General features: G+C 38.8%; 2 protein-coding genes across 3 annotated transcripts; one reads left to right on the top strand and one right to left on the bottom strand.

Annotated features, from left to right (window-relative positions):
• Positions 1–47,548: 47,548 nt before the first annotated feature.
• On the top strand, positions 47,549–50,454 carry LOC132144769 (protachykinin). The gene is made up of 5 exons (XM_059555340.1): positions 47,549–48,078; positions 49,190–49,292; positions 49,423–49,446; positions 49,773–49,829; positions 49,955–50,454. The coding sequence occupies exons 1-5, from the start codon at positions 47,965–47,967 to the stop codon at positions 49,999–50,001; spliced, it is 345 nt and encodes a 114-aa protein (XP_059411323.1). The 5' UTR covers positions 47,549–47,964; the 3' UTR covers positions 50,002–50,454.
• Positions 50,455–52,444: 1,990 nt separating this feature from the next.
• On the bottom strand, positions 52,445–63,649 carry LOC132144768 (asparagine synthetase [glutamine-hydrolyzing]-like). Of its 2 annotated transcripts, XM_059555338.1 has the most exons (12): positions 63,596–63,649; positions 60,308–60,563; positions 58,754–58,991; positions 58,460–58,645; positions 57,749–57,850; positions 57,517–57,644; positions 55,198–55,324; positions 54,846–54,952; positions 54,012–54,112; positions 53,809–53,890; positions 52,852–53,007; positions 52,446–52,780 (listed from the first exon to the last, which is right to left on the bottom strand). In XM_059555338.1, the coding sequence occupies exons 2-12, from the start codon at positions 60,554–60,556 to the stop codon at positions 52,529–52,531; spliced, it is 1,728 nt and encodes a 575-aa protein (XP_059411321.1). In that variant the 5' UTR covers positions 60,557–60,563; positions 63,596–63,649; the 3' UTR covers positions 52,446–52,528. The 2 variants fall into 2 exon arrangements, with proteins under 2 accessions (XP_059411322.1, XP_059411321.1); XM_059555339.1 differs by lacking the exon at positions 63,596–63,649 and having other exon boundaries at positions 52,445–52,780; positions 60,308–60,561.
• Between the last annotated feature and the right edge of the window lie 8,440 nt (positions 63,650–72,089).

Genomic DNA, 72,089 nt, shown 5'->3' with positions numbered 1-72,089 from the left:
TTAAGTTAAATATCAGGAATTGATTACCCAAAAGTCTTTGTTGGATCTTTGAAGACGAGGGTAGTAATTACTTCTGGTGTAACATATCATCATTGGTTTTAGTGACAAGTGGCCTATTGTATGCTGAACTATAACGTTTATAAAGTGTGTAATTAGCATAAAAGCTTGATTGAGGCCAAACCTTATAGGGAGGACTTGTAAATGTTATACATACATGACTTTTGGTCTGGAATACTGTGCGAGTCAACAAGCTATAAAACGAAGTGGTCGAAAGGATATACGCAAAGCCAATGGAAAGTTTCCAGGTTATAATCAGGCCACAGAAATGGAGACATCAGGCTGTGTGCCTCGTACAAATCAATTTTCATGTTGACACATTTGCATTATTCATAAAATAAACCCAGCCCATCGCAAACAATTTGGCACAACAGATGCAGATGATACGGTTAATATAGATTTACACAGATATAATGGAAGTTACATTTCTTAAATAAAAAGTCAACAAAAACTAAAAAATCTTTTTAAAGTCCCAGATATCCAAATATACAGTAACTTCACTACGAAATTTGACAAAAACATGTCTATTTTACATTTAACCACCGAATTAATAATAATAATAATAGTCATTTGCCTATTTTAAGACATTTCTCCCAATGTGACATTTGAATGACATGTAAACACATTTTCTTCCTCAAATTATTGTCACTTTAATGATATGAACATTTTGCTTCTGAGGCTTTTTTACTCTCATTAGTTCCTCTTTTCTGAAAAACAGTATTTTCTCCCTGTTCCCTGTAGTTTTCCTGTATTTTGTATTTTAAAAGTTTTTTTTTGATCACAAATAATAATAAAAAAATATGTATAAAACATAACAATTTAAATAATATATCACTGTTTTTAAATAAAATTCCTGTTCCACTTATGATTGTTTTACACTTTATTTTAAGGTTTCATTTTTACAGTGTAATTACAGTATACATTTAAGTACTGAGTAATTATAATTAACTACATGTACTTACTATAACAGCGTTATCAGGGTTAGGCTTATGGTTGCTTGGAAGTAATTATGCATAAATTAATGTTTCTATAAGAGTTAATACATGTAACGTGTAACAAGGACACCTTAAAGTTTTACTGTCTTATTTACTATTGGTACTATTGTATTGATAATGACAAGTAATAATTGTCCTAGAATGGCTTAAATTGCTAAATATAGCTTCTTTTTAGTTAGACATCTGGACTTGTTTCTGGGCAGGTTTCATTAGATTCTCCTATTCATTTCATGCTTAATAAATTTACCTCACGACTTACGACACTTATAATTGCTTTATTTTTTTCAGCCAAAAGTTGCCATGAACTCTTCAAAGTCAGCAATTTATTGACTCATTTAAGTGCTTTTGGGACGTATAGTAGTTGAATTGAGAAGCTGTGTTTGGCTTGAATCCTCTTATACATCTCCAGTGAACAGGGAGAGCTGAGATCCGTGACTTTGAAGAGTACATTCAGGAGGTGACTCACCGCCTCATTCAGAGATGCCTCTTTAAATCTCAAGAGCTTTTCTACACTCTCTGTTTATGTTTCAGATATCTTCTGCAAACCACCGCCATTTCAGAGATGTTTATGCAGGGCTGCACATTGTTTACTGAACTAAACCAGACTGAACATTCTTTTTTTTTTCCTTCTGAAGTATATTTCAAACACAATATAAATGAATTGCATTAAAACATACTGTGTGGTGAGAAAAGCACTTGTGACAACAGTTTTAATTATGGCTTGTTGGAGCACTCTGCTGTTTTCAAGTGTATGATGTTAAAGGAATAGTTCGCACAAACATGAAATTTGTCATCGTTTAGTCACCCTCATGTCTTTCATTTTACTTTCTTTCAACAGCACAACACAGTTTGTAAAATCCCCAACAGTGAAAATAAATTGGTGTATTGTTTACTTTGAAAAAGTAAGTAAATTGTACAAATAATTACGAAGAAATGGCAAGTAACACTGAATTAAACAAAATTTTGAATTAGAATTAGTTTGTTTCTTTATCAGAACAGATTTCACTCTGTTCTGATAAAGAACAAATCCTCTGCAGTGAATGGGTGCCGTCCAAACAGCTGATAAAATGTCAGCAATTTTGTTGCTTCTGGTCAAAATACCAATCCTAACCAACATTTTTGTTTAAAACTGGACTGTTCTTTCTTTTAAAGATTACTTGATCTGTGCACATTTCTCTCCTGATTCAGGAGAAGTTACTTTTGTAAAAAGCAATATTATGGAGCAAGGACTCATATTTTAGCTGAAATCAATGGTTTAAAGTTATAAATGAATTGATTCTTACAAACACACAGCTTTATGCTATTACTTAATGGACTTCATTCTTGTGGATTATTGTGATGTTTTTATGAGCTGTTTGGGCTTTCATTCTGACGGCACCCATTCACTGCAGAGGATCCATTGGTGAGCAAGTGATGGAATGCTACATTTCTCCAGATCTGTTCTGGTGAAGAAACATACTCATCTACATCTTGGATGGCCTGAGGGTGAGTACATTTTCAGGTCCTTTTCATTTATGAGTGAGCTATTTAATAATGCCTGGTCACCATCCACTTTCATGGTATGGAAAGGCCAGCTCAACTAAATGTATTCTTTTGTTTTTCCCATCATACAGGAAGCCATACAAGTTTGGAACAACGTGAGTCTGAAAATGGGTCATTTTTGAGTGAACTATCATTGTAGGTCTTATATTTCCACAATCTCATGTACAGTTGTAATTCAATGCTCTTAATTTGTACTAATTGTATGTGTGAACACGATGCATTGAAATGTGAAAAGTATCTGAGATTGCTTGTTGTGCTGGCATAGCTCATGAGACATGACAACAATAAAATGTTTAAGTTTTTTGCCCTGCTAAAGGTCACCCTGATGAAATTCATTCACTGTCTATTTTTCCATTATGATTCATCTCTCTGCACTGATTACAGCTTTTACATTTTTGATGCGGCAAACCTTCACAGCTATTTCTATCCTTTCTTTTTATTCTACTCCTAAATCTGCAACATCAGTTCCAAACGGCTGAGCAATGATCATTCATTTCCCTCTTCAGCTTTGCTCTGCTTAGTGAAGAGAGTTAATATAGTAGGTGGGCAAAACATGAATTATTAAAAGTCAATTATTTAAGAGAGTTTCTGGATGGAGCTGCAGCTCAAATGTGACCTCCACTCACAGCACTTCATCTATTATATACAGAATCTTATACTTTATAATGCTTTCTCAGGGTTGTAAACCCTATAGGTATATATTACTATCTACTTAGCTTTTTCCTCAACAATATAGGCATTTTAAATAATAAATGTGCTTTCCTTGGTTAACATCTGAGCTGAGAATAAAGAAGGATTTTTTTTTAAAAAGCCAATAGCCTTGGAACATGAGTTGCTACTGCTGATGGCAGGTTGCATTTGACTGAATAGTAATTTTAGACATGAGTATATTATAAAACATCAATAAGAGAAATGCTGTACATAAATTCTAAGTTGACTTTGACACAGTTTACAAGTGCACTCACATATATGATCTCCAAGTGAAAAGACATGACTAAAAGCCACAAAACTGTAACTGAGGAATTCATTATATACACTGAGATTTATTGTAATATTTCCCTTGTTAAAGGTGTGCACTTGATTGTATTGAATTGAATGTGCATTTCTAGTGTACTTCAAATCTTATATATTTAAGATTATATAAGTATATATTTTTTAAATTATGAAATAAAAGGACACTTATGTGACTTTAAGACTGCAAGTTGATAATCATGAATGCAAATGGAGAAAAACGAACTTGTAAGCTTTTAGAATTGCATGGAAAAACATTATGTACAGCTAAAGACAGGTTTTAAAATCTGTCAGGGCCGAGCATATCCACAGTCTCATAGAAAATATCCAAAACAATCCAAGGTTTTTATTTAGCACATTGGCTAGATTAAAAATAACCCAAACTAAATATATCCTTACAGTTTAGTAGTGTTGATTTGAATTTCTTCACTGATAAAATAGATAGCATCTGAAATACAATAACAAATGTAGATTCTACAGCGTCTAACACTTCAGTTTCATCGCACCCAAAGATAAACTGCAGTGCTTTACAACTATAGGACAGGAAGATCTAAATAAACGTAATACTATATAATCTAAAGTTACAAAGACTAAAGTCTCAAATCCCTCCACACCCTGTGCCTGATAAGCCAGGGTTATGGCATCCACAATCCAGTGGGCCATCCTCTGCTTAGAGACGGCACTACCCTTCTGCCGGCCTCCTGGTCTACGTAGCATCTCAGTGGATGGGACAGAGCAAAGCCAGGGCTGGGTCTGCCTCCTCCAGGGGCAGAACTTGTAGGTTCACCACTTGGTCTTTGAAAGGTGTAGTGGGAACTCTCTCGTCGAGATTTCCAAATTCCCCACCTGGCCCTCCTCCTGCTGCCTTCTTATACTCACGCTGTTTTCAGCGGCAGCTGGATACAATAATTGCATGCCAATGTGCATTGGCTCATTTACACTCGAAGTAGATTGGTCTATCAGAGCGATATCCCATTTTGCGTCGGTCACCGACATGGCATAGAGAGTGACCGACTGAAAGGGAACTACTTTGATTGGCCTTCCAAAAGAGCACACAACTAGAAATCAGTGGTTAAGTTGTATTAACAACACTGTTCCAGAACAGTTTAATCCAAATATTCAGATGTGTACAGCGCATTTTATGAAGGACGAGGACTGTTTCCTGAGAGAGTAAAAAGACAGTATAAGTCATTATAATCAGTAATCATGTCCCCACTGAATGCAGCAAATACCTCATTTTTTTTACCTCGGTTTTGTCTCGTCGCGTGGGGAACAAAGTATCACATTATGGTAAGTGGAGTAACATTTCTGTTACAGAATTTTATTTTTTTTGGTGAATTATCCCTTTAAGGTACAGTATGTTATTTTAATGTATATTATTTGCATAATACGTACTCTTTTTAATACTTTTTTTTTTTTTTTACAATAATCACATAGTTGTGAAAAATACTCACTGAGTTGTGGAAAGTGGAGCCATACCGGATCCAGTTCTTTATCAAATCAGTCTACGATGTCCTTCCCAGTCCAATCAACCTCTTCTCATGGGGCCTGAAAGACATCCCTGCATTACTCCTGTGCCAAAAAAAGATGATCCCTGCAGCACATAGCTGCTGCCCTAAGGCACTGGGAGAGGGATGTTATTGGTTGCGCCATGACCAGGTGCTAATTATAATTGCAGAAGCCATCAGGAACATCATGGATGACTCGGAGAAAGCATCAAGATGGCTGTGGATCAAAAGGGGCGATCCATGGACTGCACAAGCTACCTAGACAAGGCAAGTCGGGGACTCATCACCCCTGGCTGGGTCACCTGGGTGAGGGTGTATAATGTTGAAAGACCCGAAACACCTGATGACCCCAGGTGTCACTGATGATGTGTGTGTCAAATTACATATGTGATCACATACATGATCTTTTTATAGGTATAATGCGTTTTATATAGTATATACTGTATATAGAAAAATTTATATTATGTAATGTTACACAACAGTAATAATGAATCATGTCATCCTACACTAATCTGTCCTCCTGAGAATGCAAACCATCCAGTTGTTTGCTTTCACGGAGGGCTGTGAGTCTAATCACAGCTGTTTGACAGACAGGGGCCATGTGCGTCTCTCTGGAGCTGCATTCCTCACAGGTCACTGAGGAGGCTGATCACACCGACACACTCAGGATCAATCACAGCCCTGCTAATAAGGAGTTTAATGCAAGCAGGCAGTGTGAAGAATAGAGTCACCTACTGGATTGACACTCCGATGAGCGACCGTGACATCCCATCTGCCACACCACACTGACAGATCAATATATTCCTCATCGCTGCCCTGCAGAGAACGCAAATCCACACAGAGTCTACTGTAAACCTTGACCCCTGTTTTGTCTTTTTGGAATATTTATCCTTTAAAAAATGTATTTGTCTCACCGCAGGAGTGTCTGAATGAACTGGTGAAGGGTAAAGGTGATTAAACATGAGGAGAAATCAAACTGGAAATCATTTGACTACCTAAAAATGCTTCTGAATCTAGTGCAAAAAATTATCAAATACACTAGCAGCAGCATCAAAATTGGACTTGCAAAGCCGTTTATTTTTAATTAAATTAAATTATGACTAAATTGTCTGTAAGAGAAAATTATTTGCAGCCGTAGCTTCCGCACAGATGTGGGACTAAAACCCACCTGATCCTCTTCTAACTCCATTTTAGGACCGTTTTGGGACTAAAGCAATCCTTGAATAATACTGTATCTCTGCATTTTAAATGAAATTTTGATCGGTCTGTAATGAGAGGCTATTTTCAAGTATGAAAACAATGCATTAATGTATGAGCATGCACAAGATTGATGAATATTCATTTGCATATTCTAATCAATTTGTTATAGACTATGTAAAATATGCCGATAGCAGCTGTCATCTACACCTGCCTATGTGCCTCCCATAATGCAATGCGACTGATTTACGAAGATCCCAAACACACCCTGCTCATTTGCATGTGCAAGATAACAAATTTGTGCAAAGATAACAAAGTGCACTTCAAATGCGTATTGCAAGAAATTTTCTTAAAAAAACAAAAACAAAAAAAAAAACAAATAGCACATAATCACACTTGCCAGTATATCAATTGTAATGTGACTTTTGTTAGCTATGCTCCTCGCTTTAATTTGCATTCAAACTGGCCTGTATTTTGTGTGTTTATAGAGGCATGTCCAAAAAACAAAAACCTTTAATAAAGTTTAAATCTAGGGATTTCTAAACACTTTTAGGCACACACCCACAGTTTCCACTGCTTTTGTAGGATTCATGTGTTATTGCACACCTGTGAATGGAAATGTGTATAAATGCGTGTCATGGGCTGCTCTGGCATTTGCATTATTCAATAGCATGGTACATTGGATTTCTTTCGTGGCCCAGTAACCATGATTTAATCTACAACAACTGTGCTGGCAGAGCTCAAATAAAGTGTTATTGTTACACACCGCTGCAGCAAATGCAACGTTATTAATCAAGACTTCACATTAAAAACCCCAGAAGAGTCCCGTCCTCTGAGCCTCATAAAGACATTCGCAAACCCACGATGGCACTGCATCAAGGACACAAAAGGAGACGGAAAACAATTAAATAAGAGTGGAAAACGAATATGGCAGAGCAAAACATCAACCCCATAGAAAGTAGATTGAGAAGGGGAATGAAGGAGAAGAAAAACATAGCACACTGTAATGGTTAGGTGAAGACTCTCTTAGTGACAGGAACAATCATAAACAAGTTGCCAGTTTTTTAGCTCCCAGCCTGTTATTGACACATTAGTGAACCGTAACCCCGCTCCATGGGAGGTAACATTTACAAGTCATCAGAATATTGATCTACTTGTTTGAGATGTTATCCCAAAAGAAATCATAAAGCAAACACAATCCTGATCCAAGGCAAATAGCACCGACCCTTCACTTCTCAATTCAAAAACCATAAAAGCACCTCTGTGAATCTGATAGATTTTTGCAAAGGTCATAGCATTAGAAAATCCCTTTTCCTGTCTACCAAATGACACAATACTTGACAATGGAAGAGGCCGAGTGAGCTTGGGACAGACAAAGCATGGCTCCTGGTTAATGTGCTGGCATGCACAATATGATTAAAGATTTGCTGCTAACATTAAGGTTGTGGGTTCAGTCCTTGCAAAGGTTGAGTCGGGCAGTGATGGTTCACTGGATCAATATTGTTTGAGAGAGACACCCCAGGTTGTCCTATGCTGACTAAATCTTCAATTAGTGTACTACAAATTGTTTTGAATACAAAGTGCCAGCTAAACATCTAGCAGCACCACTCCTCTTCTGTAAGCATTCATTACTTTACTTAACAATCAATTAGGCTCTGCTGTTACTTTACACTATATATCCAGGGAGATCTATAACCTCCCCGGGCACCTAGCAAAAGTTCACAAATTCAGATTAGAGTGGGCCGAGAGCTTTATAGCTGTAACACCTCCCATTCCTATTGATTTTTCCTGCTCTAACAGGTGATAAAAGACCACTGGGCCGATTTCCCAATGTGTTGGTATTTTTATATCCAAGAAAACAGACATTTTGGGATAATTTGTACATAAACATATATTTCAAATATAGGAAAAATATACGAAAAATATACGAAAAATGCACTTTCATGACCAGCGCAGATGTGATTTGATTGGATAGCCTTCTCCTGTATGGTTCAGAATTTCAGGTGACAATGAACAAAATAAAATAAATACAAACAAACAAATAAAAATTACACGTTAAAAGTGAAACGTGATAAAGTCAGAATTGGCATAAGCCAACAATGGAATGAAACCAAATACATTTTAGACAATGATTTCAAAAGTTAGTAGCATTTTCTCAAAAAGCTTATATCTTTGAAATACTAGGTGGCACTGTTTTTAAACTTCTCATGTACCTTTGGGACATGCTGTCGATGATCCCTACCAAATTCTGTGCCGATATGTCAAATCGTTTAACCCTCAAGCATCCTACATATAGCAGACCTTGATTTGTCCTTTGTGGACAAATTTGGGCACAAAGGTCTCAGGTTTGATCCCATAAAAAAAAAAAGTCATGTCACTATCCTTGATAAAATGTATCAATTTATGCAATTTTTGTGATATTTGAATTGACTTAGCTTTAAAGTACCATATTTTTAATGTAAAATATGGATTTGGTATAAAAATATCAATAGCCACTATATGACTGTAGTACTGTACTGTAGTGGCTGCATATACGCTGAAATTTATAAACCAGTGATGTAATGAACTTAACTTATTTGTGCAGCAGCAGTACGTCTTCAATACTCACAGCACTGTATCTCCATATGCATTTACAGTAGCAGGTCCCTGTACTTGCTTGCAACAGCAGCATTAATATTGTCATATCCATCACCATGCTAAAATCTTCATAGAGTTGTCATGATAGAAATTTCATTTTTACCAAGTCAAAGGGTTCAAAAGTTATAATCATTCAATAAAAAATTTTTTTTACTAGTAATAAATTTACCAAAATGGGTCTTGGCCCCTAAAAACATACTTCAGCATACTTGTAAAGAGTACTTATTATGGAAAAACATACTTTAAAAGAATATACTTAAGTGTGAACTGAATGTAATGTTTTCAACACTCAATTGCACCTGAGGTGCAACTGAATAAAAATGTATTGTGGTTTACATTTATAATAAATGTAATTATTTCAACTTAGTGCTTTTTGATCCACTTAATTAGGACTTAAGTACATCTTTATTTGTAAGTTCATAAATACTTCTATTGTCTTTTAAATGGTTAAAGTGTACTGATGAATGTACTGACAAGCATTCATTTATATAAACTAAAATAGAATTTCATTTCATTTCAATTGAAACTTGTATGTCACATACTTAAATATATACATTTGTAATGATGCATTTGCAGTGTAATTTATTTCAAATGTATTTACTTCCAATGTCAAGATCAAATAACACACTAGTTAAAATTATAATCAAGTACTTCACATGTGTTTTAGCTTGTCCGTTAAACATCAAAATAAGTTTACTTCTTTAAAACAGATTAATAAAACAATTTTAAACTGTATACTTTACAGTAAAATTAACATTTTGATTTTATTACAGAATGCACTTCTTAAAAAAAGTGTACTAAAGTGTACCAAAAATGTTTACAAAAATAAAGTCTTTAAGTACACGTAAATGCCCCTTTGTTGAATTAATATTATATTATCTGCAAGTAGTTCCTTAATAGTATAATATAAATGTTAAATACACTTAGAAATTGGCATTTTAAAAGCAACAACTGTATTCATACATTACAGTACAGACCAAAAGTTTGGAAACATTACTATTTTTAATGTTTTTGAAAGAAGTTTCTTCTGCTCATCAAGCCTGCATTTATTTGATCAAAAATACAGAAAAAACAGTAATATTGTGAAATATTAGTACAACTTAAAATAATAGTTCCTTTTCAGGAACTCGAGCTGCGTCTAGCGCTTTGGGGAACGTCCCTGACGAGACTGACTCTGAATATCGTGTGCAATCCGTCCATCGGAAGGCGTGACGTCACGGGCGGGGTGACGTAGCGACCAGGAAGCTATAAAAGCACGTGCCGTGCAGCTGGCTTCAGCTTCGCCTTTGTCAGCAAGCGCTCTGTGTGTGCATGTCAAAAGTCTGTCCCGTTGGTCCTATTTATTGTTGTCTGTCCCTTAGCCATTAAAAAGATCGCTAAAACAGCTCAATATGCCTAAAGTTAAGCAAAAGACCAAACATATAAAGGGCGATTCCAAGCCACGTTATAGATTGTGTGTTCCTCCCTGCCCTCGCTACATTACGAGCGGGGATACACACAGTCTATGCGTGGCTTGCCTGGGATCTGTCCGCATTGTGAGCGATTGCCAATGCTGACGCTTCGATCCCGGAGGGCTCTCTTCGAGGAGGGAGCCTTCACCAGCGTTCCTCGCGGTGCTGGCCCCGCTTCTGCCGAGGCAGAGCGGCTGCTGCACTCGTGGGGTTCGCAGGTGGATCTGTCAGAGTGAAATGGAGATGGGCCAGTCCTTATCTCCTTCCTCATCTGCCAGATCCGGCGCCCAAACCCTGGGTTCGGAAGCACGCTCGTCGGTTTCTTCCCCACAGGGTGAGGGATCAGCTCTTCACCTCTCTTCCTCCGAGGAGGTCGATGTGGAGACTGTTGCTGGGGATTCGCCACCCCTGCCGCCCCAGTATGAGGAGCTTTTGGAGGTGGTTACACGAGCTGTAGATAAATTAAAAATCGAATGGCCTGCTGAAAAACAAATTGAGCCGCAGAGAAGCAAACTAGATGAACACTTTTTTTCAACCACCTCCACGTCGGAGCCTTCCATATTTTCCCGATCTCCACGATGAGATTTCAAGATCGTGGAACCATCCATATTCTACCCGCCTCTTCGGCCCCGATTCACTTTATTATGGCAACGTTATGGGGCTGGGAGAGCGGGGTTATAGAGCGATGCCACGGGTCGAACAGACGCTCGCGAGCTATCTGTCGCCCGGTTCGGCATCGTCTCTAAAGGCTCCGACATTGCCCACTAAGCCTCTTCGAGTTACATCATCGCTAGTGGGCAAAGGTTATGTGGCAGCAGGTCAGGCTGGGGCTTGCCTTCATACTATGGCAGTCCTTTAAGCTTATCAAGCTGACCTGCTGAGAGATTTCAATGAAGGAGAGGGGATTAAGTACGAAGATGTAGAAGAACTTAGGAAGACCGCTGATCTCTCCCTCCGCGCCACTAAAGAGGCCGCTCGCGCGATTGGGCGGTCTATGGCAGCTTTAGTGGCCGCGGAGAGGCATTTGTGGCTGACCCTGTCAGAGATAAAAGAAAGAGACAGGGTCTGCCTCCTGGACGCCCCGCTTCAAGCCTCGGGCCTGTTTGGCGACACAGTCAACACTGTCGTCGACAGGTTCCAGGAGGCACGCAAACAGGCAGCGGCGTTCCAGAGTTTCCTCCCGAAGCGACGAAGCGGTCCTGACGCCAGAGGCGCAGTGACCCTGAGGGTAGCCCTTACTGGGGTGCCCGCCTCACCTCAGTGCCCTCAGGGGGTCGGTCTGCCAACCCTGCCAGAGTTTCAGGGGGCAGCGGCCTCCAACGAGCGCTATTCCCAGTTATTTCCGCCCGTGAGCGCAGTGGAGCTGGGATGCTCGCCGCCTCTTTGGGGTCCTCTTACACCAGAGGTCAGTCTTGAGAGACTGATTCCCTTAGTAGATTATTTAGCAGCGTGGAAGCTACTGCCAAATGTATCTCAGTGGGTCCTGCGTACAATAGAAAGAGGCTATTGCATTCAGTTCGGTCATCCACCACCGAAGTTCAACAGGGTTACACCGACTGTGGTTGGCCCCCAGCAGGCTCTGGTTATGGAACAAGAAGTAAATACCCTATTAAGGAAGGAGGCCATCGAGGTGGTCCCTCCTCTAGACAGGGAGTCTGGGTTTTACAGCCGGTATTTCATAGTTCCAAAAAAGGATGGGGGGTTGCGTCCGATCTTAGACTTACGTCACCTGAACCGCTCAGTCATGCCACTGAAGTTCAAAATGCTCACTGTCAACCAGGTTGTAGCTCAAATCAGATCCGAGGACTGGTTTGTCACAATAGATCTCAAAGACGCATACTTCCACATATCCATCCTTCCACAACACAATAGGTTTCTGAGATTCGCTTTCGGGGGTAAAGCTTATCAATATCGAGTACTTCCCTTTGGCCTCGCACTCTCACCCCGCACGTTCACGAAATGTGTAGATGCGGCTCCGGTATCCCTCCGTATGCAGGGCATCCGCATTCTAAATTATATCGACGATTGGTTGATCCTAGCTCAATCAGAGCAGATGGCGGTTCGACATCGAGATGTCGTTCTCGCACACATGGGGGAGCTGGGTTTGAGACTAAACGCCAAGAAGAGTGTACTTTCTCCAGTTCAGAGAACCACCTATCTAGGCGTAGTGTGGAATTCGACCACGATGCAGGCACGTTTGTCTCCTGCTCGGATCGAGTCGATCCTCACATCAGTCGAGAGAGTCAAAGAAGGCCAGTTACTCACTGTCAAACAGTTCTAGAGATTGTTAGGGCTCATGGCAGCTGCGTCCAACGTGATACCTTTTGGCCTGCTGCACATGAGACCCCTACAGTGGTGGCTCAAGTCCAAGGACTTTTCCCCGAGGGGAAATCCACTTAGAGTTATCAAGGTCATGCGGCGATGCCTTCGTGCCTTATGCATATGAAAGAAACCTTGGTTCTTGAATCAGGGCACGGTGCTGGGAGCTCCTTGTCGCCGCGTAACGCTAGCGACAGACGCATCCCTCACCGGTTGGGGTGTGGTCGTGAGTGGCCACCCTGCCCGCGGTCTGTGGAGTGGTCGCCATCTGACATGGCACATCAATTGCCTAGAGATGCTAGCAGTCTATCGAGCATTGAAATATTTCCTCCCAGACCTGAGAGGTCACCATGTGTTAGTGCGCACCGACAACACATCAGTGGTCTCATATATCAATCACCAGGGGGCTCTGCGTTCACGCCCCTTGTACAAGCTGGCACACCAGATCCTTCTGTGGTCCCAGGGCAAACTCCTCTCGATCAGAGCAGTGTATATTCCTGTGAGATTGAATGTGGGAGCAGACATACTGTCGAGGCAGGGGCCGAGGCCCGGGGAATGGATGCTTCACCCCGAGGTGGTGAAGCAGATATGGAGAGTATTTGGCACAGCCCAGGTGGACCTCTTTGCGACTCAGGAGACATCACAATGTCCCCTCTGGTTCTCTCTAGTTCATCCAGCTCCTCTGGGACTGGACGCTATGGTACAGACCTGGCCGAGGCTTCGTCTGTACGCATTTCCCCCTATCGCTCTGCTCCCGAGAGTTCTGAAGAGAGTACGCCGGGACGGGGTCCGTCTGTTATTAGTAGCCCCGTTCTGGCCGGGCCGAATATGGTTTTAAGATCTAGTCTCACTCCTCGACGGCTCTCCGTGGGAGATACCGATCAGGACAGACTTACTCTCACAGGCGCAGGGCACGATAATTCACCCTCGCCCGGAGTTGTGGAAGCTGTGGGTGTGGCCCCTGAGGGGGCACAACTGTTAGCAGCGGGTCTCTCAACCGAGGTTGTTGAGACCCTACTCCAATCCAGAGCTCCCTCTACGAGAAAACTGTACGCCCTGAAGTGGAAACTCTTCACTTCATGGTGCAGAGACCGCCAGCTTGACCCAGTAAACTGCCCAGTTGGTACAGTCCTGGAGTTTTTACAAGCCAGGCTCTCTGCGGGGTTATCCCACTCCACCTTAAAGGTGTACGTGGCGGCCATAGCTGCTTTACATGTCCCTTTCAATGATCAGTCAGTGGGTAGACACCCCCTAGTTACACATTTCCTCCGCGGTGCGCTGAGGCTGAGACCTCCAGTACGGTCCCGTGTTCCCCCCTGGGATTTGGTTGTGGTTCTAGAGGCTCTTTGCAAAGCTCCATTCGAGCCAATTCAAGACATCTTAGACAGACATCTGACGATTAAAACTGCCCTGTTACTGGCAATCACCTCTCTAAAGAGAGTTGGAGATCTCCAGGCCCTTTCGGTGGCCCCTACCTACCTAGACTTTGCCCCTGGTATGGCCAAAGCATTCTTATACCCTCGAGCGGGTTATGTTCCCAAAGTTCCCTCTGTTACACCACAACCTATCGTACTGCAGGCCTTCTGTCCTCCTCCCTTTCGGGAGCCAGACCAAGAGAAGCTAAACTGTATGTGTCCAGTGCGAGCTGCCCTGTGGAGAAAATCCGACCAATTGCTTGTTTGCTACGGTCCTTCTAACAAAGGTTCTCCTGCCACCAAGCAGACCCTTAGTCGTTGGATAGTCGAGGCTATCAACGTCTCCTATGAGTCCTCTGGTCTTCCCCCTCCTTTGGGAGCCAAGGCTCACTCTACTCAGGGTATGGAAGCAGGTGTGTCCCGCTTGGACATCTGCAACGCTGCGGGGTGGTCCACGCCCTCTACATTTCTCAGATTCTACGATCTTGATATGCGAGCCACTCCGGGCTCTTCTGTTCTCTCGCCTCAGCCGTGCTCTTCGTATACACACTAGGCAGGGATTTGGAAGTCTGGCAGCGTGGGCACATTGTTCCCCAAAGGGCTAGACGCAGCTCGAGTTCCTGAAAAGGAACGCCTCAAGGTTACGTATGTAACCCTGGTTCCTTGAAGGAACGAGACGCTGCGTCGCAAAGCCATACCCCCGGCACCCCTGCCGGCGCTTGCTTCCCTACGCGAAGCTGAAGCCAGTTGCACGGCACGTGCTTTTATAGCTTCCTGGTCGCTACGTCACCCCGCCCGTGACGTCACGCCTTCCGATGGATGGATTGCACACGATATTCAGAGTCGGTCTCGTCAGGGACGTTCCCCAAAGCGCTAGACGCAGCGTCTTGTTCCTTCAAGGAACCAGGGTTACATACGTAACCTTGAGGCGTTATCTATTTGAATATACTTAAAAAATATAATTTATTCCTGTGATGCAAAGCTGAATTTTCAGCATCATTACTCCAGCCTTCAGTGTCACATGGAACATCCAGTCTATCACATGATCCTTTAGAAATCATTCTAATATTCTGATTTATTATGAGTGTTGGAAACAGTTCTGCTGTCTAATATATTTGATGAATAAAAGGTTAAAAAGAACTGCATTTATAAAAAAAAAAATATTTATATTTTTTTATATATTTTTTGTACTTTTTATTCATCAGAGTATCCTAAAAAAGTATCACATGTTCTGAAAAAATATTAAGCAGCAGAACTGTTTCCAACTTTGATAATGAATCATCATATTAGAATGATTTCTAAAGGATCATGTGATAATGATCCTAAAAATTATTTGATCCTAAAAAATGTAATGCAAAGCTCATTACAGAAATAAATGATAATTTAAAGTATAATAAATCTAAAAACAAATTTATTATTATTCTTTCAAAAACATTAAAAATAGTAATGTTTCCAAACTTTTGGTCTGTACTGTACATCGAAGTACATGTAAATACATCGTTTTTTTTATTTTTTTTTATTTGGAACTTGACATTCAGGTTGTTCTTGTCTTTCACTGTTCGCAAAATTTATTGCAATACATCTTGTGTTGCTGGAGTTTGATCAGATAATTAAATGTTCAATGTTTTTTAGTGACCTCCTGTGAACATCCTGTCGTTGTCAAATGGATTTACAAGGTAGAAACAGGGTTCAGAAGATTTTCTGAAATGTCTAGTATCTTATTTTCAGCAGGTGTATTAGGGTGAAGTGCCCCTGGTGGGTTGAGACCAGACACATGGTTATTAAAGAGCGGCACAGGCGGAGAGAGAGTGGGTGGCCTGGGTCACATCAGCCAGAGAACTGCACTTCAGCAACACCATTATAGCAGCACACAGAATTCAAAACAGCAGAAAAATTCGCCATTGATCCACTACATGGGGAATTTTCACCCTGAGCTGTCTAGCATGAAATAGTGCTACAGCATAACAGTAAACTTACAAACACTGCACAAGTTCTGATTACTGATGAGATCTAAATCCTGTGAATAAAATGTTTACAGATCAAGCATTTTGAGCTTTGTACTAATTCAAATGAAAACACACTAAGATGTATACAAAAATAATACTTTGTGTTAAAAATGCTTATGAAAATCTCAAAAAGAACAAACCCAAAAAGAACAAACAAACTGTAACCTGAAAAATTACCGTAAGTCATTTGCCAAAACGATTTATGCTAAATAATAAGTGGGTAATTTGTTTCCTATTTACTTTATAATTTTTTTTTTTCATATTTATATTTAGATTATTGTGTGTTTAGTTTAAACTAAACTTTTGTTTAAATTAGGTTTATGCTTATAACAAAATAAAATAACTGGCAGAGTAAAAACACAGATAACTTTGAAAAGAATACACTGTGCATTTTTGCTTTGCACATTTATCTTGTTTTATGGATGTTTTATATTTTATTGCTACAATTACAGACACTTTTAGCATTACATTTACAGACGTTTATGAAATATTAGGAAACAAGACACAGACATACTAATTAAATGTCAATAAATAAACGTAACAAAAAGAAAATGGAAATATGTATTTGATGTATAGTGTAAGCCAGTTAAACTCAACCAAAACAAATTAAAATGTTAATAAGATAGATAGATAGATGGATACAATACACTTTATGTAAAACATGCTTAAGTAAGAAACAAAAGAATTAGAGCATGTATAACTTAGATGTCCTGTTGAAAGAGTATCACCCAAACGCTCCTGTTTTCACAGCTGCAAGAACAGCAGCAATGGACAGCGACACAACATTCTCCGAGAGGAACAGCCCATTTCACCTTGAATCTTAAAGACATATTCATTCCATCCCACTAATTCTCTTGTATTTTCACTCGGTTCTTCAGGAGTTGACAGTGAGCTGAGTCACATGGTCATAAGTATGTCTGTTAATGTCGGAAAGTCTTTTATTTCCTGTCATTTTATTTTGAAACTGTAGTGATGTCATTTCCTTTCCGAGCGCATCACATCCTCATTCCTGACTCATTCTGTGGGATGGTGGCTCGCGTGTGCGTAACCTAATCGAAAGTAAGTTTCATCCTGCACTAAGATGCAAATATTGCCATCGGACTTGTTTAGATGTTGTCTACTTTCACCTGTTTTCATGTTAAGTATATTATATGCATGGTTTGATACTTTCGTGTGTATTTCTTTAGTTAATAGGTATCACGTGACCATGTTATAAGCCTTGTTAGACTGGAGATTGTTTCCTTTACATTATTTCAGGCTTAAGCTTAATTCTCGAGTGCTATATTTCAGTTCTTATGCTCTTTAGTCCTACTGCTAAATCGTGTTTAGCCTCTGTGTCGCTGTCAGACGCACCTAGAGTGTAGTTCGGCACTCCCTGGCTATGCGCCCCTCACATGCTGGGCGCATGGGGTGCAGTTGCGCCCGCTTCCACTTGAGGGAAGCGAAGACCACCAAATCCATTTAGTATTCCTACTTTGCCTCATTAACATTTCGTATGCCTGTATATTAGTTGTTTATGACTCTTTTCAGGTTATTTGACCAAATTATTATATTTCAGTATTCTGATTCAATGTTTATTATTGCATTGGATATTACTGTATACCTTTGTAAATATTTTTTATACTTTTGTTCATTATGATTAATATTATTTTATTCTTTGTTTCTTTTATAGACCACACACACACACACACACACACACACATACCTATTTGTACACCAATGCTTGTACCCAAACTACAATATTAAAGTTTGCTGGAATAATTTCTCCGTGCCCTTCTCTCTGACCGGAGCCCTGTCAAAGGAAACTGCCAGACCAGTATTATCCCCTTCAGAATGTCCCACTCTATCACATTGTCCTTTGTGCCGGAACTGACAGCTTTCTGGAGACAATATGGAGCCAGGACAACCATCTGCAGATCCAGCAGTGCGTTCTCGATCCCAGCGGGAGATACAGTTACCAGCATCCCTTGCAAACTGTGAAGTTGGGTACACACCAAGAGTCACAGTACTCCCTTCCACCGAAGCTGAGGAACTCGGAGCAGTAGCCCCAGCTCACGACATCCCAATCCCTGATCCACTTTCAATGCCATTTGTGAGAGCAGAGTCATGTCGATCCTTGGTATCTTCTCATCGTAGCAGACCGAGATCTCGAGCCAGTGCTGCCTCATCAACCAAGAGGTCCATTGCAGACAGGCTATCCGAGCTACAAAGTGCCATGTTGGAGGAACAGGTCAAGCAGATGGAATTAGCAGAAGTGCAGCGTCAGATCATGGAGCAGACGCTAGTGGATGAGCAGTGTACTCTTCTAGACAAAGAAGCTAGAGACACCCTTGATGAGAAGGAGGAAATTCTCAGAGAACAAGAACGGCAGAGATGGCATACAAGAGTAAAGAGGCTATCACTAGGCATCAGATGTTGCGACGGCGACTGAAAGAGAAAGAAATGGAATTGGCGCAAGCAGCTCTTATCACGTCTTTCCTGAAGGAAGAAGGAATTGAGAGTCCCCGTTCCTCCAGGCCCCTCAGTGAATTTGAGTACAACCTAAGGTCCTCATCAGAAGTTCAGCCTCTCCTACACCACTCACAAGGTGGACATGGACTGCTCCATTCTACTCCATCTATTCATGTTATGCCACCAGTCTCCAGTGCAGTCATAAGTCCACCTGTCTCGACCAGTCTTACATCAGTCCAGCCTGCTCCACCAGTGAGTGCTTATACTACTTCTAGTGTACTTGCTCAGCCGCAGCCTACATATCTTACTATGCTTCCTCCTCCTGCAATCATCAACCCAGCTTCGCAGTCGGCTCCCAGATCAGCCGTGAGTGCCGTTACCTCATGTGCTCCTCCACTGTCAGTAGAACAGTATATGGCCCCACTTCGCCAGCCACAGATGGTCTATAGCCAAGCCCAGGTCCAATATGTGCCTCCACCTGTTACACCTCTACAGCCAGTGCTATCAGCTGCTAACACGCTGTCCTATCCTTACCCCGCCATGCCACCTTCTCCACGACAGGGCACAGCGCCTCTAGATTACAGGGCAACGCCGGGTACAGACCTCATGGAGCTCCTAGTTGCCACATCTTATGGCCTTCCTAGACCTACTCTACCTCACTTCACCTCAGGTAAAGAGTCAGACTTTGCCCTGCTCAAGATGGCTTTGGACAATCTGCTCAATACACATGCTCACCTCAAAGAGCAGTTCAAATATCAAGTCCTCCTCGATCACTTGAAACTGCCAAGCGCCTACAAGCTAGCCCAAGCCTACATGTACCATCCAAAGCCGTACACCTCAGCCCTCCAGGCTCTCCAAGATAAATATGGGCAACCGCGTCAGCTCGTGCAGAGTGAGCTGGGTGCCATCTTAAACTCACCTCACGTAAGATCTGGAGATCCAGAGGCATTTGACAGCTTTGCCCTATCAGTACAAGGTCTAGTTGGCATGCTCCGCTCCCTCGAGAGTGAGAATGGCTACGAACTGCGATGCGGCTCCCACGTCGACAGGCTGCTCAGCAAACTGCCTACTAACTATCGAGACGCGTTTGTGGAGTACAGCATAAACCGAGGCATCCTGAGGACCGGCACTGATCAGACCTACACGCTTGAAGACTTCTCTGTTTGGCTTCAGTTAAAGTCACAAGCAAAGCGCATTTCATCTCAAGCAGCTCTGATGTTCCAAGACCAGCCTAAGCCAGTTAAGGGCCAAAAGAAATCCCAGGGTCCAAATATGTGGACGACACCACCATAATAGGCCTAATCTCCAACAACGACGAGTCAGCCTACCGCAAAGAGGTCAGTCTCCTGGTGTACTGTTGTGCAGTCAGTAACTTGGAGCTTAACATCAAAAAAACAGTAGAGATGATAGTGGATTTCCGCAAAAAGCCCCCGACTCATCTTCCTCTGGTCATCAATAACTCATCTGTGTCTGTGGTAGAGCACTTCAAGTTCCTGGCCACAACCATCACTAACACACTCAAATGGGACAATAACATCTCCCAACTAGTGAAGAAAGGCCAGCAGCACCTGTTCTTCCTCCGCCGCCTGAAAGGACTACGGCTCAGTCCCCCCATTATGGTACAATTCTACAGAGCGGTCATTGAGAGTGGGCTAACATCCTCCCTCACGGTCTGGTTTGCCTCTGCGTCAGCCCCTGCAAAGGCCAGGCTACAAAGAGTCATCTGGGCAGCAGAGCGGATCCTCGGCTGCCCCCTGCCCCGCATTATGGACCTGTAAAGCTCCAGGTCCATTAACAGAGCTGTGAAGATTGCGGCTGACCCCTCTCATCCTGCCAATAGTCTGTTTAATCTTCTCCCCTCTGGAAGGCGGTCCAGGGCCTTTTTGCCCAAAACATCACGCCACCGCCACAGTTTTTCCCCCAGGCAATAGCCCTCCTAAATGATTCTTAAATCTTGGAATTCATGGCACTTTATTTATTATTTAACCCATCACTTTTTACATTCATATTAACGTATTGCTTATAATGTCTCTATTTGTCCTTGTATTGTGTTTTTGTAACTGTTTTTTTTTTGTTTTTCCGCTTTTACTGTGTTGACTGCATGGAGAAGACCAAATCAAATTCCTAGTATCTGTATACATGGCGAAATAAAGTTGAATTGAATTGAATTCATCCAACGTGTTTTACAGCACTGAGAGTCAAGCTAAGGTAGCCCCTCCAGATCCTGCTCGCAGCACAAAGTCACCCAAAGGTAAATCCAGTGTGAAGCCTTACTGCCCGTACTGCGACGCCTGTGAGCATTACCTCAGCTTATGCCCCAAATTCAAAACGCTCACTCCATCAGAGATTTTCGCCTGGATTAAAGACAGAGGCTGTTGGAGGTGTGGCAGGAACCATAAACCTGAGGCATGTACTCTCAAGAAGCCTTGTCAAGTGTGCAAACAGCGACACCTGACCGTGCTCCACGAAGTCTGTTCCCAAGAGGCTAAGAAAGTGTTAATGGTCAGTGCTGCTCCCGACACCATATACGTTGACCGTCCTAGTCGTCCGCAGAGAGTCATGTTGAAGCTAGTTAAGGTGTGCCTGTACAATGCCGAGTACTCTCTGGAAGGTTTCGCTATTCTGGACGACGCATCAGAGAGAACCCTCATCCTTCCCTCAGCAGTCCAGCATCTCCATTTTGCTAAAGAGCCTGAAAGCTTGCCTTTACGTACTGTCCGCCATGAGGTGATCCGTCTACAAGGAGCCGCTGTCTCATTCGACATCTCCCCAGCTCATTCTCCCAAACAAAGGTACCACATCTTTCATGCCTTCACCGCTGGTGAGCTGAGCCTGTCTGAGCATAGCTATCCTGTCAAGTCACTCATGCGCAGATACTCCCACCTGCAAGGTCTTCCTCTGCCGAAGGTTGACAAGGTCCAGCCGCTTCTGTTGATAGGCTCTGACTTTCCACATCTGCTGCTTCCCAAACAACTGGTCCGAGCAAGTCCTCCTGGGAGTCCTGTAGCTGTGCGTACTGCTTTTGGTTGGACATTGCAAGGCCCCGCCAACCTCAACCTCACTGGTGAGCACTCTCACTGCTACTTCACCATGTCTACTAACTCGGAGCTGCAACGGCACGTTGAACGACTGTGGGAAGTTGACATAACCCTGTATGCCAACGCCAAGACTGTGATCCGCTCCAAAGAAGATCAGCAGGCCCTAGAACTGCTGGAACAGTGCACAGTCAAGGCAGAAGTGGATGGAGTAACAAGGTACGTCCTTCCCTGAAGAAGTGGAAACTCTTGCTGCTGGTAAGTCCATCTCGAGAGTCGCCTGCTCATGCTTGCTCCAGAGTATGATGAAGCTGTTGGCCTGGTGAGAGTGGGAGGTAGACTACGCAAAGCAGAAGATCTTGACCCAGATGCGATGCATCCTATCATCCTCGATCCCAAATCTTATGTCACGAAGCTGCTCATTAAGAAATATGATAGTGAACTGCTACATCCTGGTCCCAAGCGGGTTTTCGCAGAGATGAGAAGATATTGGATCCTACGGGGAAGAGAGTCCATCAAGCGTCATCAGCACGACTGTGTTGAATGTCAGAAATGGCGCGCTACTCCAGTGGTCCCTCGGATGGCAGAATTACCCCCTGCCAGACTCCGCTTATACAAGCCACCTTTCTGGTCGAAAGTCACAGAAAAGCGGTGGGGTCTGATTTTCAAGTGCATGACGACGAGCTGTGTGCATCTTGACCTACTGGAGAGCATAGACACCGATGCTTTCCTGATGTCTCTCCGCCGCTTCATCGCCAGTCGCGGAAAGCCATTTGAGATCCTGGCTGACAGAGGAACCAACTTCCGAGGTGGAGCTGCGGAGCTGCAAGCCAGTTTTGCCGCTTTAGAAGTTCCTCTTCAAGAACAGCTGGCCATACAGCAAATCGAGTTCCGTTTCAACCCCCCTGGCTCTCCACACTTTGGGGGAACGTGGGAACGAGAGATCAAGTCGATTAAGTCAGCTCTCCGAGTCATCCTTCAGGAACACACCGTCGCTGAACCTGTGCTGCAAACTGTGCTGATTGAAGTGGAGGGAATACTCAATGCTAAACCGCTTGGGTACCTCTCCTCCGATGCTGCGGATCCGGATCCCGTCACACCAAATCTACTGTTGATGGGACGCTGCGACGCATCACTCCCACAGGCTGTCTATGCATCTAGTGACCTTCTCAGCAGAAGAAGATGGTGCCACAGCCAGATCCTGGCGGACCATTTCTGGTCCAACTTTATCCGTCGCCATCTCCCGGACCTTCAGAAGCGGTCGAAGTGGCACAAGGACACAGACAATCTGACTGCTGGCCAGGTGGTGATGGTGGTTGATTCGCAGCTACCCAGAGCTCAGTGGCCCATCGGGAGAGTGGTGAAGACCTGTTCCGGTTCGGATGGCGAATCAGGTCAGCTGAAGTTAAGATCAAGGGACAGACCTACCTACGGCCAGTCGTGCGCCTTGTGCGGCTGCCAGCCTGGGAGGATGAAGATGATGCCAACTAAGTAGACTTTCCTTTGGGATTCAAATTTATTGCTAAATTTGGGGGCGGCTATGTCGGAAAGTCTTTTATTTCCTGTCATTTTATTTGGAAACTGTAGTGATGTCATTTCCGAGCGCATCACATCCTCATTCCCGACTCCTGATTCTGTGGGATGGTGGCTGGCGTGTGCGTAACCTAATCGAAAGTAAGTTTCATCCTGCACCAAGATGCAAATATTGCCATCGGACTTGTTCAGATGTTGTCTACTTCCACCTGTTTTCATGTTAAGTATATTATACGCATGGTTTGATACTTTCGTGTGTATTTCTTTAGTTAATAGGTATCACGTGACCATGTTATAAGCCTTGTTAGACTGGAGATTGTTTCCTTTACATTATTTCAGCCTTAAGCTGTATTCTCGAGTGCTATATTTCAGTTCTTATGCCCTTTAGTCCTACTGCTAAATCGTGTTTAGCCTCTGTGTCGCTGTCAGAGGCACCTAGAGTGTAATTCGACACTCCCTGGCCATGCGCCCCTCACTTGCTGGGCGCATGGGGTGCAGTTGTACCCGCTTCCACTAGAGGGAAGCGAAGACCACCAAATCCATTTAGTATTCCTACTTTGCCTCATTAACCTTTCGTATGCCTGTATATTAGTTGTTTATGACTCTTTTCAGGTTCTTTGACCAAATTATTATATTTCAGTATTCTGATTCAATGTTTATTATTTAATTGGATATTACTGTATACCTTTGTACATATGTTTTATAGTTTTGTACATTGTGATTAATATTATTTTATTCTTTGTTTCTTTGTAGACCACACACACACACACACACACACACACACACACATATACCTATTTGTACACCAATGCTTGTACCCAAACTACAATATTTAAGTTTGCTGGAATAATTTCTCCGTGCCCTTCTCTCTGACCGGAGCCCTGTCAAAGGAAACTGCCAGACCAGTATTATCCCCTTCAGAGTGTCCCACTCTATCACAGTTCAATTGTGTGAGTAATGTGTGTGTGTGTGTGTGTGTGTGTGTTTGTGTGTTTGTGTTTGCTCGCAGGGAAACCTATTCATTATTGCTCTGAAAAGCCCTGCTGGATTCAACAGCTCAGACGGAGAACTAGAAGGGGGTAAATTAAAAGAAATGTTCCAAAAAAGACAGCCATTGCAATTTTCCAGTCAAGTTTCCAGCTGGTAGTAACAGATCAACATATGTGACAAAGAGATGCCCACAATGGAACGTGTCATATACTGTCTCAGGGCACAGCACAATGCAATGGAAACATTGAGCTCATTGAAGAGATTATTTAAAAAGCAATCCAAAATGTTCAACTATTTCAACTTAAAATTATAAGTCTAAGGTGTCCATGCAGTTCTGCAGGTATCTGTGCCCCTGGAGTCAAAGGGAAGGCAGGGTCAGAAACACACTGGGGACGTGATTTGAATAGAAAGTTTTTCTCAACAGGAAGTCAGGAGTTGTGATATGATATGCTTCAATGGTATGAAATGTATTTCGTAGATCATTTGTTTTTATTTGATCATCTTCAGTTTTTTGATCATCAGTTGTGTGATGGCTTGTCAATCTCATTTATTTCTCTTAGGGAGAATGTCTTTTAAATTGCAATTCAAATCCTGAAATTGGATTTGAAATGGAATTGGAATTAAATCATATAGATCTAGTTAATCATGTCAATTCTCAGTACAAATTAACAGTAAGTGATCATACACAATGCAACTTAGGTATTTCCAGAAACATCAGATGATACTGAAAAATCAGTGTTTGTAGTGCCATATGTATTTATATATTTTATTTAAAATGAATTTTTATTTCATGGATTATGACATTATGTGCATTCATTATTGCATGTCAGTAATCATTTTTATTAGATTAATCATTTTCAGTGTTATGGAAATATACTCAAATGCAAATGCATCTCAATAAGTATCTAACTGACTGATTTACTGAAAAAAGAGAGGTTTGATGGGTAAGGCAAAATACTTCTAAAATAACCCCATACAATCACACACCAGATTTAAGAAATACATAAATTTAATCCACAAAGCTGAGTTATGCAAGCATGTTAAGAAACAGATTCTGTCATTAAATCATGTCATTCATGAAAAAAAAAGTTTAATTTAAAATTTAAAATTAGAAGAAATAAAGCAAAAAGTGAAATTACATAACAAAAGATCTGAAAAAAGAAATAAATAACTAGCATAAATTGCTCAATTGAAATAAAATAATGCAGTACAGTGCTTAGTCAGAGAACGCACGGAATACGCTTCGTGACGGCGTGTCAGAGCCATAACTCTCCTCTCTGACAGTGCATTAAACGTTCATATCACTCATTTCTCAGCAGGAAAGCAAGAATAAACCACTTAATCGCACAGGAAGCATTTCACATTTTGTCATTTTACGCTCCGTGTGCACATTTATCTGCCGAACAGAATGTGGAAATCTCACGTTCTGCTTCCATGCTGGGTAACTCAGCGAGTGGAGCAATTACAGTGTGTTTTTGAGCCCATATATTGTCTTAAACGAAGCAATAACCTGCTAATTCTGATGGAGTGGTAGGTGTTTTAGGATATAACCACCACAGCACGTCATCTTCTCTGAGAGTTGTCTTTGAGCATTACTATGAGCAACAACAACTGACTTAATATGTCTGCCTTTTGAAAGACTGGAATTATTTCAGTGTGCACTCTTAAAAATAAAGGTTCTTTACTGGCATTGATATGGGTCAATGAACATTCATAGAAACGTTTAAATGCACGTTTAAGCCTTCTTTAGAGTGGAAAAGTGGTCTTCAAATTATTTCAGTGTTATTTTACACTAAGAAAAAATGGTTCTTTTAGGAACTGTTCACTGAACGGTTCTTCTGTGGCACAAACATGATTCTTCCCCCTTCTTCCTTTTAAAATCTTTTGTTTTTAAGAGTGTAACCTGAAAGGTTTGTTTGGTGGCAAAAACTAAACCCTAAAGTGAGATCTACAAAGGTCATGGCGACACATACAGTATGTAGTATGGCTTATGTAGCCTTATGACATAAATGCATGCATAATTTAGTCCTTATGGTGTTTTCAACCTGATTTAGTAGGAATATTACAGTATAACTGTAATGTTTATGACTGTATGAATGTAACAGCTTCTTCTAGGCTATATTGCAGCACACGTCCTGTGGAGAATGGGCACAGAATGCAACCTTTGCTATAACTGTTAATGCTAACAAGTCCATAAAGGGTTCATCTAAACTAGCACATTTCGTGTTGTTGTGCATCTAAAAAGTTAAATGTTTTTTTTTCTTTCATATCAACAGCCTATCCTTTATCTAAGGGTTTGTTTAAGGATACTCACTTAATGAAGTTTTATTATATACCACCATTACAATTATATAACGTTTGAATGTTTTGGCCTTAATGTACTTCTAATTGTAATGTATCGAAATAAGTTAAGTTGTCTGCAATTATTTTAAAGCGGTTAGGCTAAACTTTTTCTGAATATCTGAGCAAAAGACAAACAGTGCTGTAATTATTCCTGCTCTACTCATTTAAAAACCTATTTTAATTGAATAAAGCCACTGAGGGCATTTCTTTCTAATTTCTTTTTTTTAATATAATTCTGCAAAACCACATTATAGTAAATATTTAAACAATAAATAGGTCCAATTTAAGTTTTTCTTTCTGATACATTCCTTTATAAATGGCTAGAATGAGCACTTAAAGGACGATCTATCTGTTCCCTCCCACGTTGCTCTTTTAGCAATTACTGTTTTTAAAAATGGAAAGTCCCTGGAAAATATGTGCTTTAAACTGAAAGTTGAGTTCTGAGAATTCTGAAGAGGGACTATTATAGTTCACTGAGTAATGGATCTGGCCTGTTCTGGTTTTGCTCCCAGAGCACAGAGTACAACATAATGCCGGAGCATTTTGTTTAGAGTCAGACCTGTGTCTGTCTGGAGGATGATTTTTCTGAAACAATGTATCAAACTGTAAGATATTAAGTTTCTATTACAACATTTTCTGTCTGAAGCTCCATGGAGAGTCAAACTTTTATCAGTGCACTTTAATTATATTTCAAAGACAATAGACACATAATCACATAATTACACATAAAGAGTACTTAAGTCCCACTTCCTTTTTTTTATTACTATATAAGTCAATGAGGACCATCAACAGAATGTTCATTTTTGGCTGAACCATCCCTTTAAGTTTGTAAAACAGATTCTGTATAAATATCAGCAAATTGCATTTAATTTAAAGTTAAACTATACATTTTATGCAATTGCAATTAACATGCAATAAAAACATTAAATTCAGTTCATATCACACTTAAGCATATTTGAGTGTATATTTATTATGTTACTCGTGTAATAAGTCCTCTTTTCTTTAAAAAGTATACTTCTTTTTTTTTTTTTCTTTTTTTTTTTTTTTTTTACAAGGAAATCGTTTCGAATGAAGCTTGGCAAACCAAGAAAGGGTTACTTTTTTAAATGTTGTTTTCTTTATTACATTGATCTGTTTATTAAGAGGAAACAAGAGAAAAATCACTGCTCTCTAAATTGTATTTACTCAAAGGCCATTTCAAAGTGCAGTCTGAGAGCTTGTTGTAAATATCAGTCAAACTCTTCTTAAACTCTCATAACCATGAACTTTCTGGTAAATTCATTAGCTTAATGCAGCAAACTATGTTAAGAAATATATCATGTGCTTGCATTTATTGTCCAGTGATTTGCCTTCTGAACAGCCCAACATGAATGTCCATGCTAGCACAGACTGGTTTAACCAGGTTGATTTGGTGCTGGTAGACCGTTAAAGCCAGGCTGTTTATTTTCTGGTGAAGCTGGTTGACCTGGGAAGTCTTGCTGGATTAGTAGCCAATATACCAGCATCTCTGATGGGAACCAGCATCAAAAATACAACTTATCATGGGCAGAAATTACCTTTACCATTAAGGAGCAATATTTACATTTACATTTAATCATTTAGCAGACACTTTTATCCAAAGTGACTTACAAATGAGAAAGTTCCTGGTTACTTAACTGTAACCTTGTTCCCTGAGAAAGCGGAACGAGGTGCTGTGCTGCTCAGCGCATTGGGAAACGTCTTATTCATGACCAGCTGTGAAAAATGTGTATAACACGTTGATAGAATTAACCTGGTGGTATAGCCTCGGTTGATGACATCATAGGGGCGCGCGCCCGCAACACGGGGCTATAAAAAGATATGCCACAGGTGCATCAACAGGAATTTTTGTCTGAAGAGCAGTCCAGGGACATATTCAGTACGCCAATGCAGCGCAGCATCTCGTTCCGCTTTCTCAGGGAACAAGGTTACAGTTAAGTAACCGGGAACGTTCCCTTTCGAATTGGGAACTGCATTGGGAACAAGAATACTCACGCCGTGCTTGAAAAATGTCTGGACCCCTAAGGTTGTGCAGGTGTGCTATCAAAGAAGGCCTCAGACATTAGCTTGTGATGTTGACTCAAGGACATGAGAGCCTGGAGTAGCATGGACATCCAAACTATAAAATCTTATGAATGTGTGCGGAGAGGACCAACCTGCCGCATCACAAACTTGATGTAAGGGGGCACCCCTTATTGCCATGAGAAAAACCATTTTGGAGTCCGAAGTCTTATCAGACGCTGATTCTAACGTTTCAAGGGGGGTTTCAACCAGACCCTCGAGAACTCTGTCTGGTGGAGGAAGCCCTAGCACTAAAAATGGTATTAATAACATCCGGCGAAAGCCCTGTGTTCCTCAGTTGGTACCCTTCAGGGGCCAAACATGAAGATTCCACAGGTCGAGCCTGGGATGGAATATCGTGCCCCCTGACTGAGACAGAAGGCCCCTTCTCTCCGGAATCGCCCATGGCGAGCCGTCGAGAAGAGATATTATCCCCGAGAACCATACTCTGTTCGGCCAACGTGGTGCTATCAGAAAGAGGCAAGACTTTTGTTGGTGAACTCTGGCTAGGACTCCCGGGAGCAGGGAGACTGGAGGAAACGCATACAGGCTCATTTTGGGCCATGTGTGCGCCATCGCATCCGGACCCGGGGGAGGAATAGAATAGAATAGAATAGAATAGAATAGAATAGAATAGAATAGAATAGAATAGAAAAGTGCTTGTATTAGTTGGTCAAGTGCTGGTGAAAAAGATGTGTTGTTAGATGTTTTTTGAAAAAGAATAAAAATTCGAATTGAGATTGGGAGGTCATTCCACCAGCTAGGCACAGTCCAGGAAAAGGTCTGTGAGAGTGATTTTGAACATATTTGGGATGGCAACCCAATGCGCCGTTCACTTGCAGAATGCAAGCTTCTGGAGTGTAGTGAGTTTAGTTAAACTAGTGAGTTTAGGTATATTGGTGCAGCACCAGTGGTTGTCTTGTAGGCAAGCATCAGTACTTTGAATTTGATGCAAGTGGCTACTGGTAGCCAGTGTAACCTTATGAGGAGAGGAGTAACTTGAGCTTTTTTTTGGCTCAGTAAAGACAACTCTCGCAGCTGCATTCTGGATCAGTTGCAGAGGCTTGATAGTACATGCAAGAAGGCCCGCTAGGAGAACATTACAATAGTCCAGTCAGGAGAGAACAAGAGCTTGGACAACAAGTTGTGTGGCTTGCTCTGACAGGAAGGGTCTAATCTCCCTAATGTTGTATAAGGGAAATCTGCAGGACCGGGTCGTTGTAGTAATATGGTCTGTGAAGCTTAACTGATGATCGATCACAACTCCTAGGTTTCTGGAAGGAGTTATGGTTGACAAACCCAGCTGTATAGAGTAGTTGTGATGAAATGATGAGTTAGCTGGAACCACAAGCAGTTCTGTTTTAGTAAGGTTCAGCTGAAGGTGATGGTCCTTCATCCAGCTAGAAATGTCACTCAGACAGGCTGAAATGCCAGCAGCTACGGTTGGGTCATCTGGTTGGAATGAGAAGTGGAGTTGACTCTCATCGGCATAGTAGTGATAAGAAAAGCCATCCTTCTGAATGACAGATCCTAATGACATCATGTAGATGGAGAAGAGAAGTGGTCCAAGCACTGACCCTTGAGGAACCCCAGTAGCAAGAAGTTGGTACTTAGAAACATCACCGCTCCTAGACACACTGAAGGATCTGTCAGAGAGGTAGGACTTAACCCACAGGAGTGCGGTTCCAGAGATGCCAGTCTTTCTGAGTGTGGACATGAAAATCTGGTGGTTAACTGTGTCAAAACCAGCAGACAGATCCAGCAAGATGAGTACTGAGGATTTGGAAGCTGCTCTTGCCAGTTGCAAGGCTTCAGTAACTGAGAGCAGGGCAAGTCTCAGTTGAGTGACCGCTTTTGAAGCCAGAATGGTTGCTGTCCAGGAGGTTGTTCTGTACAAGAAACATAGAGAGCTGGTTGAACACAACTCGCTCAAGTGTCTTTGCAATGAATGGAAAAATGGATACCGGTCTGTAGTTTTCTAAAAGTGCTGGATTTAGAGACGGTTTCTTAAGCAGTGGGCTTACCCCAGCTGCTTAAATGCTGTGTGAAATGAGTGAAGAGAGGTGTTAATAATGTGAGTAACTGAAGGTATGACTGAAGAAGAAATGGCCTGAAGGAGGTGAGTGAGGATATGATAAAGTGGACAAAGTAGTAGGATCCTGGAAGGGATAAGTTTGGAAACGTCTGTCTCCGAGAGTGGAGAGAAGGAAGAGAGAGAGTGTGTATTAGTCGCTATGAAGTAATCATCAGTCTGCGGTGTGGGGAATTGGTCACTGATGGTTCTTGTCTTATTTGTGAAGAAAACTGCAAAGTCATCAGCTATGAGAGTTGATGAAGGGGGTAGAGAAGAGAAGGTTTTGAAAAGTTGTTAATTTTGTTGTGGTAGTAAGTTGTCTTAGCAGTGAAGACATTTTCAGAGAAGGAAGAGAGGAGTGACTGATACACACTGAGGTCGGTAGAGTTTCTTGATTTGCGCCATTTCCTCTCTGCAGCCCTGAGTTTAGTAATCTACAGCCAGCAGAGCAGACTGCTTAAGCCCCCAAAGTCCCCCAATGCCTTCACACCAGTTATTTCAGTAGCATGAAAAACAAAATGGCTATTCAAACTGGGAAGGAACAGCAAAGTTGGACACCACAGCTCCAAAAGTAGAAAAATATTTACTTGTGTTCTCACCACAGGTGACATTTCGAGCCTACAAGCTCTTCATCAGACTAAGATCACATCCATAGTTCAGCCCTTAAATACAGCACAAACTGGGAATAAATTATATAAAGAAATCAAGAAAAGAACAAGTGGCCAATGACCTCAGTCTCAATAAGTCCCATTATAATGAATGAATCTCTTACTTACATGTTCTCTGCACAGTGTTTATGATGAGATAGAATTTGCAAATGCAGATTAAAGTTGTGACGAGTGGGGCGGGGCCGAGGGACATGGGAGCGAGGCCGGTGGAGTGATTGGAGATGAGCTACACCTGTTCGACCCACCGGTCTCGAGGCCCACGGAGGAGATGGAAGGATATAAAACTGGAGCGACGACAGTGAAGGACGAGAGAGGACCAGGCCTGGGATTTTAGTTGTGTTTTGGTTTTATTTTGTGCGCACCAGTCGTCCGTGAGGGGCTGGTGCGCTGTTTTGTGTTTATTTTGAATAATTAAATGTTATTTGATTGTCCGCCGGTTCCCGCCTCCTTCTTCCGGATGAATATGAAAGGTTTTATCGTTACAATAGTCAATTCAGTCACTGAGAGCATTTACTTAAAAACCCTGGCGTTCTCCACGGTGATGAATCAAAATGCCTCTGACTGGACATTGCATTCAAGCTCAGCAGAAATGCATGTGATTGGTTATAATGCTCAATGCTGCAAACCACACTTTAAAAGAATTCTGTTGCAATGTGAGCAAATGTACTGTAAAAATCTGCACTTTTCAATTATTTCATGTTTCACTTTAATCATGACATCATTAATCATGATAATCAAGAAGCATAGATGTTTTTCTTCTAAATGTGTTTATCAAAGCCTTACCTATTGCTGTAGAAGATGATGTCCCACAGTTTAAAACCTATTGTTTCTTTAGAACCATTTTCAATGAAAAGTTTAACCAGTGCACCACAGACCCAGATGGTTAGTTAATTGGGCTTTAGTGCATTGGATGGGTCTTGTTTGTGTGGTTTAGACAGGGCTGTACAAAGAAAGTATTATTATCAAGCATTTCAATAAGAAATGCTTTCATCTGGTGTCTTTGAACAAAGAAAGCTTGCAGCGTCAGCTATACAAGTGACATGTTAACAGTTTAAAAGCTTCTTAGTTCTTGGGGAGCTGTAAACACTTTGTGTGCAAGCAAAAAGGATGTCTGCTGAGAAAATGAATAACATAATTTAACGTAATTATCATACACTGGAGGAAAACGATATTGCATGCTAATGGAACCATCGGGTCTGCACGCTTTGAACAAAAAGCATCAGATCTCTGCATAATTTCTCTAATATCTGCAATCGGATATTGGAAATGACTGTCTGTTTGGCATGCCCAAATAAATTCATGGGGTTTTTACAAAGATTTGGCCCAAACTATATTACAATTTGTATTCTATTGGGTTTGGAAGCACGGAAATGTGTGTCGCTGCAAACATCTGTTTTCATAAAGCAGACTGGCTTCCTTTGTACAAACATGGAAGCCATACGGCAGCAGTTTTCAATGTGAATAAATGACAAATGACATAAAGTGCATCTATGTAATCAGAGATTTATTATCTGCCATGTAGTCATATACTAGAGAGTTGTAATGAGTCTCTCAAGTGAATGTGTAATGCGTCAAGTCATCTTCTAGGTATGTGCATCTAACCAGAGCGTGATTTCCGTAACACATCAAGATCAAATGAAGATATGTCTGCCAGACCACTCACCATGTGTTATGGGTTCTGTGAAGTGCATGAGAGAATTAAATTATACCGAAGCTCACAAAACTATAGATTAAAAGCAGCAGGTTGTCTCTGTGACTAAGTCTAAATGCATGGAGAGTATCTCACGTAATGCATGCAGTGCATCATTCATCAATGAATAGTACACTTTTTTAAAGCATAAATCTGGTGTTCTTTTTATGTGAAGACAAGATGTTGACCTAGTATCAAAAATAGCTTATTTTGAACCAGTGTTGGGTAAGTTATTTAAAAAAGTAATCCACTACAAATGACTGATTACTTCTTTAAAATTGTAATTTGATTACAGTACTGATTACAGCATTTAAAAAGTAATCCGATTACTATTTACTTTTTCAAGTCACTACAAGTCACAAGTTTACCTTTCAAGTTACAAACCTAAAAAAAAATACACTACAAAGAGAAACTCATAGTTCTTTCATTGTTTCTTTCTTTCATTTCATTGTCCCTGCTGAAAAAAACTATAGAAACCATCACAGAGTTTGTAATGGTTTTACAGAAACTGTAATCATGCATATTGGTCTCTCCTGGTAATTGGCCACCTTCTATTGGTGGCTTGTTAAAACCAATAAATCCTAATGGAATATGTCCCAAAACACACTACAGGAAATCATTTTGTAATGGTTTTATTTCTATAAAGTAGATTTTCCTGTAATGTTTGTAAAGGTAATTGTTTTTTTTTCAGCAGGGTTAATATTGACTGAAAACAAAAACAAAAAAAACACATACAGTAAGTATTATTCATTTGTTTGGGTTTGTAAAATAAAGAAAACCAATACGGTGCGCTTTCTGCATTCTGGGTCTTTGTGAATATCTTCCTGAAATGGGTCAATTAAATGAACGAAAATGACACTAAATACACTAAAATTCCTAAATATATCTAAAGAAAGCTTGAAGTGTCTATTATCAAATGAAGTCAAGTTGAAAACAAATATTATCTTATGAAATAATCCTTATGAAATCATCGTAAGCTACAGTCCTTCCCGTCAGAGCTCACCTATAATGTGATCATGCCCACGCACTACTCTGACATCTGTATTTCAGCAAAATTTGCAACCCTGTCTCAGAGCCATGTATCTTTATTGTAGACTTTATTTTATATTTATTGACAGAAATATTAATAAAATCACAAGAAAATCAGATAAAATCAGTATTTTATACAGTTTTAAACTGTATTATTTGAAGCCTTGAATGCTTATCTCTTATAACTGTAAAATGTGTTGGCTTGGTCCAAAAAAATAAATGAAATAATACGAAATTAAAAAAACAAACAAACAAACAAAAAAACAAAGAAAAAAACAGCCCTGTTATCAGCTTATCAGCCTATTTAATTTTCTGAATCTTTTACACACATTTTCAAACTCAACTATTTAGTAACAAGGTTGAAAAATGGCCAACCTCATATTGTACTCGTACTGTAAACTAAATAAAAAAAATTGAAAATAATAAAAAAAAAAATAAAAAAAATGAATAAAAAAGTTTAAACATGCTTAACTGACCATCTGTTGTAGAAAGAATAAAAATAAAAGAAATCCCTTGATTTGTGCCCTATTCATAGAAAGTGCCCTCTACTCATTGATAGTCCATTTCACCTTGTAACTGAAATTAACTGAAAGAAAATGCAAATCTCTTGAGAAGGACAATACTTTAAAGTACATGAAAAGCTTTCCCAGTCCAATCCATCAGCGTCATACATACTTCTGCATCCCTCCCCTAAAGCAGAAGCCAAAGTAAATAGTGATTTACAACCATGATTCATTGACGCAGCCTCACTAATTAACAAACAAGGAGATGTGCTCTGGTCAAGGGCATGATCAACAGCTCACATCTGCCATTATATTAATACACTCATTTCTGCAAGACTAATCAGACAAAGATGAATCTTTAGGCAGTGGTTTAATATCCCCAACAAACTAAAGCTCTGATTCTTTATAAGCAATTGTACATTTAAAAATATGACTATAAAATATTAATGCTATTGGCATGAATAAGCAGTCTGTTTAACTGCAGACACTTAAATACAGCAACTTTCCTCATCCGTCATCTCAATCAGGACTTGTAATTAGAGTAAAATATAACAGTGGCATTGAGCATTATGGGTAAACTGTTCCAAACTCCCAGTCATTTTATCATTCTGCCCACTAATGTTTATAGTTTTAATAGCTGTTTGAGTGCATTGTTTTACGCTGGATTCCAGCAGAGCCAACTTCACATCTTAAACTACATTAGTCCAATTCAGCTGAGAGCACATCTAGTTCCTTTCGACTATAGATAAAATGCACTTTAGCAGACAAGATGGGTTACAGCAATTAAAACATTGTGGATAAATAGTTAATTTCGACGTTTAGAACATTTCATTCCATAAACAAATGACTCGAGCTGTTTAGAGGCCCATTATCATCATAATATATATTTTTAAGAGGTTTGTGTTGCTGCTGAATGTCACTTCCTATAGTTTAGGACCAGGTTTTTGTCTATATTACAAAATACTAACCAGATGTAAAGTGATATTGAGGAAATTCAGTATATTACAATGTACTCAACACTGCAAAATAGATTATTAATTTGTGTTTTGAAGATGAAATGAGTGTGTGTTTAAGACAATGACATGAGTGTGAGTAATTAATAACAGAATTTTCATTTTTAATTAATTTTTAATTTCCTTTTAATCAATAGCTGCTCATTAATTGTAAGTGAGCCAGCAGCCCACTGATTGTCCAATATCAAACATCTGTCATTCTCTTGCTCATCTGTCAGAAGATACATTTCAAGGACATGTCAAAATGTCAATCATTGTAATCATAACACGACTTCATTTGTCCAATTTGTTTATTCATTATCTTCAGCAATACCAAGATGGCTGCCGTTTTAATTGCAGTCCAGTCACACAGCGTTCCATCTCGCCTGTTACACGGATCAAATCTTTAATCTGACGAAGTGATGTGAAACGGTCCTGTTATCTGATGATGTCAGAATAACTAAACTGAATCACTGAAGACCAATTAGCTCTTTTTCCCCAAACACAGAGTACATAAAAAGTGTTGGTGTTCCAATCTATTTCTCAACCCTCCGTACAGTGTCTAACAAAACGTTCAGCACACATGTCCTGGCCTTATCTGCAGTATTGTTTTCTTGTATTTTCTTTTGAAACAGAAAGTTGGATGGAACACTTCAAAGGGCTTGCCCCCTTTAAAAATCGCCAATAGCATTGAATGGGTGCCGTCAGAACGAAAGACCAAAGAGCTGATAAAAACATCACAATATTCCACAAGTAACCAACACCACTCAGTCAATCAGTAAATGTCTTATGAAGTCAAAAGCTGTCTGTTTAAACAAATCCATCAAACATTAGCTTTAAATTGCCATTTCTCAATAAAATATCATCCTTACCAACTTTTAACATTTGTTTAGAACTTTTTTAAACTGTTTCTGCTCGTAAACGGTGCTTGATCTGTGAACATTTCTCTCCTAATTGAGACAAAATATCTTTTTCACTGGTTTGAAGATAAAAACTATGGCCTAATATCTAAATAAATCTTAATATAACTGTGTTTTTGTGTCATTGGGACTTGGAAATAACAATGTTGAATACTTCAATACCTTATTTTGTATGGCAGTGCTATTAAAATCAGTTACTGCTGCTCATTAACAATCAATCAATGATGACTGAATTGCCAAATTCAGATTAAAACAAGCCTCCAACAAAAGGGTTGAAATAAAACAAGCCTCCAACAAAAGGGTTCAAATGATCAGACGTGCACTGGGTCATTAGATGAGGAACAGATTGTGTTGCAAATCACTCTTTAAACTTAATCACCTCTCCATTTTCTAAAGCCTTCCTCCTTTCTTCATTAGAGACTCACGTGAATAACAACCCATGATTTATGTATTTATCATTTTAAACAAAGTAATTAACTTCCGCTTCGGTTGTCTCTGCTTCATGAACAGTAAATTACACTGCAATTATACATCGAATAAGTAGCCCTGGTAGGCTCTTTAACAGAATGTGGTTTTGTTGAAGTGAGAGTCTCTGATCCGCGTCTGCCTGCATCTGCCTCTCCTATGATTTTTTCCTCTCTGGATGTAAGTGAATAGTTGCATCTGTGCCCATTCCAGTCAAAAGGATAAGCAAAAGCACTGGGGAAAACCTAGTCTTATAATACTGAAATAGATTGAAATTGCACCCATTTGTGTCATTTTCTGTGCCATTTGTACACAGATAATTAATAAAGTTTTTTATTTATTTAATTTTTTGCATTTTTAATAACTACAATTATATTATGAGTAATATGGTGTGGTGTGATTATATTTGCTATATATTTACTATTATTAGTCATTTTGCAATGACTTTTCAATGGCAACTTTAGCCCATGTTTAGGGGGGAAAAAGTGTAATGTTTTTGCTGGGACAAAATACCAAGAGGTTAATATGGGGAAAAACTTAAAGTTATTGGTTATTTTAAAAGATAATATATATATATATATAAAAGGGGTGAAAGTCTGTTATTGTCAATTTCTAAGGAAAACAGAAATAAAGACATTTGAATGCAAAAAGTGAGATGAATTATGAGTTAGGTTCCGCTGTCAACCTTGTGTGGGTATAGAAAGAGTAAACATGTTATGTGCATATATTAACATAAGGCCTTGAAAGACTTCATTAACTCACCAATAAGGACTTTGCATCTCTGACAAAGTTTTTTAGTGGTTTTCAAATCTCAAGGTGACATTCCCTCCAAACTGAAGACAAAGAACTGTTAGCAAGCACACAATTCATTTCATAACTCAGTACATATCCTTGGCTAAGTAATTATTTTGAACATTTAGTAAAAACAATCCTGAAAAACAAGTAAATGATATTAGAAGGGCTCTCATTTACCCTCATGTCTTGGCAAATCTGTGTTTTATGCTCTATGGAATTATGTAGTTATATTTTTTTTTATGTTCTATGGAATGTAATGTTGAGATCGGACAGTGGCTGTGTGTGTGGGAGTGTCTTTTACGTGCCAGTATATTGGGGTGCTGACGAGGGGCAGGTGTGTGTGATCAGTACTCAGGTGAGGGAATGCGCTGTGATTGAATGGTGTTGGAGCCTGGTGTTTCTGTGACAGTACCCCCCTCCACGACGTCGTGGTGGTCTTCCTCTTCCCTGAGGGGCAGGTCTGTTGGGATGAGTACCATGGAAGGTGTACAGAAAGTTCGGGTCGAGTATGTCATTGCGTGGAACCCATGAGCGTTCCTCAGGACCATAACCTCCCCAGGAATGTGGGGTGAATGCGATACTCAGGTGGAAGTTGAAGCCTGTAAGTGACCGGGTTGATCTGCTCCGTGATGGTGAATGGGCCAATTAACCTGGGACTCAGCTTACGGCATGGTAGATGCAGGCGGATGTAACTAGTTGACAGCCAGACCGTCTGTCCTGGTTGATAGGCTGTAGCTTCAGAGCGGTGAAGGTCTGCTGTCATCCTGCGTCTACGTAGGGCCCATTGTAGCTGGTCGTGGGCTGAGTCCCAGACCCTCTCGCTCTCTCGGAACCAGTAGTCAACAGGCGGTATGTCCAAGGGTTCTCCAGACCAAGGAAATAGTGGAGGTTGGTAACAGAGAACACACTGGAATGGTGTGAGTCCGGTAGATGGTTGGTGCAGGGAGTTTTGTGCATACTCGGCCCACCCCAGGAACTGGTTCCAAGAGTCCTGGTGGCCGTGACAGAAGGTACGGAGGAAGCGACCGATCTCTTGGATCTTCTCTTGGACCAGTTTTGCTTTAACATCCTACACCCGACAGGAGCTTTTGGATATCGGTGAGGACTTTTCCAACAGTTTTATCACCAATCTTCGACTCATCCCTGAGATCGTCAGAACACCCGAGGCTAAGCACTCTACCCGGCCGGGCGGAAGTGCTCGCAGGCGGCGTCGAGATCTGCATTTCGTTGCCTTGTACCTTACATGTGCAGTGACAATAAAGTTAAATCTAATCTAATTTTAGGTGACAGATTAATAGTGAATGTTGGTTGCAAGGCGTCCACGAGGTCCTGAAAGGGCTCTGGATGGCTCATGCTTGTGCTTCAGGCGGTTTTGGTCCAGTCTTCTGTTACAGTACAGATGGGTTGGAGATGGGAGATCACAGGTAAGGTGGTTTATTGACACAAGCAGATAGGATAGTGAATACAGGTGAGTCAAATATCAGTGGCAATCATGACTGATGAGTGGAAGTGCAATGATACTGTCCTTTGTATTGAGCAGAGTAGAGATCCAAGTGGCAGTAGACACACACACACACACACACACATTTGTTTGATGATGTAAACCAAATTTACTTCGATTTAATTTTAGAAATAATTTCTGTTTTAAATAAATACTGTTCTTTTGAAATATATGATATATATATAGAACATACAGTTATGTAATGAATATGGGTTAAAGTGCACACTCTGAGCTTTAATTTGAGGGTATTCTCAAATTAGGTATTCGAAATTGGAGGAAATGTTGAGGAACTGCAGCTCTTTAATATATATCTTCCCCCTTTTTCAAGGGATCATAAGTAATTGGACAATTGACTCAAAAGCTGTTTCATGGATGTGGGCTATTCCTTCATTATTTCTACATCAATTAAGCAGGTAAAAGGTCAGGAGTTGATTAAGTGTGCCATTTGCATTTGGAAGATGTTGTTGTGAACCCACATCATGAGGTCAAAGGAGCTCTCCATACAAGTGAAACAGACAATTGTTAGGCTTTGAAAGCAAAATACATCCATCATCATACATACATACATACATCCACATTCTGAGAAAAAAGAAAGCACTAGTGAACTCAGCCACATAAAGTGAAAGTCGTGACATTTGCCAAGTATGGTAACCTATACTCAGAATTGGTGCTCTGCATTTAACCCATCCAAGTGCACACACACAGCAGTGAGAAGTGAACACACCATGAACACACACCCGGAGCAGTGGGCAGCTATAGATCCGGCGTCCGGGGAGCACCTGGGGGTTCAGTGATTTGCTCAAGGACACTTCAGCCATGGGTATTGAGGGTGGAAGAGGGCGCTGTTCATTCACTCCCCTCCACCTGCAACTCCTGCCAGCACCGATACTCGAACCGGCGACCTTTGGGTAACTAGTCCAAGTCTCTAAACATTAGGCCACAGCTGCCCCTAAAAGGCGTGGACATCAACAGAGGACAAAATTGGTGGATGATCAGAGGATCCTCTCCATGGTAAAAAAAAAAAACCCTTCCACAACATATAGCCAAGAGAAGAACACTCTCCAGGAGGTAGGTGTCTCATGGTCATAGTCTACAATCAAGAGAAGACTTCACGAGAACAACAAAATCATACAGAGGGCTCACCACAAGTTGCAAACAAGGCCAGATAAGAATTTGTCTAAAAGAAAGCCAGACCACTTCTGGAAAAGCATTCTTTAGGCGGGTGAAATTAAGATCAATCCATACCAGAATGACGGGAAGAAAAAAGTATGGAAAAGGCCTGGAACAGCTCATGATCTGAAGCACACAACATCATCTGTGAAACATGGTGGAGCAGTGTGATGGAATGAGCATGCATGGCTTCCAGTGGCACTTGGTTACTTGTGTTTCGTGAAAAATGGATATAGGGATAGGGATATACTGTCTGCCCAGATTCAGTCAAATGGAGCAAAGTTGATTGGGCGGCGCTTCATAGTACAAATGAACAATGTCCCAAAACATACTACAAAAGCAACCCAGTAGTTTTTGAAGGTAAAAAGTGGATAATTCTCCAATGGCCAAGTCAATCTCCATATCTCAACCCGACTGTGTATAAAAATGGTTGTAATTTCTAAGCATTTTTAATTCCATTTTTGTTCAACCCCTTGAATTAAAGCTTAAAGTCTGCACTTCAGTTTCATCTTGATTATTTCATATTAATTATATTCTTGTGGCATACAGAGCCGAAATTATGAAAATTGTGTTAGTGTCCAGATATACAGTATATGGACCTAGCTGTACAATAGTTTCCACAAAATATTAAACTGGTTTCAACATAGATAATAATAACAAAGATTTCTTGAGCAGAAAATTAGAATGATTTCTGAAGGATCATGTGACACTGAAGACTGGACAAATGATGCTGAAAATGATGCAGCTTTGCATAACAAGAATTAACATTTTGACAAATACTAAAATAGAAATAAATTATTTTAAATTTGAATTATATTTAAGAATTTACTTTTTTTTTTCAAATCACATAAAGGCAAGCTTGACACTAACTGACTCCAATATTCTATATATAGTTTTTCACATTTCTGTAACTATTTATTTTAAAAGTGTTTGGACAGAAAATGTGGCACTGCATAGATCTACTTTTTGTCCTCTCACTGTTCATTCTTAACCTCTTTATCTTAATAAATTCATTTGAATTTCATGCACATTTTCAAATGGCAGTTATCGAGTAGATGAAGCAACATCTTGGAGTTCGGAAATAACTACAATTCACACTTAATTTGCACTGACAGGTTTCAGGTGTCATCCCAATTATCACAAAGCATGTCCAGGCATCTTTGTATTTAACCCCCCAAACAAAAAAAGAAGTCAATGGTTTCAACATCACAGAAAGGAAGCGGTCAGATTTTGACATTCAGTCCAACTACTGTGCCATACTAACACCGTAAACAAGCTATCAGACGAGATCCTGCCATCTGATATCCACTAAAGCTGCTGCTCATTTTCACCTGTAACCGTGAGACAGGTGTCCTGTTGTGACTCCACAGTGGCACAAAAACAGGAGGAGAATGAACATGTCACTGATGGTTCCTCATGTCGAGGATAATTGGGGCTGGTTGACGTTCACTGATGGCCACCCCCTGTGACGCAAGAGAAAGATACGAACCAGCCCTCTGAAGCGAGACCATGTGAGAGAGATGCGTAACATGCCCTCCTACATGCCCCACTGAGTCCACACACACACACACTGATATTCCTACCATTATGGAGATGTTCTAGGCGTAATGGTTTTTATACTGTACAAACTGTATTTTCTATCCCATTACCCTAAACCTCCCCCTTTCACAAAACTAGGCATTTTTAGATTCCAAAAAAAAAAAAAGATTCTGTATGATTTATAAGCTTGTTTCCTCATGGGGACCTAAAAAAAATGTCCCCACAAGGTCAAAATTTACTGGTATTACTATACTTGTGGGAACATTTGGTCCCCATAATGTAGTGAATACAGGTACACACACACACATACACACAGCACTCAGTGTGTCTGGGGTTGATTGATGGTGTTCTGGTATAGGACAGTAGTATAATCCCCCACTGCATTAGTAGAAAGAGACTCCATTTAGTCACGCGTGCCTTCAGTCTGGGAAGGGGACAATGACATCATATTAAATACCCCACGGCAGCCCTTATCAATCACACTTTTCAAATTAAAGATGTCGAATTTAATTTGATTCATGGAAGCAAATCAGAAGCACTTCCAGGAAAGACAGTTTACTTCTGCAGAGGTTACAGCTGGAGTCACATCAAATTACGAAAAATGCAACCGGAGCTGCAAGAGATCGTTTCTGACTGTATACATACATATATGATGTACGTACACACACACACACACACACACACATATATACATTAAAAAATTGTACTTGGAGTTTCTACAATGTAAAGAACTAAACTTAATGTCAATATTACTTTTAAAAAGTTTATGTTTCAATAAGCTTTCATTGTACTTATTTTGATTTGTGACTAACATGTAAAGTACTTTATAATTTAATTGTGTTATTTGATAAAACCTAACATATTATAAATGTTAATATATTGATATATTTTAGTTAATAAAGTTAACATTTAAAATTGTAATATATTTTAAATATTCTAAATTACAACTTCATTATTAAATACAGTATGTGTCATTTTTAATATATTTAAACACATTATTCATAGTTCAAAGGAAATTACATCAAAGCATATTTTAGTTTACTACAAATGCTACATTCAGTAGTACACTAACCATATTTAGAAATTGTAAAATTATTAAATTACATATAAAGATGTTTTCAAGTCCTATGGATTTAAAAGAAAGCTAAAGTTCAGCTAATGGGATACAATGGAATTAATAAGTTGTTGACAAAATATACTTAAAATCGTAATATGTAAATAATGATTAAGATATGGCAACACAAGTTTAAGGGAAAAATATATCATGTTTTACCAGACAATGACAGTTTTTGATTATTAAACCGAAGCATTTTAAAAATAGCATTAGTTTTTTAAAACCAACATGAAAACATTTAGTGCATTTGAAAATACATGACTTGTTTTCAACTAGATTTGTAAAAGTTTTGTCCTTGTTTATTGTGGACACTCATTGACCCTTGGAGTGATCAGAACAACAAAGGCAAATTCTCTACTACAAAAGCACTTGTGAGGCTCCATTACAGCAGCTCATCATCACTGTATTCCAGTCAGGGAGTAATAAACATGGTTTAGGGTGACTGAAAGCGCTGCCAAACCCCCTCCCATTACACTTGGCACGGTCAGTCCCATTCAGTCCGCATTGGGAGTGCAGCGTAAGTGTACTACCTTAATTAAAGTCACTCTAAATGGGAGTGTCTCTTCTGCTGAATGGAAATGGGAAATTCAATAGAGCATCCAGAGGACATGAAAAATAAGAGGGAAGTTAGTTGGCCATTGACAGGACAGGACTCATCTTTTCCAGTGCAGGGGAGACCGGATGGAGTCACATTTGCCCAATTGCTGTATTTCCACTGAATGCCAAGCATTCGGGACTGCGCTTGAGTGCTCAATAATGTTTATTTTATGCAGGAAAAACACTTGTATCTGTTGTAGTTCTATATTAACAGAATGTATATCTACGTACCACAGAGAATATATTACTTGAATTTTTTTCACAGTTTATCATCTGCCAAACAAAACAATTGCATGGATGATTGCTTAGAAAGAAACAGCACACCTTTACTCAACAAGCCGCATGATTTGAGGCCATATTTAAGATATGGAGACTTTTTTTTTTTTACTCTACAGGGTTTAGGTTTTTTAAATCAGCCATAGTAATTCCCATGGGAAGCACCACTAATATAGAAGATTGAGTCGGAGAGGAAGGTTATTTTAAGTTTAAAAAAGGACAGGACAACTAAAAAGAAAACAGCTGAATTAAATCATTTTACAAAAAGCCTCTAGATGATCTTGAAGTCAATATGATTTATGAAGGGAATTATTAGAACTCAAAACCAGAATAAGCAAGAAATGTTGTACTGGGTTTGAAAATACACAGACATGAATTATAGAAGCAAATATGTCCACTATAGTCAAAAGAAACTGAAGAGGGGATATACACAAAAATACCAAGAAGAAATAAAAAGAAATGACTGTGTATTGTGACTCTTTAGAGGCGAAACAGAAAGTGCAAATTTGCATTATAATTGCTTTACAGCTCGATTGCTCACTTCATATATTGAGAGAAATTGGAGCAAGATTTTGTATCAGCTATAGATCCTCTCCAGCTGTCTGGACATGAAGACTCTTTAGCGTAAAGGACCAGGACGTGCATCGAGCGCTTGGGAACTAAAATATCATTAGACTTCAATTTCAAAAAGTATGGAAAATGTTTAGCCATGCTTGGAATAAGGCCAGGAAGCACTAAGGTTTAAGATATGATAATGGTTCTCTAAAAGCATACGAATAAAAAAGATTCTTAGCCAGAAGCAAATTCGCATTTTGATCTTTTAAAGTCTTGATCAATGACCTCAAAAATATTTAATATTGTGAACTATGATGTTGGCTTTGACGGAGCAAAAATAGAAAACTATGAACAAAATCTGACCTGCTGGAGTTCATAAAACTTGGTGATAAGACAATCTTGCAAGCCTCAAGGTGAAACATTTCCTATTCATTCCCTTCAGTGCTTTATTCCTACTGTACGACAGCAGAACACAAGACTAGAAATCAATGACATATTACGAGAGCTTCACTCGAACACAAAACAACCTGACCTCCCACACACGGATAACCTGCACATATTATGGCACACCTGCAATAATGCTTGTACAAATAGATGATTTAAAGCACCAGGCCTTACTACTGCCATTACAGCTCACCGATATTTGATGTAGCACTTATTACAGTGTGCTGTGTTTTCACTAAAAATAAATAATAATGTTAAATTAAATGTTGGGCTGTGCTTCAACCATGGACCTCATTCTTAAAAAAATAAAAATACAAGAATAATAATAATCAATAGATTAAGTGACTGGTGCATACTGTACATGTCTCTGTGTGTGTGTATAATTTAATAAATTAACACTTTTATTCAGCAAGGATCCATTAAATTGATTAAATGAGATCAATTTGGAAATAAATGCCAATAAATACTGTCCTTTTGAACTTTCTATTTATCAAAAACAAATATATGAAGCAGCACAACTATTTTCAATACTGATAATAATCAGAAATGTTTCTTGTGCATCAAATCAGCATATTATAATGATTACTGAAGGATCATGTGACACTGAAGACTGGAGTAATGCTGAAAATTCAGCTTTGCATATTCGGATACTTTGACATCATTAAAATATTTTATATATAAAAACCCAGGAAATGTGTCTCATTTCCCGTTTTCTCCACAAACACTCATAGGATCGTTTAGACTGACTCTGAAATAAACATTGACACTGTGTAAATCTGAATTTTGGAGGGTTTTTTTGTGGAATATTTGGAGCTGTTCTGTGCTTTAAAAATGGGTTGTTTTTATAATGGCTGTGCATTGCTAAAATCACAGGTGCTATATAAATAGTGTTTATAAAAAGAAATAAATGGTTCCTCTTATTCTGCTTTAACAACACAAGCAGTGTGTAATTTAGCCTGCAATCTTCTAACATTTTTGGTAAGTCTGCCAGAAGAGTCAAAAATGCAACCTACCATTGTCCAAAGAAAAATGAGTATACTTTTGCTCTTGTGGGGTGAACACTGACCATTAATGCTATTATCTCTAACCCTGAAGTCAGAGAGTGGTCTTACTTCTAATGTATTTTGGGGTGTGTTCTTTGCAACAAGAAAATGTCATGTCCAACCCAATGTCACGTCAGTTTGTTCTCTTAAAAAAAAAAAAAAACATTAACCCAACCCAATATTTAAAGGAATAGTTTACCCAGAAATGATTATTTACTCACTCTCAGGTCATCCAAGATGTAGATGAGTTTGTTTCTTCATCAGAATTTAGCATTGCATCACTTGCTCACCATTGGGTGCTCTGCAGTGAATGGGTGCCGTCAGAATGAGAGTCCAAACAGTTGATAAAAACATCACAATAATCCACAAGTAATCCACACCACTCCAGTCCATCAGTTAATGTCTTGTTAAGAGAAAAGCTGCATGTTTGTAAGAAACAACTTAAAAGCATCTAAAATAAATATATCTATATTTTTACTTCTTCCAGTGAAAAAGTAATCTAGACTGAATCAGGAGAGAAATATGCACAGTTCAAGCACAGTTTGCAAGCAAAAACAGGACAAAAGCAGATGGACTTTTTCACTGAAGGAAGCCTTATTGGATTACAGACTCCTATTTTGACCAGAAGCGGTGGTTTATGGTTAAAACGCCTTAATGATGGATTTGTTTCTTACAAACACACAGCTTTTCAGCTCACAGGACATTAATTGATGGACTGGAGTCGCATGGATTATTTGTGGATTTTCTGTGATGTTTTTAGCAGCTGTTTGGACATTTGGCTCCAAATGATATCTGAACAGTCGTACGAAAAGCTGCAGGACAAAATGCAGAAATAAAAATGAAAATCAAAGACATTGTGCAAAACCACATTGTGGATACACGAGTCGACCCTCATGCTGCTGGGGTCGTTTCACTTGTGTAAGGCAATTTTGGCAAGAAAAAACATATGCATATGATATTAACACATGATTAAATAAAGAGACATCATTGTCGCTGATAAAGGCACTCGAGGTATGAAGTGCTGTTTGGGCTGTATAGTTTCTTTGTGCGCTGAGACAAGAGTCCTTTCTCATGGAAAACAGCCATGTCTCCACTTCCTCCATGGGTCATCCACCTCTGAGTGTACTCTCAATGCTTTTCATCAAAAACACGAACTTAACCCAGACTACACAGCCTCCATTAGAGACTCGACGCTTTAAAAATGGTTCACAAGCTTTGTGGGATGTGTGAAACACGAGCCTACTCTTAAAAATAAAGGTCCTGATTGAAGCCAAAAGGGGTTATAGCCTGATGCCACAGGATAATATGTGTGTGTGTGTTCTTCTATGCATCTGACGAACTTGGAATGTATTATCAAGAATAGTTTGATCTCAAAAAGCTGCTGCACAGACAAAAAGTGGTTGTTTAAAAGAAAGAGGGTACTTTTAAGAACACACAATGCTTTATAAAATATACATATACTGTATTTCCAACGTCTCTTGTTTGGTTCCTCTCATTTGTACATTTCCAAAACCCTTCTAGAGTTGCTCACCTCCCTTTTTGTCTTAAACGAGTCATCTGCATTCATGTTTGCTCGCTTGCAGACGGAACTTCGTAAAGCCTGCGTGCAATGAGCCAATCATAACGTCACCTGTCTGCAGTCTACACAGTGACCAGCGCACGTAAATAAAGTCACGGACTGCCCAAACAGCGACCATTTCAACTCTACCGACTTCCTCTAGGAATGTGAGCAAAATATTAAACAGCAGTGCTATTCGTCATTGTGCGTTTTAAAGCAATCTGACTAATACATTGATTTGTTTGATCGATTTTAAGCGTCGGAAGGAACCTGTCGCCTCCCTGTAGCTTCGCTATAAAGCCTCGAGCGCGAGTCAGTGCTGTCAGAGAAGAAGTGTGTTATATGCGCAGGAAAGCGTTCACACACCGCTGACAGAACACCGTACTACATACTCAACCTTTAGCTTGCGATTTATACTTTAAAGAGCTTTGGGAAGAGAAAAGGAAAGTTACTGGGCGCAACATGAAATTTCTTTTACCGTCTGTAGTGATTTTTCTCGTTTTGTGCCAAGTTTTTGGAGAAGAATTAGGTCCAAAAGAAGACCTTGATTACTGGACAGGCAGCAATCAGGTTCAGGTGAGTTTTTCATATTTTACTGTTACCGAAACATGTCTTTTAGACCTAATAAATCTAGTGTAAGAGTTTAACATTTTTAGGGCTGGTTTTAATGACATTTTATTAGTAGGCATGCCAAAATAAAAATAAAACGAATATATATTATAGTCTATTTACATTGACTACATTAAGTATGTATAAATAATTGTAAAACAACAACAACAACATTGTTGATATTAATATGTTATCAATAGTTGCGATAATGTTAGTTATATTTCATATAAAGGTACATTTCTGCCCTATGGACATCAACTTGCGATAGTCCCCAATGTTAAACCATTACTAAATATAATGTATAAGCAAAAATTTTAACGATTTGCATTGTGAAAAGCGCTATAAAAATAAACTTGAATTGAATTATTATTATTATATCTCAGGTTCATAGAGTTGATAATGGAAAATAACAATTACATTGTAACTACATTGTAATTAATGTGTAATACTTATGACCAACACCATGTAGTTATTAAGTGCTTAATTGTTCATATAATTTTACATCGTTATTATAGATTTGGTAGGATATTGCCACACATTTAGTATTTAGGACGACCAAAAAAAGCAATAATTTAGTAACCGACCAATAAAAAATAAATGATAAGTGAATAAAACTGTTTTTATGGGGGATTATATTTTGCAGGAACAGCCCTAATTATGGTATCATGTGATATGTGCGACATGGAAGATGTTTTAATTCGATTTCACTGGGTAATGAGTCAGGACTCAAGCTAAATGTGCACAGGTCGCTGTCCAGTGCTGAATTAGTCAATGCTCTTACTGCTTGTTTGAATGGAGCGCACATTTCCCATTTGACATTGTGGGTTGGAAGACAGCCAAGCACTTATGGCTTTGATGCTTTTTTGTGCTCATAAACTGCATCTCAGCAACTACTGTATCTTGTTGAGTATTTTTGTGCTTACAAAATTGGGGTGAAAAACATAAAATTTGGTGAATTCTGTATTGGGATGATTAATTAAATACTGTTTGTGTATAAAAGTATACCAGTGATCTTCTAGAGTGAGTGGCATCTGTCTGCCGGGGGACTGATGTTCAATAATCAAATCATCTTTTGTAGGATGAGTGGCTTCAGGCGGATCCCTTCAGAGAGATAATAAGACGTATGACGAGGAAACCCCGACCTCATCAGTTCATCGGTCTGATGGGGAAACGGTCCCCTGGTAAGACTGCACTCCTATAACTCACCTGATTTGCCTCAAAAAATTCAAATCGTTTTAACAAGAACACAGCAATTTATAAAACTGATTTTGACCTATAACTCACATCTCTTTCTTTCTTCCACCCCCACAGCAAATACACAGATTACACGAAAAAGTAAGTGGTCTCCACAAGAACACTACTGCATACAATGCGTATGTGATTTGAAAAAAATCGACAAAAGAGAAAACGTTCAGCTTTACAAATCCTTGATCTTTGCAGCTTATTAAATGTGGAATCTTAAGAGTTTTAGAGACACGATTCCTCTTAATGCAAAACTCAGATCCTCAAGGTCTACATTTTCACAGTAAAATAAAACAACAAAATAAATCAATTCGACCGCACTCTAGACTTCAATATATCTAAGTCAATCCATCTCTCCCTCTATATACAGTATTTTATACTTTCTCTATATGATATCTTTTCCCTTTATTGTCTTCTAGGGCATAAAATCAATTCTTTTGTGGGGCTGATGGGTAAAAGAAGCCAAGAGGAGCCAGGTAGGAACTGCAAAGCTGTATATTGGGGTTTAGGATAGCTGCTTCATCAATAATAATAAAACAAGTAGTGATTTAAAATTGTGTTATGATGATCCGTTTGCAGTCTTGACTTTCTCTCTTCACAGAATCGTATGAATGGGGAACAGTACAGATCTACAACAAAAGGCGTTAACAGATAAAACAAATCATCGTCACATCCGCTTCCTAAAGGATCATTTCATTCTGTGATATTAATTTTGATATTTTTATTCTGGTTGGGAATAAAAATTTCACATTGTGTTAATATGGCCGACTCGCACCTGTGGCAGTTCATTTATGTCATTTAAAAAGGATCAGACGTTTCAATACGGTCCAGATGTGATCAAACCTGTTTCTGTCACAACATCTCCCCCGGTGTTGTGGAGCACTGAAGCAAAGAGGTGTCCCTTCTAAGGTACTCAGAGATTTGTGCCGACAGTGTCAATACATAGTGCCTCATAGTGTTTTCACCACGACTGATGATGTTGTATAATAGCGCCAGGCTGGGCGTGATGTCATGTCCTGTCACTGCTACGAGCAAAGGTTTTGCTACCTTGATATCTCTGTGTGATTGTAGCTTGATATTAAAAATATTTTCTTTACTGGTGGAACTTTTAATTCCTTGTTGTATGGTTGAATGAGTGGTGTATGGCGCTCTTACAGTGACGCACCTACAGGCCATTAGGAGTATTTCAACAGCTAACAGTATCCTTTTGAAGAAGGCAAGAAGCATCAAACACACATCATGACTGCTGTTTTGAAGAAAGCCTTTATTTAAACCATCACCAGAGCATAAAACAAAAATTTTTAAGCATTTGATGCACATTAAAATCTCCAATTAAATTGAAAATGTTCAGTATAGGAAGGTAGTTTCTTGCACATTACACACTACATGCACAGTTCTTTAACTGTAATTCATAGTACATTTTTTTAAGCCAGTTTAAAGTGATGGTGGACCAAAGAAATTACAAACAAAGTGTAAAAAAAAATTAAAAAACAAATTTTATAACCCTCAGTTTTAGTTTCATATCTTAATACTAATCCACCATTTAAGGGTGAACCATAATTTAACCAGATCCATTCATTAAACTCTGAGACTGTTGGGAATACATATTAACTGGCTGACTATAGAAACAGATACAGCCTTTAAGGTGCGACTTTCACTTAAGGTGCCAGGGATAAGTGCATAGTTCACGAACACGGTGTTAATAGTTTATGGACTACATTATACACTACCATTTGTAAGTTTGGGGTAAGTAAGGTTTTCTTTTTTTAAATATAAATACAGTAATGAGTTTTTACATTTCAAATTTATGCTGCTCTTTTGATCTTTCCACTCATAAGATTCCAAAAATATGAAGCAGCATAACTGTTACTAACATTGATGTAGCAGCAAATCAGAATATTATGATTTGTGAAAGATCACATGACTCTGAAGACTGGAGTAATGATGCAGATCATCTTTCAGCTTTGATCACAGGAATAGAATTACATTTTAAAATGTATTTATATCTTAAGTGCCACCTGCCATTTTTTTAATATAGATGTGAAAGTGCAATATTCAAACTTAAATTGTTATAATTCATTTAAACCTACAGAATTTGCAGATTATTACATTACAATTATTACAATTTGCAGATTATTGCAGAAGTGGAACCATTTCAAAATATCAAAGTGTCAAAAAGTTAAAATGTATGGTTTACAAAATGCACTGTACCATTTTATTTTATATAAAATAAATCTCTAAATATTTTGAATCCAAAATTGCTATAAAATGAAAGCCTTATGTCTAAAGTTATGTTCCAAATTTGAAGTTGATATTAAAAAAAGTTGAGGTTCCTAAGAGATTTTATTTAGGCCGTTATACCACAAACAGCCACGGGGTGCAATCAAAACTCCAGAGAATTTTGTTAATGCATTTTTGTCACAAATGTCTAAATATCTCTGTCAATATTACTTCTATCACAAAATCTTGAGACTCAGACCTTTCCGGCGATATGCATTTTGTCAAGATTATAAAAAGTTTTGATTCTGAAAAAAACAATACATTTTGTAATACGACACCTGACTCCACCCACTAACAATATTACTGTTTTAACTTTTTTGATCTAATAAATGCGAGATTGAGACAACTTCTTCAAACACACACATACAAAAAGAAAACCACTGACCCCCAACCTTTGAATGGCAGTGAATATGATAACTGAATATGGAATCTCCTTCAAACTGTGTAAGAAGCTTTGTGTGCCTTTGACCTGAACTTAATAACATATGACATTTTTACTTTTTACTTTACAGGAAATTATAGTTATAGCACAATTTTTTAAAGGGATTTTTTTAACCAACAAGCTATGCTAACAACCTTTGGTTTTGGTTTGTTTACAGCACAGTTTAAGCTCTGTAAAAAGAAAAAGAAAACGTGTAATAGAGTAAGCAAGCCTAAAGAGCAGAGAAGACCTCAATTTCTATCTTTTGAAATCTATTGCATGAGTTGAATACACAGCATCATTCCAACCTTTAAAAAAAATGAACCTAAAATAAACCCAGTTCTCTTCAAGGAAAAAAAAAATTATAGTTTAGTAAAATTAAACAGAGAAAGGTGAGGCAAAAAAAAAGATATATTATGGTGAATCAGGTATGAAAAATGCAGGTCTGTATGCTGTAATAAATGTGTGAGATGCCTAGATAAGGTCTGAGGCTTGTCGTCTGGTCAGTATCTGACCAGTGATTTCTTTATCAGGCTTGTAGATGGACAGGGTTCTGGCCGAGGGGTCTGTGGCCTTGATCCAGCGGGGCATCCAGTAATATGGTATCCACTCGCAGCGGCCGGGGTAATGCTTCTCAAAGATCTGCCTTATGAAGTAGCCCTCTTTGGTTGTGGGAGGATTAAAAGGGAACCGCGTCTTAGCGTTCTCCAACTGAGAGTCATTCACCTAAAGGAGAAAAGAAAAATTAAAGAACGAGGTGACAGGGAAGAGGCTTTAATGCGTGTCATATGCAGTACCTCAGTCTCGATGTGCTCCTGCAGACTGGCGTACCAGGATTTCTTCATGGAGGTCATCCCGTCACTGAAGGCCTCCTTCCTCCTCCAGAGGATCTCATCTGGGATGAGGTCCAACCCTTTAAACGATTCCCTCAAGAGATGCTTCTCCACACCATCCTGCTCCGGTCAAACAAGGTATCCAATCAGGTTACAGAAATCATTAATGTGAATGTTGAAAATATAATACCAATTACTATTGCTCATATTAAACCATAATACATCATATCTAACAGACTCATTTCTAAGGCTTTGAAATAATCATGATCAAAACTTCTGTTGTCTGCTTGATCATTTTCACTTGCATGTAAAAGGCCTTCTAGAATAATTTTTCAGGTTGTGGTTCATGTGTATTTTTGATGTGAAATCTTTACAGATTTAAACTTTAAAACTGGACGCAAGAATAACTATAAATATTTCAAGATGAACACTTACTGGACTGAAGCATCTTATTTATCAAAACAAAATAATAATAAAACTAAGCCTTTAAATTTCTTATACAAGTAGAGTGACAAATATTTATTTGATTTTATGCAAATAGTTTGTTATACAATTATAAAGATCTCATTTGATTTACATTACAAACTAACAGAATTGCTTCATCTTTTTTTTGGGGCCATATAAATATTAGCAAATGCACCAACTAGCATATTTTTGCTCAGTTTGGGAATCTGAATGAAACTGAAGTGCCCCTCCCCTGTCTTATTTTGTTCAATTGCAGTTCCATTTCTAAAAAAAACAAACAAAAAAAAAAAACAATGTTTTTCTGACCATTACTTTATCTGTCCAGCTTTACAGGCTTAACGGTTTGTAGAATCCCCAACCAAGAACTAAATTAGGATTGGGAAGAGCAGCTGCAGCAAGAACTGACAGGAGCATCTGAGGATAAATCACTGAAGGTACAGTGTCAGGAAAACCCACCTTAGGCACTCTCATCTCTTCAGGCAGAGAGAGGAAGTATGCGGTGAACCTATGGTCCAGGAACGGCACTCTCAACTCCAGTCTATGGAAGATTCAAAAAAAAAAAGTTTGTAGTGACGTATACTATATATATATATATATAAAAAAAAGACCAATTACCAATTTTTGTGTGGGAAGAGAGGGTAAGGGGCATGTGGTCTTACCCGTGTGCGGCTGTGGTTCGGTCCGCTCTCAGCACGTCAAACAGATAAAGGTCTTCCAGCAGACGCACACTGTCCTCTGCCGCTGCTTTAGGTGACGGCGCCTAATTACAAAGAGACGACAGACAAACGTTCTGTTAAAAGCACTACCATCACAAAATACAGCAGCAAAGACTCAACTACTGAACATTGAAGTCCAAATACCTGGGCTTAATTGTACTGAATGTGTACTTCAATCTTAAAAAACACTAAAATAAATAAACACTCTACTCGCGGCCAATACAATAATATTCATTAAATAAAAGGCCACTTAAGTGTACTTATTTTTTTTTACTTTAAAGACTATTATAACGCTTAAGCAGATATTAAAAAATGCACTATAGTAATGACTGAAGTGTTAAAGTACATTTTAAATCAATGTGTTAATGCTCTTAAATAATAAGTACACTTTTCTTACAATGACTAACATGACAAAGCACAAAGTACTTTGCTTTTTAATATTACATTTAGCAATATTTACAAGTTAATATTTTAAATGTACAAAACTGCAACTTCGTTCTTACAAAGGTGAAATTACCTAAGTTTTAACAGAAAAGACATTAAAATATATTTTAGAAGTATTTATGAAATCGCATAGAAAGATGTACTTAAGTGAGCCAAGGAATGCTAATTGCAAAATTTCTAACTATAATACAATTTCATGTAATTGCAAATGCAATGAATTGTCCCAAAACATCACATTCAGTTCACAGTTCACACCCAAGTACTCTAAAGTATAAAGTATTTACAAGTACTCTACTGTAAATACATTTAAGGTGATCATGCAATAACTTGTACCTTATGAAAGTAGATGTATCCTTGTGTCAGTTCATCCGAACCTTCACCTGAGAAAATCACAACGCTGTCTGTCTTCTCACGGATGTACTTTGATATCAGGTACATTCCTGCGGACAAACAGACCACATCCTTTTATTTTAGTTTTGCTTGGAACTGCCGCCATCTAGTGGCTATGAGTTCAGATTCTAAAGTGACATTGCTTGGTCATTTCAGTTCAAATCAAATCACCCCCAGGTATCAAACTTTGTCATGCAAGTCGAGCTACACTTTCTGTGCAATAAGAAAGGATTAATGTGGTCACATTGTGCCACAATTCTTTTCTTCTTTTATTATGATGAACTTGTGTACCCACCGACAGAAGCACGCACAGTGGTGATGTCATAACTCTCCAAGTGAACGATGACTTCCTCCAGCGCACGGATCCCTTCCTCAGGTGTGAAGTTCACTTCATGGTGTTCACTGCCAATGTGTGCTGCCACCTGCCACACAACACTAGACATAACATCTGCTACCGTTCACATGAACACTAGGGCTGTCGCGGTTAAGAAATTTCCCCTGCGGTTATTATGGGTGGCTCAATAGCACGATATGTGGTATTACCGCCGTTTTTTTTTTTTTTTTTTTTTTTTTTACATACCTAATTTATCCTGATTTTGCTGCATACAAAGCTCTATCGTTGAGTTATGTAGCATATATTGTAGACGTTTTAAAACATTTTTATTTATTGTTAAATGCCAAACAGCAACAAGAACATGCGTTTTCCAATAATTTTTTTTTTTTTTTTTTTTTTTAAGAAATCAAGTTCTAACATGTATTACATGTATGTGCGCGCGACTTTGGACAGCAGCGGAAATCTAGACTGATTATCGCGTCACCACTGGCCCACCAGGACAGTGGATTCGCGCTGGAGTCGATGCACTCCTCATGCAGATAGCATGTGAGCTCGTTATCTGCTCACGCTCTCTTGGGTATGGGCACTGACGCAGAGGTTGTCCGTGACTTCAGCAGGTATGCCTGTTACTTTCACGGCTGTATTTTACAGATTTCGCAAAGGCTTCAGCTACTCCTAACTGTCGGCCGGTCACAGCTGTTCTTTTTGATGGTTCTGTGCGATCTGATGCTTGAGGGGGCAGCTGCGCTGGATGACAGGGGACATTCTAAAATGCTTAACATGGCTTAATGTACTAAGACAGTGATATTAACAGACCAAACTCACTAAAAATCATACTAATAAAGTATACTATCTATAAAAAAACAGATGAGCCCTGAATATGAATGCAACTCGTTTAATAACACGTTAAGCCTTTTCCTCCCATAGAAAACCGTTATAAGAAAACGCTTAATGTGGCTTAATGTACTAAGACAGTGATTTTTAAAAACCAAACTCACTAAACATTATACTAATAAAGTAGTATACAATGTACAAAAAACAAAACAAAAAAACAGATGATCCCTGAATATGAATGCAAGTCGTTTAATAACACGTTAAGCCTTATGATGGTTTTCTATGAGAGGAAAAGGCTTAACGTGTTATTAAACGCGTTGAATTCATATTCAGGGATCATCTGATTTTTTGTAGATAATATACTTTATTAATATGATGTTTAGTGAGTTTGGTCTGTTAATATCACTGTATTGGTACATTAAACCACGTTAAGCATTTTTCCCGTTAAGCGTTTTAGAATGTCCCGATGACCTCAAATTAGATGTATTGCAGTGTCACAGGAACCTTTTTTGCAGCACATTTTGCATATCGGCTCATCTATATTCGCTGGCTCGTCCTTTTCATTGGGTTGAAAGCCAAATGTTCCCAAACTGGCAACGTGACATTAGGTTTTGGGAGGAGATCGAGCGCCTCCCATCGTTTCAGCCGGCCTATTCAAAACTAACGAAGCACCATAAAGCTACAACGGCTTGCGAGAAAATTACAGTCGTGACCATATTGTATCATTAATATAATTTATTTAACATTGAATGCACAGTGACAAATTGAAAAAAAACAATAAGGCCACAGCCTCATATAAAAAAAAAATAAAAAAACAAAAAAAAAAACCTGAACACTGCGGTTGCCGCGGTTTCTGCGGTTGCTATCTTTCCTCTGCGGTTTGCTTGTCAATAGCGCGGTATTACAATTTTGCGGTTTGCTTGTCAATAGCGCGGTATTACAATTTTGTGGTTATCGCGACAGCCCTAATGAACACGGTACAATACAGGCATGATATTCTACACACATACATCACTTATACACACACACACACAGTGCCTTGCGAAAGTATTCATACCCCCTTATTTTTATTTCCATGTTTTGTTATGTTGCTGCCATATGTTCAACTGCTTTAAAATGACTAATTTCCCACATATATCTACACTCCAAGTGGCAAAGCAAAAAATTGTTTTTTAATATCTTGGCACATTTGTGGAAAAAAAACAAACAAAAAAAGCAATCTTCACTGCATAAGCATTCATACCCTTATCTGGGACTAGGGGTGTGATGAGACACTCATCCCACGAGACGAGTGAGACACGAGACTGGGTTCACATGAACGAGACAAGATTGTAGATTGTGTCTCTAATGGTTTAACATTTCCTATACTCACAAAACAAGCTTCCAGTGTTCAGACTATGGAGTGGTTAAGTGCACTGGACATGCTTCATGCTCCGTGTGACTGACCTTGCGAGCAGCAGCAACATCTGGACTGTCTTCTGCACCGATGGAAAAGGTCTGAATGGGATACGGGAGATGCTCTTCGTTGGCCAGTTTCACTAGTGTAGCAGCAACCAGACTTGAATCGAGACCACCTGGGAAAAAACCCATCATGGACAGGTTCAGTGTGAGAAAATGATCCAGAGTACCGGTAACTAAACCAGTAAATCGAAGCAAACTACTCAATGAGCACAAGCACCCGAGAGCAGGCAGCCGATTCTTCTGTGAGCCATCAAGCGTTTCTTCACCGCATCTTCAAACAGGATCCTAATGTTGCTCTTGACCGTCTCCAGTTCAAAGCCTGATGAAAAGATAGATATTAATTTCTCTTTAGTTTAGACTGACAGTAAAGTAGATGGTGGTGTTTCTTTCATGCATTATCTGTATTTAGTATATTAGAATTGGAAATAACTTGGTTTACATTTTGTGTAAATTATATTACATTTATAGAATTTTGTGACGATACAATCAATCAAGAATTTGAGATTTGCTATATTATTATATTTTATATCTATATTTTTTTTAATTTCTAATTTTATTCTACCCCTATTTTATTTATTTATTCATTTATTGTTTTTAAGGATTATTTTGTATCACTTTGTATTTTATTTATTTTAGCATTTTATAAAAAAAATTGTTACAGCTCTAACGAAACAGAAACCTAAGAATTCAGACACTTGTGTGACACTTAACAGATTTTCAAAAATCTTGAAAAAACGTGTTTGTGTTGTAATCACAAGCCTAATTACTATTTGGTGAAATAGGGTTAAAAAAGGGTATTTATTCCAGTTTATAAAAATAATAATAATAATCTGTTTGTCCTAAAAAAAAAAAAAGATCAAACTGCTTAAAACATGACAAAAAAAAGTAACGTATTATGAACTACTACTATGCTGAATATGGCATCTACCCTTGCCAAGACCCTCCAGGGTGTTATAGGCAGCATGTTTGGGTTCTTCTGTGCAGCAGTGGAAGCGATCCATCTGAACAGACTGCACTTTTCCAGTGAGCTTCAAGTCAAACACCTCAAAGTGTCCCGGTAGGAAGGCCGTGATCTTTGGAGGAGTGGACATGGAGGTTTTGACATCTAGCAAACCTGTTTGGATTAAATCAAAAGTTAAACACAATACTGTTAAAATCTTATTCTGTAATCCAGTGTGCTCAAAGTGAGCAAAAACAGTTAGTTTTCCATGATTCTCGATACCTTTGGCCTCAGAACTGACCGCTAGGAAGCCGTCGTCGGTGAGCAGTCTGAACAGCGGTCTCACGCCGTATGTGTCCCTGCCCAAGAAAACCTTCCTGTTAGCAGTGTCCAACAAGATGAAGGCGAACACGCCATCCAGCATGGAGGCCATCTTCTCGATTCCAAAACGCTCGTACAGGTGCAGAAGGATCTCGCCATCGACTTTAGTCTGATGCTCAAACTCAAACTGGTTCTTCAGCTAGAAAGATAAGATTGGACAACAGATATTACGGTAAACCATGAAGAGGAAGTAACCGATGTCATTTGGATTACGTAATCAGATTTAAAAAATAATAATTAACTTCTGTAATTTAACTATGACTTTTTTTTATATTCAAAATCAGACCTGTTACTTATTTATTGATTACATTATGACTTTATTATGACATTCACAAAATGTCAGTAAATTATTCATAATTCAGATTCTTTTTCGTCTGCTCCATTTTTTTCTCTTTCTTATATACGTTCGGAAACTCCTCAAGATTTGTGAAACTGTACACACATGCTTGCACTCAGGTAGCTGTAATTATACAGAAAATTGAGAGGGCACACGGCATAAATAAGATTAATATTTCATCTTCATTAGTGTTTTATTTTGATTATTTTTCATTTTTAAGATTTAATTGATTATTAAGTTTCAATTAAGTTACAAATTGGGGTTTGTGACGTTTAATGCAATTCATGTTATTGATAAAGAATGGAATATATTTTCTTTCTCTTTGTATTATATATTAATACACTATAACAGAACACTATTCAAATCAATGTGATTATCAAGTTTGGTTAAAGGTAATCTAAAAGTAATCAAAAAGTTTCAGAGTATATTAAGTAATCAAAAAGTAGCCAGAGTATATTAAGTAATCTAAAAGTAATCAAAAAGTAGAGTATATTAAGTAATCTAATTGTAATCAAAAAAAGTTGTCAGAGTATATTATGTAATCTAAAAGTACCGTATTTTTCGGACTATAAGTCGCATCAGTCCAAAAATACGCCATGACGAGAAAAAAAACAAAAAAAAAAAAACAAATCGCACTGGACTATAAGTCGCATTTATTTAGAACCAAGAGAAAACATTACCGTCTACAGCCGCGAGAGGGCGCTCTATGTTTTCAGGAGTAGACTACAGTAGCTCTGAGCAGCATAGAGCGCCCTCTTGCGGCTGTAGACGGTGATGTTTTCTCTTGGTTCATGTCAAATTAATTTTGATAAATAAGTCGCACCTGACTATAAGTCGCAAGACCAGCCAAACTATGAAAAAAGTGTGACTTATAGTCCAGAAAATACGGTAATCAAAAAGTAGTCAGAGTATATTAAGTAATCTAAAAGTAATCAAAAAGTAGACAATATATTACCTAAAAATGTAACCGATTGCATTATTAATTTTCATTATTAATCATCATGTAATTTGTGATCAGTTATAGACCACATTATCAGATACATAAGTGGAAGCACTTATGAATGGATAAAAGGAACGAAAAAATTATGCAGAAAAGTCAAAAACATTAAGCTACTTACACTGATGTGGTTGTAGATTTCACCGTTGTAACATAGCCAAAGATAGGGGAACTTCTTGACTCGCAGAGGCTGCATGCCGTACAGCTGGTCCACGATAGCGAGGCGGTGAAACCCGAAGCAGCAGTTGGTAAAACCATTGACATTCTCAAAGCGGAAAGCGTCTGGACCGCGATGAGCGATTTTCATGGCATTGGTGCACTGAACTGATAAGCACTCATCACTACCAAACAAGGCCCATATACCACACATTCTGATGCTGCGGATTAATAAAAACATAAAATGTGTTAAACAAAAATTATTACCAAAGTAATCATGTCCAAATATTTCCACACATTCAAGACCACAAGAGTACCATGGTTTTCATAGACCGTATAAAACATGGTCCATTATGTCACTCATAGGTTTCCGAAGAGTGTTTTCGAAAATGGGCAAATAGGCGGAACCTGTTTGCTGAAACCATGGCCACCTAGTTCTATGGCGGTGACAGAAGCGGCAATCCACCTGTCACTCAAGTGGCCACGCCCTTAATTATGGAGAATTTTAAGGCTTAATATAATTTAAACCTATGAATACTAAAAAAAATAATCCTACTCACAGCTGTCATGAAGGGCAAAATAAGCTATATACAAAACGTACTCCATTACGAACGTAACCTCGGTTCCCTGAGATACGGAATGAGAACTGCGCACGGGAAAAGCTCCTTTATTCCTCACTAAGCAGAGTAATTCCAGCTCTCACTCGCCTGACAAAGGAGGCAGCGCTGAGAGGGAAATGACCTGTGCTCTGAACGGGGTCGAGGGCACTTTAGGGACGTAGCCATGCCTAGGTTTTAAAATGACCTTCGAGTCAATGGGCCCAAACTCAAGGCATGCAGGGCTCACCGAGAGGGCCTGCAGATCGCCTACACGCTTGACCGATGCTAGCACAAGTAGCAGAGTGGTTTAGAGCATTAGTCAACAGGGTTTTCATTTTGTGCTGAAAACCAGTCAATGAAAACCAATAACGCTCAAAACCAGTCTGCTACTTGCGCTAGCATCGGTCAAGCGTGTAGGCGATCTGCAGGTCCTCTTTGGGTGTCCAAAAGTAGCATGCAAAATGTTTGTGCTTCCCTTGCAAAGCCTTCCTTATGTGGTATCAGCCCATATATGGGTTAATTTGAAAGCTTAGAGTGTTTTCTTTACAAAGATGACTATGCATTGGGGTTTTATGATTCATAAAGTAGTAAAATTAAGCTAACAAATATTTTACCCCACACACAAATTTCCGTCTAATGATTGCGAAAAAAAATTCAGAAGAATGTGTATTTTTAAAATATTTTTCACAAAACAGTCAAGTCATATCACAAGCAAGCTCTCATTCTCAGGAATTTGATGATTTAGATCATTTTATTGTGTGACAATCACAGATTGTTATTGGCCGAAGGTCTGCTGACCGCAGCTGCTCAGGAAACGCACAATGAGGCTGTTTCGACCCACTGACTGGCCAGCGATAGGAACATGGAATGCTGTGATGGCTGTTATGTACACTTTGAGCATGGAAGGGGCGAAACCCTTGTCCAGACGCTCCTGGATAAATTACTGTATCAGAGATACACTCACCTAAAGGATTATTAGGAACACCATACTAATACTGTGTTTGACCCCCTTTCGCCTTCAGAACTGCCTTAATTCTACATGGCATTGATTCAACAAGGTGGTGAAAGCATTCTTTAGAAATGTTGGCCCATATTGATTGGATAGCATCTTGCAGTTGATGGAGATTTGTGGGATGCACATCCAGGGCACGAAGCTCCCGTTCCACCACATCCCAAAGATGCTCTATTGGGTTGAGAACTGACGAGAGCACCATCCTTCTGGAAACCGCCTGCATGGGTACTTCACGACTAAACCAAACAGGGTTCATCCAAGGTTTCAGGGCTGTCAGACAGGCCTGGTTGACCCTGATGCGAAAGTGGCCATGGAATGGGAACTATTTCTATGGCTCCTATCCTTAGCGGAATCATCACTTTGGCGTGGAGGATCGGAGCGTCATCCATTTCTACCAATTATCCCCAAAACCCACTTGGACACTCCGGGGATGGCCTGCCAGGTCCCCGGTCCAGCTATGATCGACAGAAATACACGCATTTCAATTTCTACAAACACTTCCTCACAGGTGATCGGAGATGAGGAAAGTCTCTGCTTTGTTGTAGTTCGCTGATTTTTTTTAATCCTGTTTTTCCTAATCAGTTCATCCTTTTCTAATAAAGGAGTGGTTTTAGTTTAATATGTTGCAGGCTCATTTATTGGTAATAAATGATAATGCAGAAAATAATCTAATCATATTGGGCTTGTCTTTGAAGCTCCAGTTGCGTATTTGTCTCGCGAGAGTTGGCAACTGTACTAGCAGCCAGTCGATGAATTGTAGTTTTAGTCACTTCCTTGTAGGTTTCACCATGAGAGAGAGCGGGAGGTTGCTGCTTAGTATTTTTGTCCCACCTTGAAACCCGATTTGATGAATGGATAATCTTTCAAAGGGGCAGGAACTTTTGACAAACTGCCAAACAGTGATTGACACATGACTGGCAGCGATGTACCCACAGATAAAACACCAGAAATACCAGCCTGATTAGTTCAGATCTATTCTTATTTGTTCTTTTACTTTTTATACACACAAATGTAAATATTAGAAAAATACAGTTCACAATGCTTTGACAATTATTTTCAATTAAATCCACTGTCTGTACTATGAGAAGCTGCTTTTACCAGCAGCACTACACAAACAAAACTAAATAAATAATAACTTTCAATATATTTTGCCATCAAGTCACATTGACGCTTCCTTTGTTCTTTGAAAAGTAACAGCTGCCAGGGTTAGCCGCTAATGATTAGCGATAGCAGCTTTATTGCATTTGTTTCATCAGCATGCATGCTTAATATTGTCATAAAAGCTTATTTCCTGTAAATAATAAGCTTATTTATCCTGCAAATAATATATACAAGTTATAGGATATCTGACCGGTAAAACCGGTCCTCACATGGCTGCCTTGAACAGGAAAACAGCACAAATCTTCGTAACCTTACAAAATCACTGGACTTTGTAAATGCAGCACATTGTAAATATATGTTAAGCTGCCTTACATATAAGGCAGCTTACATTAAAGTACACTTATTGAAGCTTTAAACCAAATACAACAGGAAGAGCTGTTGATTTGATATTTGGACAGATAAGTTAGCCTGCTAAAGTGTATTCTAATCACATATATGAGCATATTAAAAGCAGAAACAAGTCACACATAACTAGTAATACCTGTAAAAGATGCTTGATTTTTGTCGATACTGGTTGATATGGGAAAGCTACCGGTTCCTCCTCGGCTGATGAAACACACACGTGCGCTGTGCTCAGTTGCTTCTTCTTGGCGTTTAATGGCGTTTTACAACTTCTAGGTGCATTACCGCCACCTACTGATTAGGAGTGTGGATCAGGACCATAATCTTTCCTAAATTCTATTATATAATCCTGTGCTCTTTAAATAACGCATTAAACACTGAAAGTTTTCATCCCCTGATTTATTCCCCAAAATGTTAATCAAATTCAATTCTTCTTTATTTTCCTTGAGAACATCAATCAGTATCTTTCTTTCCTTTCCGTATCTTGGACACTTCACTATAACATGCTCTACATTTTCCTCCATATTACAATACTCACATTTTCCAGTTTCATGTCTCGCCATTTTCTTCAAACTGCTATTAAGAGCAGTATGACTGAGATGATAGTTTCCTCCTGTCTATTTCTACCTGTTACTCTGTACTTTCCAACAATTCTTTGAATACTACAAAACCATCTCTCTGTTCTTTCTTCTTCCCAATATTTTTGCCATCTATTCTTCACATGTTGTCCGATTAAACACTTCATTTCACTCTTACCTCTTACCATACTTTATCCACATACCAATGTCTACTTTCTTTGTAGCTTCCTTTGCATATTGGTCTGCTAACTCATTTTCTTTTACTCCCACATGCGCTGGTACCCAACAGAAAGCTACATAAATTCCCATCAATTGGATCCTATATATTGTTTAAAGAATCTCAATCATTATATCTGCTCTGCTCTCTGAATAACATGTTTTAATTGCAATTAAAGATGAACTTGATGCCACATTTACACATAGCCGGGTATTTAGAGAAACGAATAGCCCCCCCCCTCCGTTTTCAAAAATAACATCGTGCACACAACATCGTTTTCAAAAAAGTTGTCGTTTACATCAACCCGCATAAATACGCCGTCGAGCGCCATCATAACTATGCCAAACCTATGGGCGGCAGTGTAGGGAGAAGGATAAAGCCATGCAAGCCAATCAGAATCCTCAAAATCGAGCAACTTCCTGTTCCTTTCAAAACAACATAGCAGTTGTGTTTGCAAATGCAAACAGACCAAAAGCGTTTGCACAAACGTAAGATGAGTACCACCTTAACAGCATCCATGATCAAACAGTAACGTTACCCAAACAAACTCTAAACATAGGGCGCTCGCATGACGTTAAGCATTTTCTGGCGCATAATGTGACGTTTGAGAACCTAAAACCCCGTTTCTCCCAGTTGACATGGCAACACATAACCGGCGTTTTCAGAAATCTCCACTTTGGCCGGAGTTTTTAGAAATAATCGTTTTCAGGGATAAAAACGGCGTTTTCGTGTAAATGACAGGCCAAAACGCAGGGAAATATCTGCGTTTTCCCATCGTGTAAACGGGGCCTGAATCAGAACATATGTGTCCGTATTGGCCTATTTTCCTTCACCCATTGCAATGCCAGCAAAATTGCAATAATTTCACCAGTGTACACTGACAAATTATCCGTGATTGGTTTACTGAATTTGACATTAAATTCTGGGATACTAAATGCCACACCTACTTTGTCTTCCATATTTTAAGATGCATATTTAATTTGAACCTTATTTTCCTCACTTAATGTCATGTATTGTGACATTGTATTGTATATGGATTGTTGACCATGCACTGTAAAACCCGACAAGTAAACTTAACTCAAACCATTTGAGTAAACAGATTGCCTTGATTTAAACCATGTAAGTTTTTTAACTTTGCATTTAAGTAATTAAGTGATTAACTAAGTGCTGATTGAAAATTAGTGATGAACAGCTGCTGTTAACAAACAGAATCACTGAAGAAAAGAGAAACACAAGAACTACTACAACTGACTTCAGACACAGCCTTAGATGAAATCAACTGAAATAAAATACATGAAATCTCTCAAGATCTGATTAAACAACCCCACAAACAGCATCGCCAGCTCCACTTATTAATAACCAGACTGACTTTATTTCTGTCAGACGTCTACAGAAGATTTTATTGAGAATGAACTAAGGTTTAGATGTTGATTTATTGTTTCATTTGAAGTAACCATGTTAGAGATCACTGTTTGCTTTAGTTGGGCTCTTGACCCTTGACTTCAGTCTTTGTGTTTTTTCTGGCTATTGTAACCACGTTTCTGAAACATGTTAGTTGCATATCAAAAGCCCAGAAAAAATGCCATTAGCATTTTTTACTTAACCCATTGATGATAATCATCAATTATTTAACTGTTCAGAGTGTAACCTCTGATGAAAAGGGTGTTGTGTAATTAGTTAAATAATATAGTAAAAGTGATTCTAAGAAGCAGTTCTGTAATTATCAGTTAATATGATGAACTTTCCAAACACTTTGGTCTTCTATGGTGTCAATCAGTCACCACAGACATCAACAATCAGCATATAAACCTCAACAATGGTGACCATAATAAAAATAAAATGCAGCAGAGCATGCTGGGAGCCACAGATTAGCTTTGTACTATAATAATACCCAGCATGCATTGCAGCATGTTTTATTTTATTTTATTTGTCACCATTGTTGAGGTTCATATTCTGATTATTGATGTCTGTGTGTGACTAATTGCTGCCATAGAAGAAAGATGTATGTGCATAAAGTGTTTGATAATTTTATGTGAACAGATTACGACAAAGCCACCAGCTCTTTGAGAGACTTCCATTAAAATAAACTGAACTAATTACGCAGCACCTCTTTAGTCAGCTCTTTTGTCAGATTTTGAACTCTGAACAGCTTCATAATTGATGACTGTCATCACCAGTAAGCTGCGTAACAACCAACACCTGTTAGTATTTTCTCTGGGTTTTTGAGTTATCACAAACACGTTTTAGAAACACACAGTTATAACAGCCAGAGAAAACATTAAGACAGAAATCAAGGGTCAAGAGCGCAACTAAAGCAAACAGTGATCTCTAACATGGTTACTTCAAATGAAACAATAAATCAACATCTAAACCTTAGTTCATTCTCAATAAGATCTTCTGTAGACGTCTGACAGAAATAAAGTCAGTCTGGTTATTAATAAGTGGAGCTGGTGATGCTGTTTGTGGGGTTGTTTAATCAGATCTTGAGAGATTTCATGTATTTTATTTCAGTTGATTTCATCTAAGGCTGTGTCTGAAGTCAGTTGTAGTAGTTCTTGTGTTTCTCTTTTCTTCAGTGATTCTGTTTGTTAACAGCAGCTGTTCATTACTAATTCACAATTATCTCTCAGTTAATCACTTAATGACTTAATTGCAATGTATATCTTCTTTCAGTGAACTCAACTGAATTAAGTTCAGAGTACTCATAACTGTTAGTTTTTTCACCTTAAATGGTTTAAGGCAATCGGTTGCCTCAAATGGTTTGAGTTAACATAACTTAAGGATATCTGTTTACTCAAACCGTTTGAGTTAAGTTTACTTGTCGGGTATTACAGTCAAGGCAATCGGTTTACTCAAACGGTTTGAGTTAAGTTAACTTGTCGGGTTTTACAGTGTGGAACTGTAGGGCTTATTGGATTTTCACCTATTTCCATTTCTTTTACCACTCATCCAAAACTTCTGATTTCTTTCTTTACTTTTTCCCAAAAAGGTTTTAGAACTACCCTAGCTGGGTGTTCTTGACTATGTCCCATTACACTGACCCAGTATCTAAGTGACAGTTCAATTTTTCTTTCAACCTGCAAAGCTGCAGTTGGTGTAGATCTCATAGCCCCTGTACATAATCTTAATGTCTTGTACTGGATTTTGTCCACCTCTTTTAACACAGTATTAGCAGCAGATTGATACACTATACTCCCATAGTCTACTACAGAGCTTATCAAACCCGTATATATACTCCTTAGAGCCATCCTCTCAGCCCACCATTCTTTCCCCACTGAACACTTCATAACATTCATTACCCTTTTGCACTTATCAACTATTTTTTGAATATGTATTTTAAACGTGAGATTTTCATCAAACCATATACCCAACAATTTTAAACATGAAACTCTTTGTATTTCTTGACCATATAATTTCAATTTTACTTCTTTACTAATCCTACTTTTCCTAATCCTATTTTTAAATATTAAAATACTGCTTCTTGCACTTTCATTACAACAAATTCTAAATTTCTCCCTCATTTCCAGATTGCAATATCATCTTTATAAAGAGTAATTCCGAATTTCCTATTCCTTTTTCAATACTTAAAAACCATAAAAAAACATTAACCATAATAGAATATAATAAATGACTAATTATACTCCCTTGTAGTGCTCCATTTTCTACCTTTTTTATCTCTGAAAATTCTTTCCCAATCTTTACTTGAATAGATATTTCAAATAAAAAACATCTAATCCATCTTATCATTTTTCCTTTAACTCCTGCTTTTCTTAATTTAATTATTAACCCTTCTTTCCACATCATATCATAAGCTTTCTCGATGTCAAAAATACTGCCACTACACTTTCTCTGTTAGCCTGAGCTCTTCGTATTTAATGTTCAAGGCATACCGTAGGGTCCATAGTACCTCTACCTTTTCTAAACCCACTTTGATAGTTACAAATATTCCCTTTAGTTTCCATATAATGTGTTAGTCTCCGATTTAGATTTTTTTCCATTATCTTACAAAGGTGGGAAGTAAGAGAAATTGGCCTGTAATCACTTGGACTATAACCTTCTTTCCCAGGTTTACGTATTGGAACTACTACAGCTTCTTTCCAGCACCTAGGTAATTGTCCCTATTCCCATACCTTATTATATAATTCTAACATAATTCCTTTTGATGATTCACTTAAATTTTTTAACATTCTATAGCATATCTGGTCTTTACCCAGCGCTGATAACCTAGTACTTCTTAATGCACTATTTAATTCTATTGTTAATTGCAAATTAAGTATATCAGCTACCTCTTCATCTTCCATAATTACTTCTCTATATCTTAAAACTGTATCCTCTTGCCCTTTCCTCCCTTCTTTTTTAATGTAGGATATCTAAACTCTCTACTAATTCCATTCATTTTCCTTATGCCCCACACTTTATAAATATGTTTCTCTCCCCACTGACTCACAAAAAGATCTCCAATATTCCCTTTTTGCGGTTTTAATAGTTATTCTTACCTTTGCCTGCATTTTTTTGTACTTGATTAAGTCTTCAAAGTTGTGTGTTCTTTTAAGTATTTTAAAAATTTTGTTCCTTTCTTTTATTACTTTACCACATTCTTCCGTCCACCATGGGACTATCTTCTTCCTCCTATTCCCTAAACTTCTTGGAATTGATTGTTTTGCTGCTTCTATTATAACTCCACAAACTAATCAATTTAATTCCTCTATTTCCTCACCACCATTAATTACTCCCATCATTTCATCCCTTATCTCCCTAAACTTCACCCAATCTGTTCTACTAAATACCCATCTTTCTGACATCTTATTAATGATCACTTCCCACCATCCTATCTTTATTAACTTCCCACCAACATACTCCTGCTATAGCTTCCAACACTACTGTAATATCAACTGCGGTTTCCTTGCCATTTACCACATTTATTTTAGTACCATCTCCATTGTTTGCACATACTAAATTTTTAAGTTCCATTACTTGCCCATTTGGATCATTATAACTATCCCACAATGTATTACGCCCAATAAAATCTCCACAACAAATAACCTTCCCCTCTAAATTTATTGCATTTATTGCAGTATTCCTTTCCCTTTACCACTACCTTATAATTCATATTTTGTTTGATAAAAATGCCACATTCCCCCCATTACCCTTGTCTCTGTCTCTCCTAACACTATCATAAACCTGCTATTATGAAATCAAAATATGGTTTCAACCAAGTTTCTTGGATGCAAATTATGTCCGATTTTATTTCTAAATCATTGAAAAAACTTTTGAAGTGTTGTCCATTTGCCAATAGACTCCTTGCATTCCACTGAACTATAAACATTAACTTGATCCAATCTGGGTTGAATGCCTTCCTTCCGACTCAAGTCTTCTGTTAATTTATTCCCAAGAGAGGTCTCTTACTGACAAAAATTTCTCAGCACCTATTGTAATAACTTAAATTTTCTCTGTTTTCTGTTTAACCTGATCAGTACAATTGATAACATATGCTATGAACAAAATCAAATTTCTATGTTCATTGATACCTCTTTTTTGTTTCTTGCATTATCCAGTGTTCTGACCTCTTTGGCTGGCCCCTCCTTTGTTTTTCCCTCTTGAATTCTTTTTACTGCCTCTGCATAACTTATATTACTCTTTGATTTAAATTTCTGGACTTCCACTGCTCTTTTCCTTACCTCACATCCTCCATATGTCACACTATGATCTCCCCCACAGTTACAACAGGCTACCTTCACATTTTCCCCACATTCTTCAAGCCTATGCTCTCCCCCACACTTTGCACATCTTTGCTTTCCTCTACACACTGCAGCAATATGTCCATATCTCTGACACTTGTAACACCTAAGAGGTGGTGGAACATATTCTCTGACATAGTAGCTCATGTCAAGTCAATTAACAAAGACAAACTGGTAACTCGTTGACCCATTCACTAACCAGCTCATGCCTTCCGCCCTCCTCCAAATTTGCAGACTCACTCTCAGATTGTCTTACTCCTGCAATGTTGTCGCTTGATTTCCCACAGCCTCCATTTGTATCCATGAGTGCAGATCTTCCTCGCTTATTCACCACTGCAGCTAGCTGCTCTTCTTCTTCTTCTTCTTCTTTTAGAGTTTAACTGGCGGTTGGCAGACCAACTTAAGGTGCATTTACCGCCATCTACCAGACAGGAGTGTGGTCGTCGAGAATAGTCAGAGGGAATTATTCACCTATGCCTATATTTATGATATAAATATGTACATATTAAATACGGTAGAACAACCCCGTATTTTTGAGAAACCTCATAACTTGATTTTTAACACTTTTAGATACATCTCCTAATAGATTAACTAAAGTAAGCGCTTTCCCTTCTTTATATAGGACTGATGTTAAACAACTACGCTCTTCCATATAATTATTACACTCTATTAGGACATGTTCAACTGTTTCTGGCTGACCGCAATAATCACAACCTCCTGTCTGATGTTTCCCTATACGGAATAAAGATCTATTGAGACCTGAATGGCCAATCCTTAAACTTGTCAGCACTGCCTCTTCTCTCCTACTTCCATCCCTAGATCTACCCCCTCCCACATTTCTTTGCACACAGTAAAGATGTCAGCCAGTGTCATTACTATCCCACTGCTCTTGCCACATCCCAATCACTTTTTCCTGAATAATTCCCTTCAGCTTTACATAGAGGGACATTGATGTTAACCTCATCCAATTTCAAGGCCTGTTTAGCTAGAATATCCACCTCTTCATTTCCATCAATACCTACATGGGCAGGGACCCAAACAAACTGAACACAAACACCTTTACTATGCAGCTTAAACAATATATGGTAAATTTTGTATAATAGATCTAGTCTGCATGACTTTCCTGTTTTTATGCTCAATAATGCAGCTTGACTGTCTGAGGCAACTACAGCTCTGTTTATGCCCCCAATATAATTTATAAACAACCAATTAAGAGCTAAAGCAATGGCAGTGAGTTCAACAATATACACTGCAATATAATCAGAAGTTCTTCTTTTAATTTTGATGTTATATTGTGGAATACTCACTGCCGCTCCTGTTCTGCCGTTGTTGGGATCTTTAGACCCATCAGTATACAGTACAAGGTGTTCTTTAAACTGCTCAAAATAATTTTGAACAACAAGCCATTCTGGGGTACCGCTACTTTCCCTTTTCAATGTCAGTTGTAGCTACAAGTCCACTACTGGCATAACAAACAGCCATGGAGGTATAGATGAACATGGTACAGTCGAACTGAACTTAAATTGCGTCAGGCCTACATTCTGGGCTTTAATATCTACAATCCACCCAAAGCTATAGTAGTTAGACTTCTGATGTTCCCAACAATCCTTCAACACAGCTTTTGCTGGGTGAACACAGCTATGACCCTGGAGATTGGCCCAGTACCAGTGTTGGGAAGGTTACTTCGAAAAAGTAATAGGTTACAGATTACAAGTTACCCTGTTTAAAATGTAATAGTAGTCTAACTTTTCAATTACTCAATATTTCAATTACTATTAAAGTAATGTAACTAATTACTTTTGAGTACTTTTTGATTACTTTTATAAATTTGTGAAAATTAAAGAATATTAAATAAAAGCATATACATCAACTTAAATACATTTATCTAATAAGCATGTGACGTATTCTTTGTACTAAACTCCTGAAACATTGTTTTTTTTAACTGCTGTCTCTTTGTATATGATGATAGTTTTCTCAAAATAAGTAAAATGCACATGAAGTGACACAGAGCAGTTCTAGAAATTATGTTTATGTGCTCGTGTACTCCTATATTGAGGCGGCAGGGGTTGAAAACACTGCGAGCTTCAGTAGGCCTATGTG

Source organism: Carassius carassius, chromosome 8 (genome assembly GCF_963082965.1).
Source record: "Carassius carassius chromosome 8, fCarCar2.1, whole genome shotgun sequence".
Classification (NCBI taxonomy): domain Eukaryota; kingdom Metazoa; phylum Chordata; class Actinopteri; order Cypriniformes; family Cyprinidae; genus Carassius; species Carassius carassius.
Note: the sequence above shows the minus strand (reverse complement) of the source record. Positions and strands in the feature narration are given on the sequence as shown.

Coding starts and splice junctions, on each gene's coding strand:
- LOC132144769 (XM_059555340.1), top strand. CDS start 47,965: ATGAAATTTCTTTTACCGTCTGTAGTGATTTTTCTCGTTTTGTGCCAA. Junction 48,079..49,189: donor CAGGCAGCAATCAGGTTCAG/GTGAGTTTTTCA, acceptor CATCTTTTGTAG/GATGAGTGGCTTCAGGCGGA. Junction 49,447..49,772: donor TACACAGATTACACGAAAAA/GTAAGTGGTCTC, acceptor ATTGTCTTCTAG/GGCATAAAATCAATTCTTTT.
- LOC132144768 (XM_059555338.1), bottom strand. CDS start 60,556: ATGTGTGGTATATGGGCCTTGTTTGGTAGTGATGAGTGCTTATCAGTT. Junction 58,646..58,753: donor GGTCAGTTCTGAGGCCAAAG/GTATCGAGAATC, acceptor TAATCCAAACAG/GTTTGCTAGATGTCAAAACC. Junction 52,781..52,851: donor AGGAGCACATCGAGACTGAG/GTACTGCATATG, acceptor TTTCTCCTTTAG/GTGAATGACTCTCAGTTGGA.